A 71,866-nucleotide genomic window follows, 5' to 3' on the forward strand; every position below is an offset into this window, starting at 1 on the left:
TGTCCCCCCCCAACTAGCCTTTCAGGCTACATTGCTCTAATCTCGACTTGGGCAATACAACTCGCCCTCCATAAAGCATACAAGTCACTATAAAGCATATAGATCGCCAACATGGCGTCATAAACATACAACCCGCCGCAAGGGGCAACTAATAAAATTAAAAGTGTCAACAATGGCATAATGAATATACAACCAGACAAAAGGGCGACTAATAATCATAAGCTTCACCGAACCGTCCATGCCTGAGGAGGTGGTCTGCCGGATGGTGAAATCGAGTTTGGGAAGTATCTGACTAGCCCACAAGCCCACAAGACACTGTGTCTGAAGCATGAAGGCAAAGTGTCTTTACTGTCTCGCCTCCCCATGATTGCATGTTGTCCCTCAAGACTTGCCATGAAGCTCGCCAATCACATCATGCTCGCCTCAAGTCATGCTCGCCTTTCTAATAGTAGATCGTCACGCTTTGTGTGACCTGTTACCTGTCTTTCATGTGTAAACTTGAAAATAATGATTAGCTTTTCCAACAATTATAATCAGCATGCTTAGTCGCCTCTTTATGGCGAATCATAGTATTTTGAACGCCCCGGGCGTTGCTCTTTCTTTCTCATCCATCTTAAATGAACATGAAAACTTGTGTATTGGAAATTACATATTAGAGTCACTTGAACAATCAAATGTGAATAACAATATTCTTTAATCTTGTCAATTTGAACTAAGCCACAGTTCTTTTAAGAACTTAACCATGTTTCAGTCATTCCAGAGAATGCAAAAGTGTAAGATGATAAGTATAGAAGATACCAAACTATGTTTTATTTTGCATCAACTTCCCTTTCTTATAGGTCGCCTTCTTTTGAATGAGTACATCCCTTCTTTGGAAATCGAGCGTGTCTTTTGCCCGCCTTTTTCTACAACAGCTTTATTTCATTTGAGCATCACCCACAATAAGAAATTCAAAGCCTTTGCCTTTCTTCTTCTTTTTTTTGTTGTTGTTTTTTTTTGTTTTTTTTTTAGTGCTAAATTTACCGAGTCTTGGCTCGCCGTGGCGAGGCTTATTTTGTGCTTGAACTTAAATTCAAGGCTTAGGCGCTTTCGGCCTTAGTCCTTTTACAGACGGGGCTTGGTTCCTAGTGGCCACTAGGATTGCCAAGGCTGTGTATGCTCAGTGTGCCGCTTTCTTATTCCGAAAGGCTTACGCGGTAGCTTGTACCTTTGACATTTTGTCATGGCGCACTATAGTTTGACAACAAACAGAATCGACTCCCGCCCATAAAGACGTTTCCAAAAAGTAAACGCCCATGTGCGACCCGAATAACTATAATTTTCTTTTTCTTCTTTCTTCTTTTCTTTTCTTCTTTTCTTTTTCTTCTTTCTTTCCTTTTTTTTTTCAATATATCATGTTACAATTTGTTGTAACAGGAAGGGATGCCTCAACTGCATCTTCCTTTCCTCTTCCTCAACCTACTTCTTTATCAACGTGTCATTTAGCTCGCCCATCTCATATTGCTCGTCAACAACATGCTATAGGCGAGCTCAACATATTCACTTTGATATCACATGATATTTGGTGTGAGGGAAATTTAGAATAGGTCATCAAAGTGATAACATAATTAAATGAACTTCCCTAAATAAGCCAAATCAATACACTCATATTTGTAAAAAAAAGATCAACATTGCAATTGGGTCTACACATCAAATTTTGAATTGAATTTGTAATCAACGTTGATAATCATCAAATAGATTTCAGCAATAAATAGCCTTGTATTTGAAAATCTTTATCTTGGCTAGACATACTGTTTAAGGAAGCCTAGAGGCATTCTATTCTCCTTCTCCCTCCTTTGAAAACCAAAATGAGATCAATGCCCTCTTAAGGACTTTCAAAAGCGACACCATTTTGTAATTTCGCCAGCAAATTAGCAACCCATCTTTTTAAATTGGAGTCAAATGAAGTGGTGATTTGAAGCCAAAGAATTTCACATGATATAAATTGAAAAGAGAACATGATACACATTCAATTGTAGTATGAAGTAAAGCATTCAAGCAAAGCCTCAAAGCTAAATCCATTTTACTGTAAGCAATTCAGCAAAAACTTTGAGGAGCCAATGAATTATCTTTTCTTATAATAGAAACAATTCATTCTACAATGAATCTATTTAAAGAATTGTTTTCATGTCATTGGTGTGCACTTATGCAATATTTTCTCATAGCTTCCTGTGGTAAATTATGTGTAGAAGAATACAGTCCTATCCATTGATAACATGTTTCTGAAAACCAGTTTGTAATCATATAATTACACCATACAGTGAAGATGAAATCCCTATATACTGACAATTAACTCAGCAAGATATCATAGAATTCAACTCTTCATAAGCCAGGTATAACAGTGATAATTTTCACTATTCATCAAAGGAAACTAGTTTTGAGATTGTGCTTACTTGTCTTGCAGTCTCAGTTCCCGTTTCTAGTTGCTATTCTGGATTTTGATATTTACTTTCCTCAAGCTTTTCATTCACAGTTCCACTTAAGCACAACTTGTATGCCTTTGTCTTTATTATCATCATCCCCTTCTTTACTATACATTATTCCCTGAAAATTTACCCGATGTGTTGTATCTGCTTTGGATCCCATGCATCTTAAAAGGGGGGATTTCTGACTCTCATGTTTCCAAGGCAATTTAAGGGGGCTCCTCCTTATTCCGCTGTTTCTTCAAGCATTTCCCTCGTAGTTGCATTTCATTATAGAAAGCATATGAAACAAGTGATAGTTGTAAGAAGATGCAATAATACATGAAGGTAGCAGGGGCATACCAATGAAGATAAAATAAAAAACTGCAGTAGAAAATTTCTAAAGCAACTTGGATTTGGATGGAAAAGAAAACACTGCTAATTTAGCATATCTGGGGTTTTATTTGCCACAAAAGTTGAATATGATTTGTAAAAGCAAACAGAATGTACAGATTGTGCTGACATAGTGTATTCAATTGATAAGAAAACTGGTTGTATTCTCTTTTAAAAGATTATGATCCAGTGATTATGACTGGCTGTGCAAGGAGTTCAGTTTCTTTATCATGTTTCGATAAAATCAAAAGGCCAAGAGAAAGTTGGTCTGTCTAACTTATTTTTTACTCTAGAAAACCTCTTGTTAAGGCCATCTTGAAATAAAGGACAAAAATTAACTCACAAAAGAGAAGAAAAGATGGAATTTTTGAAAGATGAGAGAGTTACCAACTAGTTTCAAATCGGTTAACCATAATTCTGGGCCCATCTGATATAATCACTAAGCACTGAGTCACATTAATGAACTTATTATAACAATTTAGCAAACAAATAACAAGCATTAAGAGAACACTTTCGAACTGAAATTCATCAACCTCAATAGTTCCCATTCAGGTAAACAATATTAGTTTCACACAAAGAGTCCAAGACAAAGCATACTCATAGGCAGAATTCATCATATAGAAATGACAATTTTTCATAAAAAATGGCCAACAAAATGGGAAATATTCCGAGCTCATTATATGCAGCAAAATAACTCAAATAGATTATCCAAAATAAAATCAATCCAAGTCTCCAAGCAACATAACTGAATTACAAAGTCAGTCCAGGATAGGTAAAACATTTATCCTTATATTTGACTGAAAATTATTCGACTCTTTACCATTAATATTAAGCAGAGAATTCAGTGAAGTGTTTCATCGAGCAGTTTGCAGGCATTATAATTTCAATAACTATTTGAAGCAGTATTCATTCAAGCATTTTCTGAAACAACTTCTGGACAGAGGCTGCAACAGAATTAGAAAGCAACTTAAGCAGGTCGTGATAAGGAAAGAGATGACCTGAGACATAACCGTGGTTGCAATCGCACTGTGCTCCGCCATTGACTCACCGTCTTTTCCCATTTCTCAGGCAACAGAGGCATGAGGGGAAAGAGAGAAAACCAGTCAGGAGTTTTATAGAACAGTTTATAGGCATTAAAATTTCAATGGTAATGTGCTTATAAATTCAGTCAATCAATTAACCAAACCGTGTGTATGACTCAGAAACCAAAATAAAAATACCAAGAAAATTATATATCTACTCCCAAGCTAACTGTCTCTTCGTCCTTCCTACATCACTTCATATTCATGCATCTCTAATTATCCATAACCAAACACATAAGTACCTCACATATTCAGACAATAACTAAAACCAGAGGTGAAACCATACCCATCGAGCAGATGGAGATTAATATAATAACAAATTTAAAACCAGATCAATCAAACCAATCAACTAAGAGCAATAGAGTAATATTTTTCAGTGAGACTATGGCCATTTGTGCTTCGAAATAGCCGTTTTCCAAGCCTGAGAACTCCATCCAGAAGCAATCTTTCTCCAACTGCCTTTCACGGTCCTCATTTACACAAACTAACTCAGAGTCATTTTATCAAACACCCTCGCCATCGGCTTTGCAGGTCTTCGATTTGCTTTCCCTCTGCTGTTCATTTCTTCCTCCACTTTCACGAGCAAACCCAGAAGAGGATGGGTCTTACTTCAACTGTAACAAGGACTAAGATGAGGCCTGAGAATCGCCTCACCAGATGCACGCACGCCATATACCCTGTTCCAAATCTCGTATGATCTGCGTAGGCGGAACAGCTGCTGCTGCTGTTGGCGACCCTATCGTAATGTAGATGACACCGATTGAAGGTTCCCTCCTACTTCATCAACCATTGCTGCTTCTTCATTTTGATTTTTGCACACAATTTTTCCTTCGTCCTTCACCACGAACTTCTTTCACTCACACTTTTTCCGGTGTGCTTTCTCAACTCAGCAAGAACACAAAGGATTTTCCATGGTCATGGTAAGCCACAGACGGCGCCAATGTTTTGGACCTAGATCTCATATGAAGAAGAGACTTTATCTAAAAACCCTAGCAGACAAAGCTAGGAGAAGATAAGAGTGTAGTATATTAATGAAAGATCTCTTTTACAATGAGTGACCTCCCCTTTTATAGTGGGGTGATCTAAAATCCTAATGCTAGCTTAATTGGGCGGGGCCTCACAAATCCTCGACCCAGAGAGTTGGTCGCCCTAAAGAGGCCTCGCCTAGCCGTCCTATAGTCACACCAAGCTCTAACTATGGGCGGGTCCTATCATGATCAGGTCCCGCCCAATCCATCTGCCAACGCTGTTACCCAAGGTTTATTTGTATCATGCAGCATATTTTCTACCAACTTGCCAAGCATGGCTATGTTATTTAATCTAGCATTCTGAAGGCCCAAACCACCATGTTCCTTTGGCTGAATTATTCTCTCCCAAGACACCAAGTTCCAACCTCTGTTATTTGAACCTTTGGCCCATAAGCAACCACGAATCTTCCTGTCTATAGAATCACAGATTGTCTGAGGTAGCCAAAGCGATTGCATTGAGTTTATTAATTGATATAAAATTTAATTAAAACATTGGTGAAATTTAATTAAAACATATGTGAGAGTTATAATATTAGATCAGAGTATATATGGCATAAGATTTGATAAATAATGTTGAATTTTGAAAATAACAATAATTCTAAAAAATATATAAAAAAGTTTTTAAAAATAGGGTTAATCGTCTACTTGGCCCCTGTCTTTGTCTCGCCGTCTGAAATTAGTCCCTCCCCGAAAAATTTGCAAATCAGGGTGCTCTGGTTTGCAATTTGTGTGGAGCATGTCCTCGCCGGAGCACCGTGCTCCGACGAGGGGTGATTTGGCTTGCTGAGTAGATTAATGACGCTTATGTGAAAAATAAAAAATGTACACATCAGAAAATAAATAAATTAATTAAGCTGATTTGGAATTCATTTTTTTTCCTAATTAAAATTAATGAAAAAAATTTGATTAATGAAAACTTAATTAAAATATCCATCTTCATCATCCAATTAAAACTCAGAAATCAAATTAATCAATCTTTCATCTTCTTCACCTTCAACAAACCCACCCACCGACCACCATGAACCCCCAGCCACCACCACCCAAACCCAGCCACCGGGCCGCCACCACCACCCAGAAACCCGCCTCCACCTCCAGCGACCTTAACAACCCAGCAACCATTTTCTTCCCTTTCGATACCCACCATGAAAAAGAGAAAGAAAGATCAACAGAGAAAGACCAACCCCCACCTGCAAATCGGATCTCTCTTTCCCACCCCCACCCCCAACCAAAACCCCAGATCTTCTTCCTCCTCCATCCCCCTACTCATTTTCTTCATCTTCTTCAAACTCAGAAACACAAAAGCTTTTTTCATTCTTCTTCAATGGCTCCATGTCCCTCTTTCCTCTCTCGCTCATTCATCTGTTTCTGTCCCTCTTTCCTCAGTCGCACCCCACCTCACCCTCACCCGCAACCCACCCCCATCCCTACCCTCTCGCAACCTAACCCACCCTCACCTGCAACCCACGCCAGAAACCCACCCCCATCCTGCGACCTCAACCCCAAATTACACAGCAATAGAACTGGGCGGTGGAGGCGATTTACAGATCTGAACTAGGCGGTGGAGGATGATTTGCAGATCTGAACTGGGCGGTGGAGGATGAGAAGGTGAGAAGATGAGAACGTGAGGAGATGAGAACGTGGTTCTGGACTTCTGATTTTGATTTAGGGTTTTTTTTTTAATTTTTATATTTTTGGGGAAATTGATATTTTAGTTAGATTATTAGATTAGATTTGTTTATAGTTTTTTTTTTGAAAATTTGTTAATAGATTTAATATTAGTTAATTTGATTAATAAATCTGACTTGTTATTTTTTTTTTTAAATCCACGTAAGCTTACTAACACAGTCAGCATGCCAAATCTGTGCTCCAGCGAGACCTGCTCCACACAAATTGCAAACCAGAGGACCCAGATTTACAAATTTTCCGGAGAGGGACTAATTTCAGACAGCGAGACAAAGACAAGGGTCAAGTAGACGATTAACCCTTAAAAATATATAAAAGTTAAAACAACAATATTTTGAAATTTTTATACCATTCATATAAGGAGTTATACCATTCATTGAACAGTCACTGATAATCCAAATTCATAACAATGATGCCATATTCTAACACCCTAATAATACACATTGAAATCATCACCAAGTTGATCAGATATATAGTAGCATAAGGGTACAATTTCTTCTTTGCAAATTGACATGGTTATAACTTTTCATGGTTATGAAAGAACATACTACAGTAAGAGGAGATTGCCAAGGAAAATAATACTCCAGTAAGAGGAGATTGCCAAGGATATAGTCACTGAAGCTTGTTGGCATTTGTTTGTGTTCCATCATTAAATTCAACAAATGAAGCAACCTTTTGCAATATTGTGTCATCATTGTAGGTACTCTCGTTTCTTTTCTTTATCCACCTTGTATGACATGGTTGTGTTAAACGATGAACAACCATTATGTGACACCTTTGCTATGGTGCAAGCATTTCTCTTCACATTATTTGTCGTTTTTATCACCAAGGCATATATGTTAATGCTCTTGAAATGATTGTGGATGTGGAAGAAGTCATCTGTGAGGTGTAATAGCCATAATAGCGACAGTAGCAGATCCCATATGGAAAATGTAAGACAGAAATAGTGAGGAGTTCGGTTATAGAAATCGTTACCGAGTCCCACATCGGAGATAGAGAAAAAGTGTGTAGCTATTGCTTTAAATATTTAGTCAGCCTTATTCAGCTAGCCACTTTATTTCTGGATTTATTTTTAAACTCAGGTATAAAATGGTTAGAATTTTTTTTGAAATTGTTAAATGGGGTCTGTCCCCCTCCATAACTAGTGTGAAATTTGTTTTTCTTGCTTCTGTTGCACAATCGAAAACTGAATCATATACTAAATATAAACTTAACTAGATAGTAATTTGCTACTGATTAATTTAGTTTCATATTTTTATAATTGGATTTGATATTTTTATTTGATCTCTAGCCAAAATTATTTAAATTTATTCGTTATTTTTAATTGAAGTCTGAAATTATTTTTTCAAATTTCAAATTTATTTTAGTTACAAATTCAACATTGATCTTTTATAGTTTTAATTTTTTTTGGTACATATAGTTTTAATTTATTTGCAATATCACTTATGATCAAATAAATATTAAATTTCAATGATCAAACACAAGATGTTAGATTGATTTAAGTAATGGAAGGTGCATGGACTTCTCAGCTTATACTTATCTTTTACCAACATAATAGAGTGATAGTAATTATATATGACATATATTATTACAGGACCAAATCTTCATGACAAAGATACGGGAGTAATTCAATTTCAAGAAAAATACTTTTACCTCAGCTGGTGTCGCACCAAGAAAGTGAAAACTGTGGTAATTTTTTTCAGGATCTGAAATTTGACAAACACATGACCTCTCAAGTAAATAAGTTTGTATAGCAGCCTCAGATATCCTTCCCTAGTTGTCAAATTGTATCAGAACAAATAAGTTTGGACATGTCTTCTTCCTAGTTTCTCTTCAGTTCAATTCTTACTAGATAGTGCCTCAATCATTTACAGTAGAGACTTGTAGTTTTTGTTTTCATTTCTTTCGGGCTAAAAGTGCATTCTTCAAGGGGGGAAAATTGACACCATTTTGTTTGCTATAAATAAAATTAAAATTTTACATATGATAAAATAATTAGATTTTTTATATAGCTAAAGTAAGATCTGAATGTTGAACCTATTGATTGATAAATACTATTTTGAGAACAGAGGTTATCAACAATTCTGTTGTCAAAAAGGAGATTGACCATGATCCCCTACCAACTACTCAAACCCCTTATCATTAATCATTCTCAGTGGCATAAGTTATTGTCCTTTGCATCCACCGAACATTGCCTTAATTTGAAGACATAAACTATCTGAAAAACATCCAGTATAGGAAGCATATATTGCAAGTGTTCACCGACTCTTTGATGCTTATGCAATGGCTTGAAACCGTCTTTATAAACCATTTGGGACCATTATGATACCTGGGCCGAAAATTTGTTCAAAACTGTTGGCACATTTTATAAAAACTTCATTAGACAGCAAAGTGAGTAACAGACTAAATTTTAATAATAACAAAAAGATCTGTTGACACAATATTGATCATGATTCATGAAGTAAACATAACGAATCACCACATTTGGATCTTTCTGCCTATACTTTAGTCAAGACCTGAAAATTTTATACCACAGCAAAGAACAAACAGGAATATGTCTTGGATCCCTCCCTGGCAAGCTCTTTTAGTTTTCATCTAGTGAGTAGAGTAGAGGTTTCATCCAACAGATTGTAAGGCACATCATATCGATGTGCAGAAGAAAAGCATGCTCGTTCAATACTTAGTCATTCTTTAGTATATCTGTATAAAACTGAAAATACAATTTCAGTGCTGAAGACATCAATTTTCATAGATTAAAAAAAAATGCAAAACAAGTGCTTACAATGTAAAAATCTCATTACATTATCTACCACTATAATTAGTTTCAAAATTGGCCTATAATCTGAAATAGAAAAGACTTCTATTTTCCAATTCTAACCTAAAATGAAGAGAAACTTAGAAAGCATGAACTATTTTGAACAAGTACGTACCTGAAAGAAAAAAAAAAGCTTTTCTGAAGTCTTCCACTCATGTCTCGATGAGTTGAAACCAATCGCATCATTTAATTTCCAATTAATTGAATAGCTTGATAACCTTCTTGCCAGAAATCAGAATATCTACTATGCAAATTATAATGCTTTCTGATTGCCTCCACCCCAGCGGCGTTGTCTAGCCCTCCTTTTTCTCCCATCTTTTTTCTCCTTCTCCTTTTCTTTCAAGTCCCTCTCTCCTCTCCGTTTATACATCTTGAATGTGATCTGCCTGTCAGCGGCCATTTTCCTTACCTTCTCTGTGATCTCTGCTGCAAATGCTCTGTTATACAGTTTCTTCAGACCACGCATAAGCTTTGCGAAAGTATCTGGCTGTGGCATTAAATCCTTCTCCATCATGTCTATACAGAATGAACAAGCCTCCTTCACATGTCCTTTTGAAAAGAGGGCATGAATCCAGATTGTCCATGCACCCACATTCAGCTCACACCCTTTAGAAGCTGTGATACAATTCCAAGTATCTTTAGCCATTTCGAGCTTCTCAGCTCTTAAAAGGGAATTCATCAACACCTTTAGGGTACCATATTGAGGAGTAGCAAAAAGCCCTCTCCCAACCATCTCTTTGAAATACTCACAGGCTTCAACTAGACACTCTTGCTCAAGAAACCCATTAATCATGATGACAAAGGTGTCAATGCCTGGACTAAGTCCACTTGCTTCCATTTCATTCCATAGCCGAACACCGTCTTTGACCTCTCCCAACTTGCAAGCTAACCTAATAACAGTATTGTAGACATTAAGATCGGGAATGCAACCAATCTTCTGCATCTCATTCACCAGTTCCATACACTCTTCCAGCTCTTCCTTCTTTTCATGGGCCAACATGATATGTTGATAAGTCAGCTGATTTGGGGAATGGCCTTCTTGTATCATCTGATCCAAAAGCTCATAACCCCTTTTGATTTTTCCCCACTTGCAAAACCCACAAATCAAAGTGGTATAGGTTACAACATCCACCTGACAACCATTTCTCTGCATCTCAACAAATATCCGCATTGCCTCCTCCAATTTTTCATGTTTACAGAGAGACTGGATCAGAATTGTGTACGAGGTTGCATTTGGTTCACAACCTTTCCTTCCCATCTCTTTCAGAAGATCATAAGCATCCACGATTTTTCCAGCTAGAGCATACCCACTAAGTAAATTGTTATAAACCACAATATCTGGTTCAATGCCTGCATCCTTCATCTGCACCAACACATGTTTTGCTTCCATAAGCTTCCCTTCCCTACACCAACCATACAACAAGGAAGTAAAATGTTTGACAGTTGGTGGAAATCGATACTTCATATCCTCAAAGAGTGAAGCTGCTTCCTTAATGCTACCATTCTTACACAATGCATCCAACAGACACCCAAAGACATATTCATCCGGCTCACACCCATACTTGGGCATTTCATCCAATACTTCAATAGCCTTCTGAACCATCCTCGCAGAAGCAAACTTCCGCATCAAAATAACAAACACTTGGGGCGAAATCAACTGAGGATTCTCTTGCCTCATTTCATCAATCAGCGCCCAAACCGCACCAAATTGCCGCATTTTCCCCAAAACCTTAATCATAGCCTTGTACACCTCCTGACTATGCTGATAACCTGATTGCTTCGAAGCCCACGCAAAGAATCTATACGCCAAATTCCCAGCATCCCCACACCGATTCAATACACGCTCCGTTAACCCCGACCTCACAACAACCCCGGATTCTTTCAAAGCTAGCTCCAATTTGGGAACCCTAGAATGAAATTTTCTCAATATTCTATAAACCTTTTCCACATCAGAAGCAAACTCATCATAGCTTTGGTCATTTATATCATTTCCTGAACTAGATTCGAGGCGAACAAGGCCAAAGTGGCTTGTTGAGCTAGAATTGACACTGCTACTATCAAATTTTGAGGAATTTTGATTTGGTGGTGGTGACTGTGAAGAACTAACTTCAAAGCTGGTAGAGAAGAGCTTAGACACAGTATTTTCATGTGCAATCAGCAATGGTTTTCTCAAGGGACGGGTGAAAACGCCATTTCTATAGAAGAATAGTATTGATTTTGCTGAGAATCTCTGCATTTTCTGTGTATGATCAGGATCAAAATCTAATAACAGTGAAGTTTATGTTGCTTCATTTTTTTCAGCAACCCTAGGAAAGTTAAGTAGAAGCTGACCTCTTCGGAGCTAGGAGGAGGTGCGGCGGCGGCCGGTGGCGGCGGCGGCGACGTAGATGTGCTTGATTTTCAAACCTAATGCTTCTTCACCTCTAGGACTTTGTGATAGAAATTAGCATTAGTGCAGAATGAGCAGAAAATCATAATTTAGTTAAAAAAATTTTGGGTACATAATTCAGTTAAAATATTAGAATGTAACCTAGAATTTCATATATATTGTAAATATTTTTTAACAGAAATTTGAGTTTAACAAGAAAAATAGTTAAACTTAGCATGAATGATAATGTCGCCTAAGTGGAAGAAAGTTCCATTTTTTTTAACATGGAAAATTCATTAATAGAATCAAACATGCATTGAAGGCAAAACATCAGCGTTCAAGAACGAAACCAAATTAGGAGGCCTCTCCTCTACCCAAACACGCTCGGTGAAAGAAGAGGCATTATTGGCCATGTAATCCGCCACAGAATTCTCATTGTGACGTATAGAAGAAAAGACCACATGACTAAAAAAAGGGGAAAAAGCAAAACTAGGGGTGGGAATAGGCTGGGCCTAGGTAGGCTTTGCGTAAATAGGCCTAGCCTGTTTAAAAATCTTAAGGCATGAGTCTGGCTTGTGGCCTGTCAAAGGCTTTTTTTCGAGCCTGGCCTGACCTTCTCAAAAGTCTGGCCTGGCCTGATAGCCTATTTAAAGGCATATTTCACAACAAGAGTTTTACGTTTGCTAACAAAATTATTTGTAAAGAAGCTATCAAACTTATAAACTAACAGGTTAAATTATACTAAAATAATTTTTTCAACAATCAGACACATAATATTATAAGCTATTAGGTAGAAATGAAACTAAACGAGAGATTATGTTGGTTTCTTAGAGTCGGAGAGCCAGTATAAAATCAAACTTTATATTAAGGTATTTAAATACGTTATATATCTATTTCTAAATAGACTTATAACTTTGAGTCATTATATAAGTCAATTTGCTTAAATATATAAAGATGTCAATAAGTATATATGATAATTTTCTAATATATAGACATCATCAATAGTAAAATATATTTATACTAGTCATATTTACAATGTACCAGAAAAATACTTATTATTTTTACTTAAATAGGCTAGCCTATAAGGCTTAAAAGACTTTTTAAATGGCATGAGCCTAGTCTTTTTAACTAAATAGGCTTTTCAAAAAGCCTAAGCCTTGCCTATTTACCAATTTGGTCAGTCCTGGCCTGGGCCTGTGGTAGGCTAGGTCATAGGCCCCTACGAACGGCCTGGTCTATTCCCACCCCTAAGCAAAACAATCTTGAACAATAGAAAATAAATAAGAAACTCCACTACGCTTCTGCCAAGCATGGTAAAGCTCAAGACTATACGTTTCAAACTGAACTGAACGGAAGCCAAGCTGGATAACTAGTTCCATGGGCCATCGAAGGCTAAGAGCTTCTGCTATAACTGGGGAAAGGACTACCACTGGGTACCGGGCTGCTGCTGCCATGATTTCGCCATTAGTGTCGCGAGCAACCATGCCAAAACCCGTCAGTCGATCCACTCCAACTGCTACATCTGAATTGATTTTAATCCATGAATGTGATATATTTACATGGTCAAAGTTTTTTTAGATCAATTCTAATTGTTGGAAGTCTAAACAGTCAGTAATTATTAAAGCTCAGTTAAAAATCGTCATTAAATTTAATCAACAATGCTTTTACTTATAGAACTTGGACTCTTGATGATTGTTGGAAAAATTCTAATACCAATGACTCTATATATTTAGATATCATTATATTTATGTATTAATTATATTATATATTTTGTATTTATTATAAAAAAATTGAAAAAATAAAATCTTGAATAACATTTATTTTTACATGATGAAATAATAAAAAAAACAACATAACTATCCTACAACATTTTGGCATAGAGACGCGCTATCAAGTGGAGGGAGGAAGTCTCCAAACATGACGAGGAGACTCATCTCTAAAGGCTTGTCGAGCCAACATATGTGCAACATGATTACTCTTCCTAGGGATGTATAACCGAAACGTGTCAATTCCGATTGATTATTTCTTTGAGTCTTCTAATGTTCTCCCTATCCCATAAAGTGTCCACATTAGTGCAGATATGGAGGACCTCTACCACATTAGCACAATCCAAAACACAAGCGACCTTCTTGAAATTAAGATCCTATATATGATCTAGACTCAGTTCTATGGCTAAAAGCTCCCCCAAGCATACATTATTATGACCATAACTCACAAGAAATTCCAGACATTCATCGACCTACAGTATTCAACAGCATTGCGTCGCAGCCCATCTTCCTCGTCGTCGGGTTTCAACTGAATAATAATTTAAATAAGAATAAAATTTCTGATAGAATTTAAATAATGTATTCTATTCAATTATAACCGCTTTCAATTTAATTAGATATTTTTATCTTAGAAAAGGAAGAGTTCAATTCAATTAGATTAGTGCAAATTTTGAATTTAGAATCTACTTAATTATAGATGATGTAAAAAAAAAAAATAGGGATATAAAACGAAGGAACAAGTTAGCTTGGTTTGAGAGTTCAGTACCGAACAAGACATACAGTGCCGCACACAAAATCCAACTTGGAAATTCCAATGGCTAGGGACAGTTGCCTCACTCGTATCGCCGCCGGTGCCGCCATAGGCGGTGCTGTCGGCGGCGCCGTCGGTCAGTCAACTTTTTATCATACCCTATAATCTCTTCTCTATTTCTTGTGCAACTTGAACTCTCTTTTAGGGTCTTCGTTTTCATCAACCTGTGTGATTATTTGTATGTTATGCAATATCAATTTTTTAATCTTTTTTTTTGGCTGATTTGTGATTCTGTCATTACTCCCTTTGATCCTGTGATTTCAAACTTTGTTGGATTTGCTTCAATGTTCAACACTTTCACTACACTGATTCCATTTGATAACTGCATTTTTCTATTCATGTTCTCTGACTCTTAGTTGGGATGGATGTGCTCAGCCTTAGAGTGAGGTTTTATATCATCACATGTTGCCTCAATGGTGCTGAATGGTGATGCTTTTGTTGAAGTTGAAGTGAGAGTTTAGTTATTGTGATAGCCTTCTCTCCATAATTAAGCTTAGCATGCCATTCCTTAATCCCTAATCATTTTGGGTAGTCAAGGTTTCAAAAAATTTAATAGGGTTTTGCCTATTTATTGTCGCCGTCCTTCATGTTGCTTTGTCATGTTAAAATCTCATGTTGGATGAGCCATTGCCCTTTTATAGCACAAACCTGCTAAAGCTTTTGGTTCGAACGAATTCTCTTTAGAGCTATATATTTCACTTGTTTGGTTGATTTTTTAAACATGGGTTTGAAGTTGATCCTCTTTTCCTTTTTAGAGATATATACTTCGGGCTAAGTGAAAGCCTGAAGTCACATCGATTTGATGGCATGTTTTCATGTCGGGCGTCAATCTTGTTCTAGAACAGCATCCCCAATGCATTAGAAAACTGAACACGTTTGAAGCAGGAAACATTTAAGTGACGAATAGTTCCGTACTTGCATCCTCCATTTTTATTTTAGCCTAATTATTCATGAATGAATTTTTTTTGTTGTTGGCCCCAGAGCTTTTGCATAAGTGGCATCTATGGGGACAACTTGATGCCCCAAATTATACTTAGTACTGAGGCCACTTTGTCTCAACTTGAGCATACCTTCTCACTCTCAAACTCAATGCATTGTCTTAGGCCTCCTATACAATCAATCAAATAAATAAATTTGATATTGAATATTCATACTCTGTTTTTCTGTCCTTTGGGTCTTCATCCTACCCTCTGTAGTTTATTATTATCATTATTATTATCAATTGTAATGCCCTTTTTGTTGATATGGACATGTTATAGAATCCTAGACTTATGGACTCTGAAATAAAACATTATTATGTGTTCTTTTCATAAGATTGTTGCAAGAGGACAGTATTTTGGAAGTCTCTCAATTCTGTCCTAATTAAATATTTGTATGATGAGCCTTGGATCTATTCAATAAAAGCTTAAAGTTATGCATATTAGAAATTAAAGGGGCCTAAGTGGTTCCTCCCACAATGTTTGTATCTCGTTCTGTACCTAATGCTAGATCTACATGCACTTTCACCTTTACATTCGATTCTTCAGTTTTTTGAATTCAAAAGAGCTTGACACCAATCATAAGTAAAATGTTGAAGTCTCATATTTGAAGTTTATGAAGTCTGAATTATCTGCTATCTTGCTTCCAAAAGTAGTGACTATTGTCAGTCTTGTGATTTTGTAAAACTCAGTTATCTTAAGTGTTGCCGTAGTGTCTATAGAATACATTCATTCTGGTTTTATATTGGACCTAAATTCCACATCTATTTAAAAGTTTCAGTACACCTTCACTTAACCTCTTGGTTTCTTTCCAGGTGCCGTGTATGGAACATATGAGGCAATTAAGTATAAGGTATGTCATATGATCTTGTTTTAAACTTCAATAATAAGATTATACAGAGCTCCAGTTTATTTTAACTTAGTGACGTGATGTCTCCAAAATAGATTTTAGTACAGATTCATGTCTTGTGCAATATGTTCAATATTTTCAAAATTCTATTTGTATCTATAAAATTAGGAGAAATGAGATGGGAATCAAATACTAATTATGGTAAACGTTTAGATGAAAAAATTCCGGAGAATACAAAAGCATGTAAGAGAGATATCAGAATCAATAAAAAGAAAGCAAAGTAAAATTAGTTGTCCTTTATGCTGTTTTGCTTTTTAATATGTACATTGGAATTATAAATGTACTCTTTTGTGTTCTGGACTGTTATTTTGTGTTTTGGGGATTGCGAATCAATTGTCTTGTTGGTGTAATAAGGATTAAGAATCCAATATTAGTTTAATGCATTGAAGCTTATGTATTAATCACAAAATAAATAGTCATTTTAATCCCTGAAAGATGTACAGTCAGCCATTTATTCTCTGGAAGATGGAAATTGTTAATTTGATCCCTACAAGTTGTAAAATGTGATCAAATTGGTCATTGAAAGGTAAAAAGGACCATCGTCCAGTCCCTAAAATGGCTAAATTGAAGTAATTTTTTTCTATCAGGATGAAAGTGACAATTTCTATCTTTTAGAGCCTAGACTGACCACATTATGAGGGACCAAAATAACTTTTTACTCATTAATCACAGAATATTCTTTTGTTATTTTTCTGTAGATAAATTGGAGCTGAATTTATGTTTGAATTTTATGTTTATATCAATATTATGAGTTAATTTTGCCAATGTACTTTTTTAAACTTTGTATCTTAAAGTCAAATAGCATACTAAATTGAAGTATACACTACAAACCATATTTTGATCTCGTAACAGTTGTACCAAAGACATGAGTACCGGGTAACTGCATGAGTTACTTCTTTTGGAGTTCATATATGACCTTTGAATCCCTTAATTCATTTACATGCAGGTACCTGGATTTTTGAAAATCAGGCATATTGGACAAACTACGCTTGGAAGTGCTGCTATTTTTGGTCTTTTCTTGGGTGCTGGAAGCTTGATACATTGTGGGAAATCATACTGAGCTCATAAAGATTTGTCTTCCTCCCTCCTTGCCGAGATTTGCTCGCTGCCCTTTTAATGTATGAGTAGAGCAGGGATTTACTTATTTGGTTTTCTGGATCTTGGAAAAGGTTTAATGACAGTGGCACTGCTCCTTTGTTAAGAAATTTCTCATTTATTTTCTCCCTGGACTGCACTATGAAATTAGTTTGCAAGGGTTTTCCTTTTACTTTAATTCATCATTTTGCGAGTTGCTCTTGCAATAAAATGAGTGCGCGTGTTTTGTTGTTATGACAGTGTTTTGTTTATGTTTATTATACTCTTTTTCATCACACCCTTTCTACTAAAATTTCACTCAAACCAGGACTCGGTTATTATTAAGTACCATCGAGTATGAATATTGATCCAATCTCTCTATTTCTGCCTAGTAAGAAGTAACTAACTTCATTTGTAGAAAACAAATTGTAAGGAGCCTGCTGCACTTATATTGTGTGCTAGATGTAAAGTTGAACTTACTGAAAATTCTTCAAAGAGCTATGCTATTTATTACGATCGAACTACAGCCAATCAAAAAAGGAATTCAAGGGGTTTTGATGGAATTCATGTAGGTAGAAATTGATAACAGTGAGAAAGCATGTGGACTCAGTGTATTTCGGCTATAATTTTTCGACCCATCAAGCATTTTCCTTCTTCAAATTCCTCGTAAATATGGGGTATGTATTGGATTTGGATGATTTAATGTTGCATAAAGAAAAAACATATATAGCGAGGTCATTACATTTAATATATGAAATGCACTTACAAAGCTCTCTTCCAATGGTATTGTGATGGCTGCAGAATTGTATCACATGGAAGCACATAATAACTGTCATTCATTCTCCATTACACGGTTTATAGAAGTCACATTGTGCTGAACAAAGAAGTTCAGTTTGTTTAGGAGTTGAACTGATCATTTCGAAGGAGCAGCAATAGATTCAGGCAAACTTGCACATCATGTGATTTGAAGAAGTTCAGTTTGTTTAGGAGTTGAACTGATCATTTCGAAGGAGCAGCAATAGATTCAGGCAAACTTGCACATCATGTGATTTGCGAACTTGTCTTAGCACCAGACAAGTATTTTAAAGACAAATAATGATTTTAGATGCTCAATTATCCAGCATACTGCTTATAGTCCAATAGCCCCCTCATTCTCTATGCACAAAAAGGCATATCTATGGTGCTTCGCAATTTCATAAAGAAATAACAGTTGAATACACAGTTGCGGACTTGGGGTTAGATCAGATTATTCACATACTAATTAAACATAAACTCTAAGTTGAAAAGAGAAGTCACTTCAAATTAACAAAATTAGTAGGCTTCTGCTACAATTAAGAATTGGTAATGGTAAAATTATGTGGATAAACAGAAACTGCATTGGTCATTTCTCCTATGGTTAGTTGGTTACATTTGCTTTTGCTACTTACTAGGTATATAACTAATATGGTATCATAATTTCTGTTCTCCTGAAGAACCTTAGATTATTTAATCACCAATAATCCTTGCATGAACAATGTCCTTCCTTAAAGCAATGAAACCTGTGAGCATCCCTAACAGTGATTTCCCTACCAGAAATCGCTGAAATAAGTTTGATGGCATTATGGCAATCACCACATATTCTCAGGTTCTTCACAACCAGTATTGGCACCCCTTCTTTGGTGGAGATCAGGCCAAATGCAACAGCCAACTTCTCACTGTGATACAATAATCTTCTTTCTTTCTCTTCTGCTGCTACATCTTCATCTTTCCCCAATGCCCATCTTATATCTGGTACATACCCTGCTTGCTTCATTTTCCTTAACATCTCCCCCATGTACTCGTGAATCTCTTTTATCATCGGATGTGAGGAGTCTTCAGCCACAAAGACATGCACCTTGTTATCTATCTCAATCCAACTACAACCCGGTTTCTTCTTCACTCCTCTTTCCCTCATCAGTCTTTTCACGGTTGCAGACTCTTCCCATCTTCCAGCACTTGCATACATATTTGAAAGCATTACATATGGAACAGCATTATGAGGTTCTAGTTGGAGGAACTTATTGGCTGCTTTCACTGCTAACTCCACATTTCCGTGCTTCCTGCACGCACCAAGTAAAGCAGCCCATTCAATAGAACCAGGATCAAATGGCATTGTCTCAATTATCCTCTCAGCTTCCTCGAGTTTCCCTGCCCGACCCAAAAGATCTACCATGCATGAAAAGTGTTTTGCTTCGGGTTCAATCCCAAACTTTTCTTTCATCATATTGAAATACTTCTGACCCTCCTCCACTTTTCCAGTGTGTGCACATGCAGAAAGAACAGATATGAAGGTTATATTGTTAGGCACAATATCCTCTTGCATCATCAGTTCAAAGAGCTGGAGCGATTCACCCTCAACACCGTGCTGTGCATAGCCTGTAATCATTGAATTCAGAGATACTGTGTTATGTTCTGGCATAGTATCAAACACCCTTCTCGCATCATGAAGATTCCCACATTTAGAGTACATTGCAACAAGAGCATTGTTCACTGAAACGCGGTTAGAAGGGATGTCAGATTTGATTGCCAGTGCATGAACCTGTTTCCCCAACGAAGGAGATGACAAATTGGAGCATGCACTAGTCACACACGAGAAGCTACAATCATCCGGACGAAAACCAGCACGCTGCATATCCTGAAAACAAATAAGTGCATCCTCAGACAAGTCCTCATGCTGGGAAAATCCAGAAATCATGGTGTTCCAAAGAACTAAGTCCGGCTCAGAAATTTCCTCAAACACCTTCATACAATCCAACATGCCACGAGGAGCACACTTGGAGTACATGTCAATCAACCCACTCCCAACATGTGGGTTCCAATTGAATCCACTCTTGATCATCCTACCATGAAACTGCATTCCCCCAGCCAAATCCTCGAGGCAAGTGAACGCAGTCAACACACTGGCCATGGTGAACATATCAATCTTCATTCCCATCCTCACCATCTCCCCGAACAACACCAGCGCCTCCTTCCCCTCCCTGCACTGCCCGCACGCCACAATCATCGCATTCCACGAAATCTCATCCCTGCAACCCTCCCCCATCTCATGAAAAACCCGCCACGCCTCTGACAAGAGCCCCCGCCCACCATAACGAGCAAGGACCGCATTGCACACTGAAGCATAACAGCTATACCCACACAACACAGCAAAACAATGAAGCTGCATAACAAGGCCAACGTCCTCACGACAAGCCTTGATCACGCCAGACAACGTGAAACCATCAAGGCATAATCCAGCCTCTCTAGCTTCCTTAAACAACCTCACGGCCGGTCCATGCTCGCCGCGATGAGCATGAGCCGCAATGAGGGTGTTGTACGATACAATATCCGGACGGGGAATTTCATCGAACAGCTCGCGGGCAAGGTGGAGGTGAGAGTGTTTGACGCAGGCGTCGATGATGGCATTGTAGGAGAAGACATTGGGGTTGTTAGTGAGGCGGAAGGAGGTTCGGGCATTGTCGAGGGTGCCGCATTTGGAGTAGAGGAGGGTGAAGTGGTTGGAGAGGTAAGTTGAATGTGGAATGAAGGTCTTGATGTAGAGGGCGTGGAGTGATTTTCCAGTTGAAATGTCTCTTTGGGAAATGCATTGTTTGAGGAGGTTTGTGAAGGTTTGAAGTTGAAGTGAAGGGAGTGAGAGTAGTGAGCATGGGAACTGGTTCATCTGATGAAAACCACGACACCATGAAACCAGGATTACAAAGCTTCACCTCTCATGTCCCAGGCAAATACGGCGGCACTGGTGAATATTACTCATAAGCCATCCAATTTGTTTGTTTCACAACAAAATTGCATGTTAAATAATTTAATTATTTTTTCCATCATTAACTTATAATAAAAAAATTAAGGCTTAAAAATATTTTTCATCAATGTTTTTTTGAACGTTTCATCAATGTAAAATTTATAATTATTGAGATAAAATGGTTGATGCACTGTATAAATTTCTTTGGTAATTTTTTAGTCATCTGTCGCATAATGTGATTGAATGTTAGTATAAGACCTCATACACGGGCTTCTATATACCGAGCAGGGGCGGATCTACCTTATGTTCAGGGGGTTCAACTGAACCCTTGAACCCCCTGAACAAAAAGAAATTGCTCTTATTTTCCTATATAATTTTTTTTGAACTCCTAAAAATTTTAAATTATACTAGTAGACTAAGTTTCCACCTATTTGCACCAAAAATCCACATATTTGTATCAATTATGACTTGTATATTTTCTGATGTATAAACATATTAAAATTATTTTTAATTATATTTTTATCGATGTGTTCATTTAAAAATTTTGAACCCCTGACCCGATCCGCGAATGATACCGAGTGCATATTTATTAATTTCTAATTTTTTATTGGCTTTAGTTCTTAAAAAATATTGTATGGTTTTTAAATTTTATGAGATCACATGTGTTGTAAGAAACTAAAATATGGACCCTTCCAAACCATATATTTTTTCAGATACATGGATCCAAAAATCGAACCAAGAACTGCATGTCCCTTTAACTCAGACTAATACATTATTTGTTACAATTGACTTTTTTTCATATAAAATATCATTTAATTAATGAAACATAATTTTACTTTAAAAAATCTAGTACAATTATCAGTAAAATTGGGACATACAAGCTATACATCCATTCTCATCACAAGTAGTGTTGTTTGTCGTCACCGTGAAACTTAAAGCACATCTACTCGATATAATAATTTAAAATTATATGCTTTAGATTAATTATGGTCGAACTCTAATTCACTAAAACGTCGTTTAATCATAGTTGATACTTAGATTATATATTTCTTTTTTTGATACATCGGAAAACTTAGATTATATATTTCTTACCATTAAATTATTACTAGTAAATAACACTTTTTTTAGTTCCGAAAACAAAACTAAAATGTGTCCTTTAGTCTAATTTTAATTCGCCGCCACATTCAACAACCCCTCGCCAATCCCACCGACACTCATATTGTCGTCATAGCCCTCTTACCACCATGATCAACCCCTCCCTCTATTCTCCCAAACCTTTTATTCCCATATCTGACCAATCCCTACCTTTGGCCATTGCCCTTTCACCAATTTTGTTCTTACTCGCCCTCACCAACAACGCCTTTAACTCTCTCTAGTCCTTTGTTCTCATGCCTCACCATCTGATAAGTGCTCATTTTACGTATATTTGAATATCATTTTAAGAACTTATTTGACTTGTATGCTTGCATTTTTTATCATTTTATCCCCAAAGTAATTGATTTAGTAAGTACTTAGTTTTAACTTAGAAATAATATAAATATTATAGATTTCATGAGCTTAACTTGGACTTTTGATGCAGGGAAAATATTCATGAAGAATCCAAGTTTAAAGTGAAAAATTGATTTTTTAGAGTTGCAGAGCGCTGAGCACCCAAGTAGCTGAAGAAACCCAATGCTGAAGGAAGCAGGGCGCCCGACGGCCTCTGATGAGCGCCCAGCACCCTGTGGCCGCCTCAAACACATATAAGAGGTCAGAAATCAGATTTTTGAAGTATCTCTCCCATTCTCTTCGATTTTCTCCCAATTTTGGCACCATAACAGAGCAAGGGAGCTGGGCTTCATGGAGGAGGGGTCCTTGGGCTAGGATTGGATGGATTGGAGCTTCAAGATGGTGATGGCAGCCATGGGAGGACGGTGACAACCTCCAGAAAGCCTTGGAAAGCTTGGGAAAGCTTCCATGGTCGTGGTTACGTCGTTTCCTCTTGGGTTTCGGTTCTTTCTTCTCTTTCCCTTGTAGTTTTTGTTTTCTATTTATGTATTTAGATCGTATAACCTGACTCTTTAATTGTTCTATGTTTGTTCATTGATGTAAGTGGAAATCTTTCATGTATGGTGTTTCTCTTTGTACTTCATGTTTCTAACCAATCAATTGATAATCAAAAGAGCTGCACTAGTTTATAAATAGATCGAGAGATTGATATGAGTTGGTGTATGCTTAGATCAATGAAAGTAGACACCTATGTCTTAGGTTCTTGCTTTCTTCTCTTCAGGTATTGATTGTTTGTGTTAGATTTCTATGGACTAGCATGAGATCGGGAGATAATTGTGGGTCCGGTTCAAGAGAGAAACCACTCAGTGAACTAGTTGTCCTAGAATAAGAATATCTTGGGTAGGAGCAATAGTGGATTTCCATGTGACAGGTGGAGTTCTGAGTTCTAACAGGAGTTTCCGGAGTGACAACGGAGACTTGCAAGCCTATGGTACCTTATCTTAGGATGAATTGGTCATTGAGAATGTCTTTGAGAGAGAACTTAAGCTATATTATTCCTTTTGGGTTTTCTAGATGGTAAGGGATTACGTCTAGGAATTCTAACTGATAGATTCACCTAGGCTAGGGATAATTAGGTGGATAACTCTCGACATCATAAGTGAAATGAACCATTACAAAAATGTTTGACTTGAAAGCAATTAGAGGATTAGGTGAAAATACATTCTAAATATGTTTTCTTCTTTGTTACCTCAGTAAATCTTCTTTTACTGTTTTCTTTTATATTCAAAAACCACAAAAACAATTTATCTAACATCTTTGTATCCGCTCAGATCAATGTTTAGCTGGTGGAACTACTGTTCACACAATCCCTGAGGACGATAAACTCGTATCTGCTTTACTATGATTGAATCATAAAGGTTTAGCCAAAAGCAGTACAAACAATGAGGAAAAAACCTTTATCACCATCTTCTCTAGTAATAGTGGCAATGACAACAACGACAATAATAGTGGTGGAGAGGCCAAACAATGGTGGTGACGACAGTTGATTAAATATTATCAAGTAGCTCATACGACATAAATTTACCCGGCTTATCCAACCTCCGTAGGCTTAATCAAATAATCATCATTTTAATAATTAAGAGTAAATTAATAGATAAACCTATATAACTTCTAATATAATGCACAAGTTTATGCTATATGGTCTAATATCACATATCATTTTAGCCTTTAGTGTCCCAAATTATTCTTTGCTTAGATAAGGAAAATACAATAACTACTTGTTCCTTAGTAACTCAATAATCAGATTTATTCATATATTATTTCATTTATTTGTATGTGCCACTGCCAAGGTGCGCTTAAAAAGCTCAACCTTACACAAAATTTAAACACAATACAAGTATCTACACTTTCTCCTTCTTTATTCATATATCACCCAATTCTTATTATCTTTTGGGTGTATAATATATTAAAGTACTAATTAGAACATTATAGTTAAATTAAAAATGTAAAATGTACAATAATTTTTTTTAAAGGTCTTACACTATTGAGTGCATATTCCTCTCTCTACTAAATCTCTATTAAATAAATTTGAGTGCATATTCCTCTCTCTCTACTAAATTTAAATCTCAAAATTTCCCGAGCTCGACCCAAAATCCCTATTCTGCTTCCCCCAAACTCCACCCATTCCTCCTCTCTTCACCATCTACACCGCCCTACTATCAATTCCGCCGCCGTTCCTCTCCACTATCTTTGCCACTTCAGCCGCCATATCTCTTCGCGTCTCTCTGTTCTTACGCTCTTCCAATTCAATCGAATTAGGGTTTTGTCTTCGAATCGCCATGGCGCCCACCAGGGAATCCAGTGAAGAGAGAGATAGCAGGCACAAAAGGAAGAGTTCCAGTCACCGCCACCGCAGGGATTACAGTGACGGCAGTGAATCTGAAGAAGGGAAAAGGAAGAGAAGTAAACACAGGGAGCAATCTGAGAGTTCCGAGGAGGAGGGTCAGATTCACGATCGACGCGGACGGAGAGAACCACAAGAAGAACAAGACGGGCGTAGGGAGTCTCGTAGTAGAAGGTACGACGAGGATGACTGCAAGCGGGGTCGCCAGAGAGAGGACGAGGAGGAGGAGGACCGTCGCAGAGGGAAGGATCGGCGGGATAGGGTTAAGAATGACAGTGGGGGAGAGAGGGAGAAGGTTGAGAAAGAAGAGGGTGAGAGAGTTCGTATAACTCATGATCGACGAGGAGGACGGAGAGAAGCAGAGGAAGATGGGCGCAGGGAAGCTAGGAGAAGGTATGATGAGGAGGATGAGAAGCGTACCCGAAGGCGGGGAGAGGAGGAGGACCGGCGTAGGGGCAAGGATCGCCGGGGACGTCGCGGTGATTCGGAAGAGGAAGAGGATAGTAGGAAGAGGGACTCTAGGGTTAATAACAATATTGATAGTGGGAGAGATAGGCAGAGGGGTGGTAGGGAAGATCGGAAGGATGGGCATGGGAAAACGGCGATGAATCCGGAAGGTGATGTGAATGGGGCTGCTTCGAACTTGGGCAAGAGTGGGGGTGTTTACATTCCTCCTTTTAAGCTGGCTAGGATGATGAAGGAGGTTGAGGATAAGAGTAGTCCTGAGTATCAGAGGCTAACTTGGGATGCTTTGCGAAAGAGCATTAATGGGTTGGTCAACAAGGTTAATGCTACTAACATCAAGAACATCATTCCGGAGCTGCTATCTGAGAATTTGATCAGGGGAAGGGGACTCTTCTGCCGGTCGTGTATGAAGTCTCAGATGGCGTCACCCGGGTTTACTGATGTCTTTGCTGCATTGGTTGCTGTAGTGAATACTAAGTTTCCTGAGGTGGGGGAGCTTTTGCTCAAAAGGCTTGTCTTGCAGCTCAAGAGAGCTTATAAAAGGAATGACAAGGTATTTGATGTGATGTGATGTGATTTGTTCCTTTTTTCTTGGATCAATTAATGTTATTCCTGCTTCTAACTGTGTTTTTTTAATTCGTTTGTAGCCTCAATTGCTAGCTGCTGTTAAGTTTGTAGCACATCTAGTGAATCAGCAAGTGGCTCATGAGATCATTGCTCTAGAGTTGCTCACGGTTTTGCTCGAGAAGCCTACCGATGACAGTGTTGAAGTAGCTGTTGGTTTTGTCACGGAATGTGGTTCAATACTGCAGGAGCTCTCACCTAAAGGCCTTCATGGTGAGTATTCCCTTGAACTATATGGTAGTAGTGTGCATAGGTTGTTTTTTATTTGTAAATATGATCACTTCTTGTTACATTATGAATATGGTATTCACTGCTTTATGAAAGCATAGTAAAGCTAGGTAAATGATTTGATTGCACATTACCTCCTTCTCTGTTAGAGAGGGGAAGATCGGAATCGAGTGTTAAATGGTTCCAGGTGTATGAAATTGTATTAGTGTTTGAGAGGGGATTAGTTTCAAAGAAACAAGGTAGATCAGAGTTCAGAGATGAGTTAAAGACATGTTTGAAGATATTTGGTTTGTCAGAAAAAAGAATGAAATTTAATCTGTTTGGGTGCATGAGCCCCTTATTGACAGGGTCTGGGTGTGTGGCATGTAACTCTTATTTAAAAAGTATTGAACTTTTATGTTTATAATTTATGACTAAAAAGTAAAAACTCCATGTGAACTTCTGTTATTTATTTTGTAATTTGATATTGAGAAGTAAGTTTATCTATAAGTTATACTGCCCAAACATAAACCATTGTGTATGTGGTCTGATATGTTCAGGGTCTGGTATTTTGTTTTTATACTTTTATTCTCTTCTGTTAATGTTTTCTTATTCTTTTTTAGGGAGGATCTCTTATCCTCCAATTTCTCTATATAATCTTCTATTTTAATGTATTTCTTCTCGTCTAAAAATTATGTATCTAATTATTACTCCACCTAAGTAAGTGTATCCACTCACTCTGCTGGTTTGTACATTTTATTCCCTGCATGCGTGCAGAACTATGCCAGTGTGTTACACTTAAGTACATTTGCAGATAATATTTGAGATAACTTTCAGTCTTGGATATTTTTGTTTAATAGTTAGAACTTTGCAGGTATCTTTGAGCGTTTTCGTGGAATTCTTCATGAAGGAGAAATTGACAAACGTGTGCAGTTCTTGATTGAAGGTTTATTTGCAGTTAGAAAAGCCAAGTTTCAGGTATGATTTTCTTTTGCTGAGAATGCCAACTCTATTGTAAAACTGTTAAATTGAATAGGTTGAAATTAAAATGCTTAATTTTTTATTGCATTTACAGGGCTATCCAGCTGTTCGGCCTGAACTAGACCTTGTGGAGCTGGAAGATCAGTTAACTCATGAAGTCTCTTTAGATGAGGCCATAGATCCAGATACTTCCCTTGGTACATTTTTTTTTGTTAAGTTTATACTTGTATCAAATTCGATCGACTTGCAGTGATGTGTGATTCTAATTTTGATTTTTTTCATTTTAATTTTCCGCAGATATATTCAAAGTTGATCCCAATTATATGGAGAACGAGAAGCGTTATGAAGAGTTAAAGAAAACAATACTGGGCGAGGAATCTGATGATGACGAAGGCTCTGATGCTGATGCTGATGCTGATGCTGATTCAGAGGCAGATGAAGATGATGAATCAGATGATGAGGATGAAGAAAGTATGCAAATACAAGATGAAACGGAGACAAATTTGGTCAATCTACGCAGGACAATTTATTTAACAATAATGTCCAGCGTAGATTTTGAGGAAGCTGGTCATAAGCTTCTCAAAATTCATCTAGAGCCTGGTCAAGAGGTGAGCTTGTAATCTACACTGGTAGTTTCCGTTTGCCATAACTATCTGCTTGCTAAAATAAAATTTAACAACAATGTTGTGTGATTGATGGCAGATGGAATTATGCATCATGCTTTTGGAATGTTGCAGCCAAGAGAGAACTTACCTGCGGTATTATGGTCTTCTTGGACAGCGTTTCTGTGTGATCAACAAAGTACATCAAGAAAATTTTGAGAAGTGCTTTGTGCAGCAGTACTCAATGATTCATCGACTTGAAACAAATAAACTGCGAAATGTGGCAAAGTTTTTTGCTCATTTGCTTGGCACGGATGCTCTACCTTGGCATGTGTTATCGTATATTCGCTTGACTGAGGAAGACACAACTTCTTCATCTCGTATATTTATTAAGATACTCTTCCAGGTATTGTGAATTAAACTCAAAATTCTCATTTTTGTTTCTCTAGTACTTGCTTTATTATTTCAACTAGTTTGAGTTACCAGTCGTAGAAGCTTACAGCTGAGGCAAACACATTTTTTGTGGGGGGGAGAGGGGATCAAATAAATGTTAATCCAACCAAACTCTTATTTTTTGTAGTGTGTACAATGCAGTTTTCTTTTGACAAAGAATAAACTCTCTTTTTTTTTTACGTTGACAATGAAAAAATTCATGAACTTGCAATTTTCTTGTGTGCGGCCATTATTGATATTTCCACTTTATCTTTATATAAGGTGATTTTTAATGAGAATTTATTCTAGCTTTTTTTTCCTGATATCATCTTGGGGGAGTACTAGTAATACCTGCTTACCTCTTTGTGTGGAAGATGTTGATTTCACTTTACAATGCTGCAGGAATTATCAGAGCATCTTGGCATCAAGCTTCTTAATGAAAGGCTGAATGATCCAACAATGCAGGACTCTTTTGAATGCATATTTCCTAAAGATAACCCGAAAAACACAAGGTTCTGCATTAACTTCTTCACATCGATTGGTCTCGGTGGTCTTACTGAGAACCTCCGTGAGTATTTGAAGAATATGCCACGCCTTATCATGCAACAACAGAAACAAGTTTCAGAATCTGAATCAGAGGATGAGTCTGGGAGTTCTGATTCATCAGACTCGGGAACAGATAGTTCTGAGTCAGAGTCAGAAAGTGATCGTGAACAACGAAGAAAACGGAGGAGAAAGTAGAAAATGTTTTTAGTCTTCTGGGCTCTTTCTGGTCTGTATTCAACTGTTTTCCTAGTAAGCTGAGTGATTTTGATGTCATCATAAGAAAGATTTACACAGAACTATGTTAGTTAATGGCTTATTGTTGTAAATGTGAAGTGCATAGCTCTCGGCTTTGGTTGAATTTTGGTATTTGAGTTAGTTAATTGAAGTTCTTGATTTGCTTTGGTTGATTTTACAATGAGAAGGAAATTATCTTGAATTAATTTGATTTTTGGATATTAGATTCCAGATGAATGTGAATGCGTTGCTCTCGGGTTCTTGATGAAAATATTTTTGAAAATACATTGCTGTGTAGTCTTTTGGTCAAGCTCAGCTGAAGAGACTGAAAAAGATCTTTATCTGATTCCTCGGGTCATAAGGTTATATCTCCTATGAGTAAAACAGAAGATTGATGATATACTAGTTGTGAAGACTTTTGAGGAACCATACTTTGAGGAAGTATTGACATGTGTCACAAATAACTAATCTTCGGATGTTGGTAGGGGATGTTATTAGAGATGTGGGAATGCACCAATATTATTTGTGCATAAGAAACCAAATTTTCAGATTTTATTTTATTTTTGTGTAGATGTCCATCTTATTTGTGCTGGAGATAATTCATCGAAATATGATCCTTAAAACTAGTTTACCTACCTTCTCCATCTCCATCTCTCATGTCGCCATTCTACCAAACTACTCCACTCCATACCCACCACTAGGTAAGGTGAACATGGATCGGGTTGAAGTCGATTCAAACAAATATGATTCAACTGGAAAAAAACAGAGTTTATCTATTCACCTGTCCACGCCCAATATTTTTTTGACTTCAATTTGAGTCTGGTTAGATAGGCTGACCTAGCTACGTCCAATCGAAACTTTTGTTTAAGTTAGAATAAAGATGTATCATTCGATCGACGCGCTTGGTGGTAAAATCGCCACAATTTATACTTATAAATAGTCATCACTACTCTAAAATACATTTGATATCACATTTGTCCTTTATTAGTATTGACATTGAATATAAGTCACTTAATGATAATTAAGGATTTTAGTTTCGTTTTTATTACTAGGTTCAACTAAAGTTTTTTTTTTTTTTTTTGAAATGAGGTTTAACTCAAGTTAAAACCTACAAAACCCCTTCAATTTAATAAATATGCAAACTTTAGCCCTAAACATTTATCTATGTATTCCATTGATGAAAAATACCCTCATCACGGAATTGGACACACTAAAAAAATAGAAAAATTTCTCCTAAGACCTAGAGCATAATGGGCAACATCCTTACCACTAGGCTACAAATGACATCATTAGTAAATGTGAAAAATTTAATATATATCTCATTTAAACTGAAGTAAAACATTTTAGTAAAAAATTTAAAAACATCCTAAGCATGATTTGAACCCAAAACATAGAGGTTCATGGAGGAGGCTCTAACATCTAAGTCAATGCCTAATTTATGCATGTAACTTTAGCACAAAACTAAATATATATTTAAAAACAAACTGATAATGCTAAATAAATCTGATGTGGTAGTTCTAAAAATTCCATTTTTTAGGCTCTTATACAATAGGGCATTAGTTTTAACACCCCCTCAATTAATCTCCCACCCTCCTTTATGCACCAAAATATCTGAAATACCCTTTAAAATTTAATTTCATTCCAAACATATCCCTTTTCCTATCTTATCACTACCATCATTTTTGTTTATCACATCACCCTTCACTTTTACTCTCATCTCATAGTTTTCTTCGTTGTCACTTTTCACGCTTAATATATGTGAAAACATTTCATACATTGTAAGTGTGAACCGATGTATGTTCGTTCTCTCTTCACCTTCTTCCTTTCGTTTTAAGTATTTCACACTCAGTGAGTGGAAAACATTTTCACATTCTTAACAGTTGGTTCCTTCACACTCTTGAGGGTGAAATTTGAAAATATTTCACACTCTTGAGTGTGAAATGAAAATATAAAAAAATCAATTTTTTTTTAAATAAAATTATTAACAGTTCAATAACTCAAACTCTTGAGTGTGAAATTTGAAAATGTTTCACACATTTGAGTGTGAAATTTAATTATTAAAAACTAAATATTTAAAATTAAAAATAAAATTCTTAACACTTGGTTCTTTCACACTCTTGAGTGTGAAATTTGAAAAGATTTCACACCCTTGAGTGTGAAATGTGTGAAATAAAAATTATAAAAAAACAAAAAAAAATTAAAAAATTATTAACAGTTCAATAACTCACACTCTTGAGTGTGAAATTTGAAAATGTTTCACACACTTGAGTGTGAAATCTAATTCTAAAGAAACGAAAAAATTAAAATTGAAAATAAAGTCCATTCACACTAATGATATTGAGTGCGAAACTGAATTGTGTTTCACACCCTTGAGTGTGAAACACAATTGTGCGAATTGAGTATCTTTATTCTCTCTTCATTTTCTTCCTTTCGTTTTAAGCGTTTCACACTTAGTAAGTGTGAAATATTTTCACACACATTGAGTGTGAAAATGTTTCACACTCAATATGTGTGAAAATACTATCACACTTTGACTATCTCTTTATAAGAGAGGGTATTAAGGGAATTTAGAAAATAAAAGAGGGTGTGGGATTAATAAGGGGGGTGTTAAAACTAATTCCCTATACAATATACAAATTTGAAACAAAATAAAATATAAAATGTAAAAAAAAAAAATTACAAAACTTGAAACTGTAAAAAAAGTTAAATCTTGCAAACTTATTAGAGTTCATATATTGAATTTTTTTTTCTAAGTACTAATGAGTATATATACTAAAAGAACATAATAATAATTTTTAATGATTTAAATGGGGTTGAATTCTCGTTTTTTTGTTTTTTTACACACACATATATATATATATATATATATTTATTGTTGTGCAATGGTAAGCACTTTGTGTATGATCCTCCATGAAGGATGTTCGAATCAAGATTATGATGTTTTTACAATTTTTTGGCCATTTAAATGAGATATATATTAAATTTTGCACATTAACTAATGATGGGGCATTAGTTTTAACACCCCCAATTAATCCCCCACCCTACTTTATGCATCTAAATGTCCCAAAAACCCTTAAAAATTAATTTCATTCCAAACATATCCCTTTTCTTACCATATGACCACTATCATCTTTGTTTGTCACACCCCCTTCACTTTTACTATCACTTCATGATTTTTTTTGTTTTCACTTTTCACACTTAATATATGTGAAATCATTTCATACTTTGTAAGTGTGAACCGAGGTATGTTCATTCTCTCTTCACGTTCTTCCTTTCGTTTTAAGTGTTTCACACTTAGTGAGTGTGAAAAATATTTCACACTTAGTGAGTGTGAAAAAATATTTCACACTCAGTGAGTATGAAACTGTTTCACAGTGCTGTTCGTATTTCACACTTTAGAGTGTGAATTTGATTTGTAGTTCACACTTGGACATGTCAACAGAAATCATTGGGTTCAGTTATTAAAAATGTTATACTTATCTAATCGGTAATGTGTTTTCATGTTTTACTGGTCTAATCCCTATCGTTTTCCTCATAAAGGTACAATTAAAGGGCAACCATCCAATCCCACGAACTGCTCCCCAATGGAGATATCATCATGACTCAGATGCAGATGGGTGAGTGACCTCTTACAAGGGGCGAATGACTCAATATCAAAAGGAATTAGAAGAACAAAATCTCATCAAAGAACAAATTGTTGTAGACTTGACTAAGGATTAATTTTTATTTATGCTAATTGTGCATTTGTAAGGGATTAATGCTTATGGAGCTAATTATTAATGCTTATATAGTTAATTGTCACTGCAACTGTTACCGCATCTGAGCATCTGTTTCACCAAATCACATTCTTGAGTATGAATTTTGAAAATGTTTCACACTCTTGAGTGTGAAATGAAACTATAAAAAAATGAAAAAATTAGCTTTTAAAATAAAATTATTAACAGTTCAATTTTTCACACTATTGAGTATGAATTTTGAAAATGTTTCACACTCTTAAGTGTGAAATTAAATTATAAAAAAACGAAAAAATTAGCTTTTAAAATAAAATTATTAACAGTTCAATTTTTCACACTCTTGAGTATGAGTTTTGAAAATGTTTCACACTCTTGAGTGTGAAATGAAAATATGAAAATATAAAAATATTTCACACTCTTGAGTGTGAAATTTGAAAATGTTTCACAGTGCTATACAGAGGGTATTAAAGGAATTTTCAAAAAAAATAGAGGGTGGGGGAGGGTGAGGGATTAAATGAGGGGGTGTTAAAACTAATGCCCCTAATGATGTCATTTGTAGCCTAGTGGTAAGGATGTTTCTCATTATGCCCACCCTATTATTACAGGGACCTCCAACATATTTAAGGTTTTTTTTTTAAAGAAAGCCTTTTTTATTTAATTCTTGATTTTTTTTTATAGGCCAATGTTAGTTTTTTTTATAAGCCAAAATATTGCATTAAAGGGAGTACAAGGGGTACTCCAACCCTTAGTAAAAAAAAAAGGAAAAACAAGAAAATGAACAAGAAAAAGAGTTAGAACCCAACAGAACCCAATATTGCCAAACTACCCACAAAGACAGTACCAGGTGCAACAACACTCCTTCCAGAACACATGCATCAAGGAAAGCAATGGATGCAAGTCTCAATTCTAATATCCCTGTCACAGTGTCTGCAAGCACACCAACGGTTCAGAAGACCATTCAAAAAGAGAGTTGCTAAATCCACCCAATTTAGCTTTAATCCACTGCCACGATCTCCACTTAATCAACTCCATAACCGTAGGTAAATCCACTTCACCTCCTCTGAAAATAATCTCGTTCCTCATTAACCAAATCGACCAAACAACAGCAACCCAAACTGATAAAGCCCCTTCTACTGGTTCTGATTCCAACCAAAATTAAATTGTAAAAGATGATCGCGAGGGACCATTGGCAATGCCGTTGAAACCCCCAACCAGCCATAACAGTTACGCCAAATATCCAACGTCACCAGGCAGGCAAACAAGAGGTGAGCACAAGATTCAACCTCAACACAACACAATTTACAAATAGCAGCCTCTCGAGAATGCACAACCTTGCGTTTCCACAAGTTCTCCAAACTGGGAATTCTGCCTAACCATAGCCTCCAGATAAACACCTTAGCATTGGAAGGAGCTGCACAGTGCCACACTCGACTAAAAATAGGGTCCGGATCCAATAAGACAGGTGGCTGCAAAAAAGAATAAAGTGAGTAATAAAGTGAGTTAATAGAAAACCTTTTGCAGTGTTAATTGTTAGTAAATTAGTTCCTTCGCTAGGATTCGAACCCTGACTCTTCACCTGCAAATCCTTTCATTCCCTTAGCTTACCAAGTGAACTACCCTTCCCCATTTAATTCTTGATAAATTTAAACTTTTACTGTAATAGACAAATATTTGATAGCGAAAGATCAGTATAAAGAATGATAGGAATCATAGACATAAAATTTCATTAACGAAAATAAATAAATTAAAACGGATAGTCTGATTTACTTCTAATTCAAGGTGGAAGATATATTACATCAGAACCAAGTAAATAAGAAAATAATTAGGAATAAAATATTTATGGTTCAATATAAAGACCAAAATAATGAAACATGCAAAATTAATTAATTATCATTGAATAATTTGTTTAATATCGATATATCAATAATTAATTCAAAAATATTATATTAAAAGTCTTCCTACCTTCTTCAGTAATTATTTTCAAAAACAAAACCTTCTTTAGTAATTAGTATTATTTTTTTCCTCTTCAGAAAGCTCTACCTTCTTTATTTTAATATTTATGGAAAAGCATTTATTATTTATATCGACAAAAGAAGGAAAGCATTCATTTATTAATTTTTTTTAATTTTTTTAAAAGGGATAATCTGATTTATTTTCTTGGTTTATGAATTCAAGGTGGAAAATATCAAATTAGAAACTTCGATAGAAAACATGATATAAAATAGTAATAAAAATTTATCTGTTTAATAGAAAAAACCTGAAAATAAAAAATTACCTAAATACAAGAAAAGAAATGCTTATTTATACATAAATAAACTAATCATAATATGTAGAATTCCTTCTCTTCATTACACAAACCTGAACAATGGCCAAGCACAGTTCCACGATTGTTTATGCTTTGTGGGTCTCCTTCATTCTTGCTTGTGTATTTTCCCTCTCATGTGAAGCTCATGATGAAAATCAAAAGCTTCACATTGTGTATATGGGTTCACTTCCTAAGACACCATCATATTCTCCAACCTCTCACCATCTTAGCATGCTGCAAAGAGTCTTTGATAGTAGTGATCCAACAAAATTCTTGGTACATAGTTACAAAAGAACCTTCAATGGTTTTGCTGCATTGCTAACGGACCAACAAAGGGACAAGCTAACAAAAATGGAAGGTGTTATCTCAGTTTTCCCAAGCAAAACTCTTCAAAAACACACCACAAGATCTTGGGACTTCATGGGTTTTCCTCAATCAGTCAAAAGAAACCCAACTACTGAGAGTGACATTGTGATTGGAGTTATTGACACTGGCATTTGGCTAGAATCAGAGAGTTTCAATGATCTTGGTTTTGGTCCCATTCCCCCAAAATGGAAAGGTACTTGTGCAGGTGGCAAGAACTTCACTTGCAACAAGAAGATCATTGGAGCAAGGTAAAGGAACTAAAATGGGATAAATTTGGTGTTATAAAGCTCCCATTATGTGAGGGTCAGAGGACGGTCTGAATCCAATTTGTTGTTCAAATGTAAACAACCTTACTTTGGATTTTTGCAAAAGACTGATTCCACAACCCGAACCTATGACCACAAAACGACATTATAGCAACCTTAACGTTGCTCAAAAAATTGCCCTTTTAAGAACCCTTAATAGTAAAAATTTGTACTCTACCATATTTAATTAGGCATTGTTTAATTTATTGAATATATGTTAAACTTCCGCCCCTCTTATACATTTTTTTTTTATTTCGTTGCTGCAGGTACTATGAGAGTGAGTCTGCTATAGACACTGATGGACATGGAAGCCACACAGCATCAACAGCAGCAGGGAACCAAGTCAAAGATGCGAGTTTTTATGGACTTGCACAAGGAATTGCAAGAGGAGGGGTTCCATCAGCAAGAGTTGCTGCATATAAAGCATGTTCTGTAAAATGCTCTGAAGCTAGTGTGCTAGCTGCTTTTGATGATGCCATAGCTGATGGAGTTGACATCATTTCAATTTCATTAGGACCTCATACTGCATCCAAATTTGAGGAAGATGCTGTTTCAATTGGTGGATTTCATGCCATGGGAAAAGGGATTCTCACAGTGCACTCTGCAGGAAACGATGGTCCTTGGCCAAGCTCAACTTCAAGTGTAGCACCATGGGTGCTAAGTGTCGCAGCGAGCACCATTGACCGTGATTTCATTGCGAAGCTCGTGCTTGGGAATGGGAAAACATTCACTGGGAAATCATTCAACACTTTCTCAACAAATAAAGTTCCCATTGCGGGACTTTTTTCTAACTCAGTTGAGTCTGTAAAAGGATATTTAGCTTTGTCTGGCGATATTGATAGTGAAGATGAAGCATATTTTCAAGGGGCAATTGGTGTGATCAAGAAGAGACATACTGAACATGATATAGCAGTGGTTACTACAATACCTTCTGTGGCATTGAGTTCCAATGACTATGATTCTGTGGAATCCTACAAAAATACAACAACAGATCCAACAGGAGAAATGCTCAAGAGTGAGACAGTTAAAAATGATGTTGCCCCTTATGTAGCAATTTTTTCTTCGCGCGGGCCTAATATCAAAGTTCCTGAAATTTTGAAACCAGATATTACTGGCCCTGGTGTGGAAATCTTAGCTGCATATTCACCCTTGGATTCACCCTCAGGTAGGAATTTTGACAAAAGATCAGTGAAATATAACATAATATCTGGAACTTCAATGGCATGTCCACATGTTTCTGGAATCGCGGCGTATGTGAAAACTTTTCACTTGGATTGGTCACCCGCCGCAATCAAATCTGCGATCATGACTTCAGCAAAGCCCATGAATGGTTCTAATTCTAGTGATTCAATTGGCGAATATGCTTATGGATCAGGGCATGTGAACCCTGTGCAAGCTGTTGATCCTGGCCTTGTTTATGACATTCATAAGGAGGATTATGTACAATTGTTGTGCAATTTGGGATATGATAACAAAACAATCCAAATCATATCTGGTGAAAATTATACCCTTTGCTCTGAAGCTCCTGATAGATCTTCAGTGAGAAATCTTAATTATCCTGCACTTGTTGCTCAAGTTGAGCCTATGACATCTTTAAGTGTTGTCTTTAATAGAACAGTCACAAATGTTGGGTTAGCAACCTCAAATTACACAGCAAGTGTGTTGCCAAATCCAAGAATGAATGTGACGGTGGAACCAGAGATTTTGTCCTTCAAATCATTGAATGAGAACAAGTCTTTTGTTGTCAACATCAATGGTGGGAAAGTGACAAAGGGAGATGTGCTCATCTCATCATTGGTTTGGTCAGATGGCATCCATGATGTGCGGAGTCCAATAATTGTGAATGTTTCTAGTTAATATTCTAAAGCTTTTCTTGGTAATAAAATTTTGATTTATGTTATGAAATTCTAATATTGAGCATTTTATTTTTATGATAACTCATGAAGATTAAATAAGTGTGGTTTAGTTAATTTCTTTTTCTTTTTTATTTTGTATGTTTTTTTATTACAATTTTCATTTTTCCTTTTTCTTGTTACATCAGATATTTGTTTCTTTATTTATCATCCAGTCCCAAAATATCAAAACCAAATCAAGATATACTAGGATTTTAGCCCGTCTCCGTGCGATGCACGGACGAGCAGTTCTTCAATTTATCATATTTATTCAATTAATTTATTTAACTTCATCTATTTAAATCACATACCAATTATTGTAACCCTTACTAATCACAATATAAAATATGGCTTAACCGAAACATAGACATCAACGACTAATTATAAACATTAATATGGATAACAAAAGTTGTATTTTCATTTATCATTGTCAAAATAACTTGAACACAATTACAATGTTAAAGTTTCTGTTATAAATATACGAAGCTTCAGAGTGAAAATGATGAAAATCTCTTCACAACAGGGTATGGTCAACAATATACATATATTCAGAAAGAAATTTCAGTGTCAAATACACATAAAAAAAACACAGAAAATACTAATTTCCTTATTGTACAAACTGGCTCAAGCAATTGACATACTTACACAAGAAAATTGCCCCATGCTACTCATGTAAACAAATGATGATCAAGTAAAAAAATTATTTTAATCTACTTCCAAGTATGATTACCTCTGAGAACAGTAAGGGGTGGGTACATGAAAATCATGATCACTGTTACTTTTGTATTACTAATGAGTACATTATATATACTGATAAGTCAAATAAATAAATATCTTACCTGGATGCACAAAGAAGAAGAGATTAGAAAATAAAATATGTCAAATACCTACTTGTCACATGATAGAAGATATACAAAGAGATAGAGCTGAACGTCTCTTCTCCATGTTCGGCAGTTAGCAGCAACAACGACCCTGACGCAAAGGCCTAACTGCTGCACAAAGTGGGACGAATACAAGTTTGTCCATTGTTGAACAGGAAATGAAACAAAGCTCAGATCACAAACAATGGAAGACTGAAAAGGTAAGGAGAGAAAAGTGAATCCAAACTAAAAGGGAGAGAATAAGAAAATTAATTTTATTATGACAAATTCACGTCTTTGGGGAAAGAAAAACAAAGATCATAGACCTGCCCTAACATTTAACAAAAAATTAAACTTCCTCATTCAACAAAAAATATTGGACCGCCCAGAGTTTCAGAAAATTAATTGGCCCACGAAGCTAATTTCTTATTAACCAAAAAAAGTTAACACACTTACCCAAAAAAATAAAAAATAATTTATCAAATAATGTTAATACATAATTCATCCACAAGCTTCGAACCCTGTACTATTCACACTTAACCCTTCTGACCCCCTACGTCAAATTAGTCCTATCACTTCGGCTAACATTCGATGAAAAACCTAACTTTCACTTCATATTGAATTTCAAAGCTAAATAATATCAACTCTAAAATACTATGACATATACTAAGAAATATATTCCAATCTTCAAATTGAATCAAAAATATACTCTTAATAAATCTATTTGTAACAGTGTTTCATCCACAAGTTTCGAACCCTGTATCATTCACACTTAACCCTTTCGATCCCCTACGTCAAATTAGTCCTACCACTTCGGCTAACATTCGAAGAAAAAACTAACTTTCACTTCATATGAAATTCCAAAGCTAAATAATATCAACTCTAAAATACCATGACATATAATAAGAAGTATATTCCAATCTTCAAAGTGAATCAAAAATTGATCTTAATAAATCTACTTGTAACAATGTAACAATCGAACCTTTCAAGAGTATATAACTTTAACGTTTTGCTAACACTACTATACCTTTCAACAATTTCACATATTTATATCAAATTTTATAAATATGAATAAGTGACATGAAACCTTATCACATCAGATTATTTAAAAAATTGCTCCAACCAACAAAAGGATTAAATTGAAAATCTACTGAATGAGGTGAATTATGATAATGCTTTCAGAAAGATAACTTCGTCCAAAGGAAGAAGAGAAAAACTATAAATAATAACATATATTTATCTATAACAATCTGGTTGATAAAACTCCACCATAAACACATTTATTATGATTACTTGTTTATTCGACAATCGTGGAAACAACTAAAATGAGCTTCCAAATAAAGACAGTATTTAAAGCAAATCTAGAACTTTTGTTTGGTATCTAGATACCAGTAGGATTTGAACCCTGAACTTAGAGAATTCTAATCCATCAAGTATCAATTAGGCTATCCGTACCTCATGGCACGGACGAGCAGATCTAAAATTTATCATATTTATTCAATCAATGTATTTTACTCCAATTAATTAACTGTCATACCACTTATTGTAACATTTATGAATTACAACCCAAATATGACTTAGCCAAAACATATCGGTCAATGGACAAATTATAAATATTCATATGTATAACAAAGCTATATTTCAATTTATCTTTTTCAAAATAACTTGAACAAAATTACAGTGTCTTTTTCCTTAATAATCAATTGTAGATTTTTTGAAAAACCTCCTTATAAACAATGTTTTTTGTTACATCTCGTTCCCTAACATCCTCGTTGCATATTAGGATCTTCAAACCAGATCTCGTCTTCACACGAGAAACAACAACATACAACTGCCCATGTGAAAAAACAGGACTTGGCAAATAAACACCAACATCTGATAGTGTTTGACCTTGGCTCTTATTAATAGTCATGGCAAATGAGACAAGAAGAGGAAATTGTCTTCTTTGAAACCTAATGGGCATACTCTGATCACTTGGAATCATGTTCATCCTACCAATGAAAGTTTGCCTACCAGCATGTGTGCCAGAGATGACAATACCTCCAACAACATTTGGACGAAGATGGTTAACAATAAGCCTAGTTCCATTGCATAATCCAGTAGATATATCTAGATTTCGCATGAGCATCACAGGAGTTCCTATCTTCAACACCAACTCATGATCTGGAATACCAGAACACTTGATATCATTAAGAAATTCAGTTGTCAACCAATCAGCTTCAATGCCAAGCTCTTCATCGATACCCCATACTGAATCAGAGCTTAAATAGGTCGTCCCCTCACCAGGAAATAGTGACAACACATATTTATTAACCATATCAACTGCATCCAATGTAGGAGCAAGTATAGCCTTGTCTTGATAATACTCAGCACATCCAATCTTCTGAAGAATATTGGGAAACATAGTTTGTACAATATCAAACACAGGATTGGATGACTGTTGGATCAATGTTTCCTCAGGCACTTTTATAAAAGATTCACCATCATTATAGTCTCCTAAATTACCATCTCCAACATCAAGAACCCATTTGGCAAAATACTTAACCTCTTCAACCTCAAGATTGTTCAAGTTACCAAGCAAACGCATGTTTTCTGTTAATGTGAGAACCTTGCAGAATCTCCACAAGCGGGATGAATTGATGGTAGCCATAACAACCTCAGCTCTACTACCCTTGGGAATAACTGGTAAAATTTGTCTAAAATCGCCACCTAGGACAACAACTTTGCCCCCAAATGGTAGATCAAAGTTTTCGGGATCAATGACTCTCATGATATCTCTCAATGACTTGTCCAATGCTTCAAACGCATATCTACTAACCATTGGTGCTTCATCCCAAATAATCAAACTGGTTAACTGAAGTAACTCAGCTTTTGGACTACCTTGAACAATCCCACAACATGAATCTTCATTAACATTAAGCGGAATGCAAAAAAGTGAATGTGCGGTTCGACCACCAGGTAGTAACAAAGAAGCTATGCCACTTGAAGCAACATTCAATATAATTTTTTCCTCTGATCTAAGCCTGTAAGTCAATGTTTTCCATAAAAATGTTTTGCCTGTTCCACCATGACCATTAACAAAGAAAAAACCGCCATTATCCTTATTCACCGCAGAAATAATCTCATCGTATACCTTAGCTTGCCCACTATTCATCTTATTGAAAAAATCAAGGTGCAATTTCTTCATCTCAATAATATCAAAGTTAAGCTCATTGAATAATAGAACATTACCATACTGGTTCAGAATATTAGGATCAACTTGTGGCATGTTAGAGTAATCTTTCAATGATCTTCCATTTACCATCAACACTTTCTCTATCTCCATTAAGCACAAACCCTTCAATTCTTCCTCATCAATATTCAATTCTGCAAAGAAATTACAACAATCATACATAGCAAAATAATAACAGAATAAAATTTATTACATTTCATCAAATGTGGAAAAATACCTTTATTATTATGTTTCTTTCGTAAATCATAAAGGATTCCATCAACCAGTACATGCCAAGTTTCCTTCCATACCTTGAGGGGATTAGACATGGAATTTGCTAATAGGAATGAAACAAATAAGCCTCTACAATATAATCCCGAAGATATGGTTCCCACATCCAATATACCATTAATATACTCACCATCATCCTTCAACAACCCCAATGAGACACATGCATCACGGAAACTGTCATGTACATTACTCTTAACTGATCTCAAATCTTCAAAGCTTGTACAACCTCTTTGCACATTCAACAACAACCTCAAGTAATATAATTCACCTGAACCAGGGGGCACAAAATTTATTCGCCCAATAGTCAAACCCTGTTTCCTCGGATGCCATGATCTGCTACTCGGATCATAAACAAATGATCCTGGAAACTGAACATATGTTAGCTCTCTACCCTCCGGATACTTAGAATTGGCCTCCATCCACGCTAGGAACATGCTGTTCTTAACTTCGTTCTTCTTAAGTACCTCTTCGATTGATTGATTTTCCTTAAACAAAACAACTTGCTTCCTAGGTAAATGGTACGTGAGTTTCTGAACATGTGGCCATTTATGGTGGATTTCAAATTTGAAAATTCTCCATGCAGCTTCACATGGAGACAAGTATCTACAATCAAAATATTGTTTGATTTCATCCACTTCAGCTTTCTGATCATGATTATTTTTACCAGCAGACATAGACATTGTTACTCTATCAACTCCTTTGTGTACATATTTGAACAGGTATTTTATAGAGTTTGACTTATTGCAATACTCAATGTTGATATGAGCTTGGTATTTCATAAGCAGTTTGGGATTGTATGGCACAACAAAACCATTGTCTAAATCAACTCCCCTTCTGTTGGTTGAAATCCCAGTGTTCCTCCTCCTATAAATAGGATACCCATCATTGTCAAATGATGTAGCATCTGCATATTTTTTCGGGAAAAATTTGGAACACCGGTCATTCTTCATGCAAGGAGTTTCCTTCCTACTTAGTCCACAAGGTCCATGAACCATATAATTTGACACACAATCAAACAATTCAGGGTAGAGATCAGGATCTGGTAGCTCAGCACATATAACCGAGTCTATCATTTCAGTAGTTTTAAGCTTGTCCCCAAGACCAAGCCACAACAAAATGTGAGCATGTGGTAAACCTCTCTTCTGAAATTCAATGCTATACATACCTGAGTATTATTAAATATTATTACTAATTCATAATAACTAATATTTACTATAATAACATGAATAAATAAAAATATCTTACCAGCAATGACCTTCCCAAAAAACTCCCCTTTCTTGAGATCTGTCATTAGTTGCGCCAATTTCATACGAAAGACTCGACATGATATATCTGGACGATCATACGCTGACAAAAAATATCTTGAAACATGCCGATCAATCTCAGGCCACTTAGGATTGCATGTCATTGTAAGAAACAAATCAGGATATCCGTAAGTTCCACAAATATCCATAGCATCTTGGCAATTATCAAACATATACCGCCTACCCCCAGTAAAAGATGAAGGAAGGAATATTCTAGAGCCAACTGTTGAGGCATCAGTATCACCACGAGTAATAGCGTCCTCAATCCCTGATAAAAAATCTCTACGAATAGTGTCCTGATTGTACCTTATGTAATGCAACCTATTGGATTCAATCATTGAGTAGCAATCAACAACAAATTGTTGCAGCAAACGCCGAGACAATGTTATTCTCCTGCACTCAAATTGTCTTTCCTGAAGCCTAAATGAAACCCATTCACGCATTGACATGTTCTCTCGCTTGTAGATTTCACTATTGAAGTTAACGCCACCAAACTCAATTTCATTTGAAAATCCTCCCTCCCCATATGGGAACAACAATGGATATTGTAAGGGCAAAAATGATGAATGAGTCTCAAAGATTCTTTCTAACTTACCACTTGTTGAGCGTAGAATAACATCACGACCACAGTCAGAACTATCAAAATCACCAACAATTAAAGCAGTAACTTCATCTACGCTTGGGAGATTGTATGTATTGGAATCATTAACACGATTCCTAAATAACCTTAAAGCAACCTCATTGGAATCAAATTCTTCAACATGATCTCTTACACTTCTAAATGACTTGGCTAAAACATTGTGCTCATCAACCATCTTAAGCAAGTCCACCACTAAACCAGGCTCAAGATTGCATTTACCATCATAATCACTGTAACCAAAATATATAATAAAACCATAAGCAACAAATATACTAATACAAAACTAAACGACCATCAGTAAAAATACGGCAACATACCTAAAATGCTTCATTCTGTTATGGATCTCATTCCTCGTATCATATATGTACAATTGAGCAAATTTTGGATTATCACCTTCGGATGGAAGTAAACTGCCAATTCGATGATAATTTTGGCCACTTATAACAAATTGAGGAGGTCCACGACCATCATTCAAACCACAATCAACTTTACCACCAATTGAGGTGAAGGCAAACATGCTATTATAAGATCTAATGTTCTCCAAAAAATGACGACTCCTAGGATCAATACCTGTGAGCAAGTTGTACAATAATAATGGGGAGTCCGCCAAATAAGGTAGCATAATTTTCCCTTTCATACAACATATAGAGAAGTCTGGAGAAGTAGAATCTCTTGTCTTTTCAGATCTCTCTTGATACCAAAGAACAGCTCCACAATACTTGCATGGCATGTTCATTTCGCCAAGATCAATATATGCTACAAAATTATATACAACAAATAAAAAATTTATTTTCAACGAAAATTATAACATTCATGGCATTAAAGGTATAAGATCATACATTGTGATTCAGCTACATCAAAAATTGCATTTCTGTTGATATTGTTAGTATCATCTCTCTGGGTAATTTGTGAAGATATTGAATCTTCTTCAAGGTGCACCACTGAAACAAATATCAACTTCAAAATTTAAAGCAAATATACACAGACTAAAAATAATACACATGTTAATATACATAATAATAAAATGGATAGGATCTTCCTCACAGAATAAAATGACAGAATAAAAAGACAAAATTTCCTTAGTAGCCTTTTAAGATGAATTGTAAAAAAAATTAACAACAAAATTAATTAAAAAACCAATGAAATTTATATTAAGGTTTAAAAATATATCTATCTACTAATCCTATTATCAAGTTTTATGAAACTAATAAAAAGGGAAAAAATGCACTAACTCATATTGATCCTTTTCTTTGAACGTTGCAAATTAGGTCTTCTAATTGTACGTCCACGATTCGACCTCTTTCCCAAAACTTCTGTAACACACAATTTCAAAAGACATGTTAGTATAGAAGATCAATTACATATTGTTATCACATTTTATTTTACCTATAATATATCTAAAAAAGGAATTTATATGGTCTACACAAAATGTTATATGATAGGCTAAGATAGCAAATGTACATCATACTATTGGGCCGCCAGATAGCACATGTTAGCCTAAGAAATATAGCCCAATCTTTAAAGCGAATCACAAATTTACTTAAAAAAAAACTCAACTTCTTAAATCCTTCGATGCGTCGAACACTTTATACTATTGGGCCGCCAAAAGTTTTAGAAAATTAATAAACAATTCACCCACAAGTTTCGAACCCTGTCCATTCACACTTAACCCTTCCCATCCCAACGCAAAAATTGTGCTATCACTTAGGCTAACATTCACAGAAAACACTAACTTTCACTTCCAATTTGAATTCCAACTGTAAATCATATCAACTCTAAAATGCTAACACATATAATAAAAAATGTAGGCCAATCTTTACAGCGAATCAAAAACTTACTTAAAAACAAAATGATCTTTAAAGTGCATTTTTTCCAATAATTTATCTCCATTCTCATATAGTCTCTAACATATTCTCTCATTTTTTTTTCATCAACACCAAAACAAATAGCATCGAATTCAACGTATGTACAATTTCATTTAAATAAAGTAAACATAATAACAATTATAATTTACACTCACTTCTATCTACTTCTTTAAGGGGAGCTGTTGCGTTTGAATCTGAAACAATACGAATCCTTTTGCGCTTACTCTCATTTGAACCTATTCATAAATGGAAATTATACACAGCTCATGACATTTTAAAATTAAACAAAATTGGTTATAAGGAGTATCATTAAAAACTGATAAAGAGATATTCAATTAAGAAAAAATACCACAACTATTATCCCCTTGTACACAACTTGAGTGAGGAATTTCATTGCTAATATCTGCAAAATAGAGAAAATACTCCAATCAAGAACACAATCATGGAAAATATATACTCACAACTACAATAAAAAAATGTCATAAATACATAAATGTATAGGCTATGTTTGGCAGACCTTATTGGTAATTAAGATAAAAAGTTAATAAGCTAGCGGCAAACTAATGAGCTAAATATAAAATTAAAGCATCTAGCTGGAAAAAAGTGTTTTACAAAATTAACTAACGGTTAGCAATTTTAAGATTGTAACATAACATAAAAGGACACACTTGTATCTAACTATTCACATTTAATATTAACTTATTTACACATCAATATATACATCATATTAAAATAATCACTTTAATTTTTTCCCTTTAATTCAATTAAAACAATCATGTACAAATATAATATTAATTTTTAACATATTTATGTTTTTTTATTTTTTTAAATTAAATAAATAAAATACCTCAATATTTTAATCTAATAAAGTAAGCTTATATGTGTCTAAATTAATAAAGTAATTCTAAACAAATTTATTGACAATGGAATGAGCATTATTTTAAAATAAAAAAAATTATATTTCAGAGTTGTTATAAATATAAAGAGCGTAATAATAGAATTTATTAAAATCATAATGATAAAAAAAGGTTAGTAGTGAAATTAGTCCCTGAGTATTTAACCACGTTTGATTTTGATTCCTCTAAGGAAAAACCACCTTTAGTGGCGATCAGAAACCGCCAATAATCTGAGAAATTACCACAACTAAACGTCATTTTTCCCTATGAACTAAAATTAAAGTTGCTTCCACACTCAAGAATTGATTTGACTATATTAATGCTACAAAAAAAATACAATAAGCATTACGCTTTAATCTATAAGCTACATGAGGTGGCTTATCGAAAAACCTTTAAGGTATTGAAATAAAGTCCTTTATCACCAAATTTTAAAAACCTTCTAACTAATTTTTAGCTACCACAAAAAGTAATAAGCTGCCTAAAAGGACATGTCAAACATAACCATAGAGAAAAAAAACTTATACAATTTCTAGCTACTATAAAAAAAAAGGGACATAGAAGATTGATATGAGAGGAAATCATAGAACCAAAATGAAATAAAAAAAAAATATGAAAGTTATGACCTAATTTCAAATATAAAAAGTTCTAAAGAAAACAAATAGAAACAATTAATACTTAACCAAAAAAAATTAAACAATACCACAAACCTCTAAATGGCGAACCCATGCCGTATAGATATCACAACTCTCGACCCTTATGTCCTTCGAATAATTGCACCTAATTTAATGTCTGCCTTCTAACTGCATTTACTGACACGATACCTGCAAGTAAGAAACATGATTTATTCTCATCAACACAACTCAACTACAATTTTACTTACTACTTTCAACTTAAGCCAATAAGGAATTTCTTAGCATGTTTAAAGAACAAACATACTGGAATTTCTTAGCAAGTTTAAAAACATCCCCTCTAGAAAACATACACGAATAGGATAAAGTGAGGAGAAGCTCAGATCAAACCATCTTGCCTGGTTAATATATAGATAGATTTTCACTAACATGTGAGTCAATTTATGTCTAAAATAACAAAAAAAAAACAATTTTCGGTGCCAAATAAACACATTAGTGTGGATGCGTGTCAGCCTATGTAAAAATATCATTTTTTTCCTCTGCCCTGCCCTTGCTTTTGTAATATCCACTCTGTTGTTTGATTTGTTCAAGTAATAATTGTTTGGATAAGTACTATTGATCCTTGTTACTTGACTCGACTACTGTATGGGATCATCACAATTTGTACATTTCCAGAATTAAACATTTATTTACGACTATGGAATCTTTGATTGCTCTGAGAGAAAATATTGCATATCCACTTAATTTGGGTTACTACGGGTATTTCTGAGATTTTGTTCAACTAAATTCAAATACAGACTTCAAAATTTACCCACCAATTTCGGATTAAAAAAAACTTCTTCAGCTTTTATTTAGTGGCCTTAAATTATATTTTGGAAACAATTAATTATGATTTTATACATAAATAATTTTACTTAATATTTAAACAATAAAAACTGAAAAAGGGAAGAAAACTGGTAAAAAAACCGGCTATAACCGGTCTGGAAATGGTCCAAAACGGTTGGATGACCTGCTCAGCAGGTCACCCACTATATAAAGATCATTTCCTCTCTTCCTCACCCAAAACCCTAGCCGCTGCCTCTCTCCTTCTCTGAAATCTCGTCTGCTTCCTCCTCTCTTCATTTCTTCTTCTTCTTCTTCTTCTTCTTCTTCTTCTTCTTCTTCCTCCCTTTCTCCCTTCTCTCTAAAACCCTAGCCGCTACTCTTACCGTTCTTCCCCTAATCCTTTTCTTCCTCTGATTTTTTCCTCTTCTTCTGCTGTTCTTCAAACCGTATTCTTCTTCTTCCACTCCTCTGGTCCCCTCCACCATTTTCGCCCCCAAACGATCCTAAACCCTAATTTTTGCCCCCTACAGATCCAAAACCCTCATTTTCCTCCAAATCCGAGTTAAGAACCACCTGGATCGGAGATTTTTACAATCTGAGCTACACAAGCAACGATTTTTTCACCAAAATCCGAGTCAAGAAGCACCTGGATCGGACATTTTAGGCTCTGAGGTATGTTAAAATCAAATTTTTACTTGATTTTGTTCTTTTAATATTTTCATTCACTGAATCCTTCTCCTCTCCCTTCTAGATCATCTCCCTGTCAACCAAATGTGACATGCAAGCCTCTGAAGATGGAGTTTTTTTTTAATGTAAATATCAATATGCAGGGTAAAAGAACAATTTTTTACTGTAAAGTTTGATTTTTTATGTAAAGATGTATTGCACTTCGTTTCGTAAGCTCTCTTTCTTTCACTTGTGTCATTTTTCTGTTGTGTTAAACCCTTGTTCAGAATTCAGATAGATACATTTCTCTGTAATGTAATTGGATTTTTAACCTCATCGAATCGAATGTTGCTTTCTCTGTAATGTAATTGGATGTTGCTTCCGTGATTTATGCAAATTCTACTTTTTTCTCTATGGTTGGTTATGTGTTTTTATTAGAGTAAGAGACTGTATGGGAATCAACTATAAGATCAATATCAGTTCTTATATGTATTGCTATAAGATGTATGCTAACCTCTTTGATGCTCCTTTCCTTCTCCTTCTGCTTGTATCCTTTTGTTGATGCAATTTTGCCTCTACTTCTCCTTCTACTTTCTCATCACCTTCTCTTCTGCTTTATACTCTAGTTGATGCATGCTTCTTCCTCTACTTACTTTCTCCTCTGACCTGAGAAAGTGAATGATGGGAGTGGAGTTGTTGGTAGCGTATGGAAGGGAGAAGTTCCTGGCAGTGGCAGTGTAGTTGGTGGTGGCGTGTGAACAGTGTGTGTAAGAGAGACACTGCAGGTGATGTGTGGTTAGGTGAGGAGGAGAATCAGCTGTTGGATTAGAAGTTGAAATCAATGGTTCATATTGAAAGTGAGGCAAAAAAAAGTCTCACAAGTGAGTGGCCAAGATTAAAGAGTGAAAATGGAGAGAGATTGGAATAGACGGCTCAGATTGGAAGTTCTTTTAGGAATAGTGATTTCTTGAGTCTCTTTTAAAGTGTAGTAGATGATCATTCTTTTTATTTAATTTTTAATCACCTAACTCTAAATATTTAGATTTAGATTCATTTTGTTTTTCTTTTACTACAGAAGATATAATTTTATTATTAGAGAAAGCCTCAAGAGAAAAGCCCTCTAAAAACAAGCACCAATACAATAAGCCAAACTCATCCAGGACAAAGAGCCATACCCCTTCCCATTGGCAGGACAATTTAGATTCACTTTTGTTTTAATTTTTCTTCTTATCATATAATCTCAAAAATTGTGTTAAAATTAAATACCAGTGTCATGTAAAATAGTGTTTTTTTTTAAATTAAGTGAGAGAAAAGGAGGATTTAAAAAAAAAAAATAGCAGTGGTTAAAATGAAATTAAGAATAATAAGCTATAAATTGTGATAAGTTAATAAAATAAACTTATTTACCACATGCACACTCTAATTATTACCTATAGTGAGTCACAATTAGTTACTATAGTTTTTTTCGAAAGATTAAATATCATATATAAAAGATAAGAACCTTGAGACCATCCATCTCAAGTAGGTAAGATTCACAAAACAACAAAATAGAAACAAGAGACAGAGTACAGGCACAAATACAGCAACTGCAGTCTATAAACCAGATAAATAATAGAACATCAAATAGCTTCAAGGCCAAAGAAAACGCTGAGAGGAGTGGTTCTCTCCGCCCCAGATTTGGCAAGGTAATAAGTGATTGGATTGAGTTCTCGGAAGATGTGAATCACTGCCACAATTAGTTACTATAGTTAGTCACTTTTACCTATAGTTAGTTGCTTAATTAATTAAGTCAGTTGCTTAGTTGGTTAAGTAGTTAGTTATTTAATTAGTTAGGTACTTTTAGAGCTTGTTTGGTACGCCTTATTTGAAATGATAATATAAGATTATACAATACATTTAATGTACTTCTCTATTGTTTGATGCTCTCATTGTATTGTATTAGCTTATACATCAATCGCCTCTTATACATTAAAATAATAAGTTATTTAATTCACCATATAGATGATAGATAAGACATGAGTATGATGTATAAACTCCTTGAATATATATAATCAACAGCCACCACCACCACGCTCCACCACTGCCATCATCGTTGATATCGTTATTGTTATCGCCACCACAACCGTCCCCACCTCCACCACCACCGTCGCCGCTGCCACCACCACCATGCTCCACCACTGCCACCATCGTTGATATATATCAACATTGTTATCGCCACCGTTATTGTCACCACCACCACCCTCCACCACTGCCACCATCGTCACTGCTACCTACCACCGCCGCGCCTCAGCCGCCGCCACTACCATCATCACCTTCCAATACCACCACTACCACCACCACTATTATCGCACCCATGACCGGTCCAAGGGTAAAGCCACCCAAGCAAACGCTTTAGGCCTCCCAAAATATATTCTTTTTACCAAGTGAAAATGCCTCAAATTTTTTTTACTAAGTCAAAGAAATACCTCAAATTAAAGTTTACTTTAGGCCTCATTTAATGTTGGGCCGACCCTGACACCAACTAGAGTTGACTAACACAGGGCCAAACATGAGATCATTTTTATGCCTACGATTACAATAACGTTGCTCATCTTTATGAAGAGCCAATGAGCAATACTAGTTCTAACTTCTAAACGTTTCACTATGAGCAACTCTTATTCAGCTTGGCCAAATTTCAGCAACCAAATCCAAAACTCAAGTACCGTAGAAAACCCTCTTTAACTATTATTTTTTTCTTATAAGTTTAGTTTAATGAGCGGGTCCCGTCATAAATTCCGTCACGAATATATTTTTTAAATGAATATAATTTAATATATTCCGTCTCTATTTCGTCCCAAACTCGCGACGGAGTAATATATTCTGTCCCAAAAACTTTGTGACACACAAAAATGTGACGAAATTATTTTGTCAAAATTTTAACTATCGTGTGGCGGATTTGTCTGTCCCAAAAGCGTGTTTAGTAGTATCATGTGAAGTCTTGTAAGATAAAACCTGATTTTCTAACTATATAACACATCAGACTCATCATAGAAAGAACTAAGCAAACATGAAATAAAATATCCAAACAAAGATCCACCCAGTAAACATATAGCGAAAAATCTAAACATAGATCCAGTGAAAAATCCAAACAAACATGAGTAAACTGTGATAGTAAGTCTAACGGAATAGACGTAGCGAAATAAAAGGTTGAATATAGCATGTTTGGTATGTTGTATAGTATACGACCTGATAGAATAAAGTCTAATAAAATTTTAATACTATACAGCTTTTGGTCATATGACATGCGTCGGTTCAGATGAAAATGCCCCCGGGCTGGCTGTCGCAGGCGTGATGATGAAGTTCGGTTGTGCCTATAGAGGCACCTACGGGACGATCGCGCTACAGGAGCCAAGAAGAAAGAAAAGAAAGCCGCTCGAAGTGGCGGAGCAGCTGACCAGCCTCCGCCAGCGACATCTGGCCATTTTTGTGGTTTGCTCTGGTCAACAAGGAAGCTGAAGAAGCATTGCCACCGTTCAGACCGTGGGGACTTGATTGAGGTAAATTTTTTTTTCCCTGCTCATGCAATCTTTAACAAATGGTGAATGCATGAGAGAGGCGGTGAGGAAGAGAGTGTCGGCGAGAGAAAGAGAGTCTCAGCGAGAGAAAGAGAGTCTCGGTGAGAGATGACAGTGGGGAGAGAAAGAGAGTCTGCAGTGCTATAATTGGTTAGGCTTCTAAACGGTGCTGCCAGCATCAATTCGTGCTCATTTTATGCAGTTTAAATTCGGCTGGAATGAATCTCAGCATTTGTGTGTTTTATCCATTTGTTAGCTACTGTTTGGACAATTTGGGGAATCAAAAATGACTTGGTGGTGTTTAGAGGAGAGATTGTTTGTTGGATATCTGCTTTGGAATTGGATATATGGAGATCTTGGCAATGAAATATAGCAAATATTAAAGGATTTGGTTTATTCTTTTTTTGAGTGGGCAACAAATCCGATGATGTGTGTACTCTGCGTAAGTTGGTTGCATTATTCCGGTGCAAGAAGGGCGTAGGAATTGGTTGGAGGTGCTATCTACTTTTTTGTATTTTGCTGGTATGGTAGTGTACTGGGTTTTGCTGATCTCCATGGTTGGTTTCTCTTTTGAGGGGTCTGGTCATGACTTTTGGGTTATTTTTGGGCGTTGGGTATTTGCTTTGGGTTTGTTGGAGTTGTTCTTTTGTTGTGTGTTGTTGCCATGCTTTTAGCATGTGTAACCTTCTAGATTGGTAGTTTAGTTTTGGCTTTAGCTTTAGTTTCCTGCCTTATTATTTTTTTCTTCTTTTTTGTATTTGGATTTAGCACCCCTTGTATTCTTCCATTCAATCTTCTCTCTCCCTTCTCTTCTCCCGGTAATTTTGTTACTAATTTAGTTAAACAAACTTATAATTTAGCAAATTAACGAGTTCATGGAGTTCTTAAGGGTCATGTTGATTTTGTTCATATTCATACATGGAGACTGTCTGGTTGTCGCGATGTTGGTCTCTTAGAATTAGATGAATATATTTTTTCCTCATCAATAGCCGACTGATTGATTTGCTAGACCAGACACAAATTAAAGAAAACCTGATTATGATAATATTGGTACCAAGCCTTGGAGAGAATGTTGGATTCCATGAAAAGAGGGTCGGTCGAGGGCCAAGTTAGGAGAAACATATAATCACGTTTGCACTCTAAGGCTGAGCGAAGATAAGATTTTGACGTACTTGGTTCTTAAGTTTACTGTGTAAATAATTTAATTTTGACGAAAAATAAAATCTAATGTGCTTATATATAATTGGGTTAGCTAGTTTGCTTAATTTTTAAAAGAATTTCAGATAATTCAAAAGAACTTAAGATCATGTTGTTTTGGTTAAGGCTATAGGGAATCAATATGAAATTAAATCATTAATTTATTTTTCAAAAATACAAAATATTTATTTTTTTTTGGTTATTGGGAGGGACTAAGCCCAGAAACTACAAACGAAACTGTCTCGGGTAAGAAACACCCGTAACATCAAAGAACAACAAGTTCCTACAACTAGGCGGAGGAACATCAAGAACATGAGTACCCAAGTCCAAAGAGTGGGCCAAATTAGCTAAACAGTCAGCGACTTGATTAGCCTCTCGCAGTGTATGGCGACAAATAACCTCCCAGTCCTTCAACATCATCTCCCTGATTTGCAAAACCAGAGCAGCATAAGGGTGAGTCCTCTCACAGCCCTCATTAACTAGAGTGACAGCAGCAAGAGAATCACTCTCCACAATTACTTTCCCAAATCCACGAGCCAAAGCCAACTGGAGGATGGTAAAAATACCCCAAAGTTCACTCCAAAACACATTTGAGCGACCCAAATTCCTGCTAAATCCAAAAAGCCACCTTCCATTCGAGTCTCTGCAAGCACCCCCACAACCAGCAGCCCCGGAATCCTGCCGAACAGAGCCGTCCACATTACATTTAACCCAAAGCTGAGGAGGAGGGGTCCAACTAACAGTAGTTCCCTGCTGCTGCTGTCTCACCGAGGGTTGTCGCACCAGGTGAGTGATGTCATTTTCGCTGGCACTAAGCTCCAATTGAAATCGCACCGCTGCTTCAACAATTCGGCGAAGGTTGAAGGTTGCGCCGTTGAACACCACATCGACCCGAGCCTTCCAGATAGCCCAGAGTAAGAACCCGAAATCCAAAACCACTGAAGAACCCGACGTTGTGAACGAAGCATCAAGGAAGCCATGAACCCATTCTTGCAAGCTCAACTGGAAAAAACGCGGGAAGTAATTAACATCAGCAACTTGCAACCAAAGAGGTTTAACTTGGGAACAATCCCTGAAAAGGTGAACCCCTGTTTCATCCCCTTCTCCGCATAGGGGGCAAATCGCACTCCCTGTCATCCTCGACTGCCAGCGCTTATGGTTAACCCATAAGCCATCATTCGCAAGACGCCAGAGAAAGTGAGTCACCTTAAAGGGACCTTTCCATCTCCATAATTTTCTCCAATCCAGGTTCTGGTTATGCACTCCAACAGGGTCAAAGGCCTCATACGCTGACTTTGAGGTAAAACGACCATCACTCGTGAGCCCCCAATAAACCTGATCGGGACCAATGGAAGGAGCAGGAGGAGGCATAGATAAAATCTCGGCAATCACTGCAGCAGGAAGACAGTGGAGGAGGGGAGTAGTGTTCCATCTTCCATGCTCATGGTCGTAATAATTAGCAACTGTTTTAACGGCCTCAGTTGCTGGAACTTCTACAGTAGCAGAGTTAATTAAAACAGTACCAGAGAACATCCATTTATCATACCAAAATCTAACAGATGAGCCATCCCCAATTCTCCACCGAAGGTTCCCCTCCAAATCAGACCAAGTGCTCCTTATTGCTCGCCAAACATGGGATTCACAGCTCCTCCTTTGGACAATAGGTATTGTTTCGTTGCCACATGAGTACTTGTCACGCAACACCCTAGCCCAGAGAGCATCCGGATTGGACACCAAACCCCAACCAAGTTTCATGACTAGAGACTTGTTAAAATCGTACATACGACGAAGTCCTAGGCCACCATCTTGCTTTGAACGACATAGCTTTGACCAGCCAATCGAGTGAGCACCATGAGACCTCTCTAATGTGCCCCAAATGAAGTCCCTTTGAATCTTCTCAAGTTTCCCACAAACCTCCCTTGGGAGAAGGCTTGTTTGCATGCTATACGTGGGGAGGGCAGCAATGACGGACTTAGTAAGAGTTACTCGCCCTGCAAAATTCAACATTTGAGACCGCCAAGAGAAGAGGCGCTTCTGAGTTCTGTCCAAAATATATTGATAGTTGGAGGCCGTCACCCGCTGATGAGCCAAAGGGACGCCTAGATAACGACCTAAGTCAGAGGTCAGGCCTATGCCAGATATGTCTGAGAGTTGTCTAGCCACCACCGACCCCACATTCTTGGACACCATTAACCGAGTCTTTGGGATACTAATCTTCATCCCTGAGGCAGAACAAAAAGCATTCAAGCAGCCCATAATACACTCCATCTGGTCCACTGTAACTTCACCAAAAAGAAGAAGGTCGTCTGCAAAGAAGAGGTGAGAGATAGGCGGTCCATTGCGAGATAGCTTAATTGGTTTCCAAGCTCCTGAACCAACAGCATCCCCAATACTATGGGCCAACCTTTCCATACAGAGGACAAACAGATAAGGAGAGAGGGGATCTCCTTGCCTAAGGCCTCGCTGAGGACTGAAGGTAGAAGATCTCCCACCATTAAAAGAAACCTGAAACCTGCAAGAGGAGACACAACTCATAATTAAGTTACAAAAATGATCATCCAGGCCAATGAGTTGGAGCGTTTCCAGCAAGAAAGGCCACTTGAGCCTATCATAGGCCTTTTCAAGGTCAACCTTGATAGCTATCCACCCAAGTCTCCGCTTCAAGAAGCGCATGGAATGGAACACCTCCTGGGCTATGACAATGTTATCGGAACTATGTCTCCCAGGAACAAAACTGCACTGATTGGGTGCCACAAGCTCTCCCATGATTCTTCTCAACCTGTTGGTGATCATCTTAGTGACTATTTTATAAATCACATTACACAAAGAGATTGGACGAAATTGAGTGATGCGATCAGGAGCGTCAACTTTGGGGATCAACACCATGAGCGTATCATTCACTGAGCTGATAAGGGATGGATCATCAAAGCATTTCAGAACAAAACTAGTCACAGAACCCCCCACTTGATTCCATTGAGACTGGAAGAACACCGCCTGGAGGCCATCAAGACCAGGAGCCTTCAGAGGCCCCATGCTAAAGATCGCATCTTTCACCTCAACAACAGGAAAGACCGCATGAACTAAAGCCATCTTCGCCTCTGATACAGCAGGGAATGAGGAAGACGTGGAGAGAAGGGAGGCACCACCATCATCCATATAGCTATGGTGAAAGAAATTAACGGTGAAGACCTGTAAAGCATCAAAATCAGTTAGTAAATTACCATCTTCATCCACTAGGGCTTCGATCTTATTTCTTTTACGGCGGACTAAGGTAGCTGTGTGAACAAATTTGGAGTTTCTATCCCCAAATTTAAGCCAAAGACACCTCGATTTCTGGGCCCAAAACAACTCCTCCTGGAGGAGCACAGTGTTATACTCCTGCCAAAGTTTCTTTTGCAAGTTATCCAAGCCACAATCAAACCTCATACTTAGCCGGTTGTTGATTCCCTCCAAGCGTTTCATAAGACGACGCTTTCTGTGGAAAATGTGGCCAAAAACATCATCATTCCAAGTTCCAGCAGCTTCCCTGAAATTCGACACATTATCAAGCCAATCTCCATCGGGATCCCACGATGCATCCATCAACCTAGGAAAGTCATCATGGATAAGCCATCCAGCCTGGAAACGGAAAGGACGAGAGAAAGCCCTATGCTCAACAAGACCCGATACTGCAAGAAGAAGAGGTTTGTGATCGGATTTCAACTGAGGGAGATGTAGAACAACAGATTCAGGAAAGGTGTGCAACCACTGCGGGTTACAAACTCCTCTATCAATCCTCTCCTTCACCCCTCTGCCTTCCCAAGTAAAAGGTGGACCTTTGAAACCCATATCTGAAAGACCACAAGAAAGAAGGCAAGAGTTAAAACGTTGCATGGAATGTAAATTTAAACCTGCCCCTCCAAATTTATCAGAAGCCTCCTGGTAAGCATTAAAGTCCCCAATAACTATCCAAGGAACATCCGGAGCAGGAACAACAGATACAAGGCTCTCCCAGAGAACATCTCGCATAGCAGGTTGTGGGCTCCCATAAACAAAGGTAGCTAAAGCCTCTTGATGGTCGTCCAGGAAAGACACCCTCGTATGGACAGATTGGCGATGGGACCTAATAACATCTATATTCAAAACATTAGTGTCCCACAACAGCCGAATACCACCAGAAAAGCCAACTGCGTCCTCAACATGAACACCTTGAAACTCAAGCTTCCTAATAATAGCCATGGCTCTAGCACCACTAACTCTTGTTTCAAACAGAGCAATACAAGAGATAGAATGTCTTCTAATGAGGTCCTTTAGCAACAAAGGAAACCCCTTAGCTCCCGCACCTCTTACATTCCAACATAAGAAATTTATCATCATAAACACACTGAAATGAGAGGAGGCGAGACCACCAGCTACTAGGCTGAACGTTTTGTGGAGCCTGGGGACAAGCTCCTATCCCTCTCACGAGGTACAACATCATCATAATCCCTTGAAGCAAACTTCAGAGACTTGTTCTCAGCTTTCTCTTTATTGAGGATGCCTTGAAGGATGACTGGACGAACCCCCCCTGGAGAGTTGCTTTTGCTATCCTTGTTAGTTGGCGCCCCATTAGATGAGCCCTTCGCACGTGCTTTTCTTTTTTGAGAGCTAACTGAATTGGCACTCTCTTGATGGATAGCACGTGTGTTGTTTTTATCAACAACAATCGCCACATGCTTAGCCTTGTCACACGTATCCATGGAATGAGCAGGAGCCGTAACCTCTTCCAAGTTATTTGGGACAATTAATGATGGAGCAATGATTTTTGGACCCACACCTGAGGTAATATTCTTCTTATTATTTTGAACCTGCAGCCCATTGTTTTCAACAATGATTGCTCCATGATTTGCAACGTGATCTGCTCCCTTAGTGGAATCTTCATTAATAGAAATAACTTCCACATTTCCCTCCAAGAAATCTGTACGTTTGCTATTGCTAGTCTCCCCTTGATTTTGCAAAGCATTGAATCTGGACCCACCACTTAAATTCAAATTTGGAACCGAAACAGCATTAAAACTGCCACCCTTGGATTTCGCCGTGAATCCTCCTTTCCGTTTTTCTCTCTTAACAATCATCCAGTCCCCAAATGGCTGGGATTCCTCTGCCGCCGTCGGCGATTGAGGCTGCGCCTCCGGTCCGTTCCCCTGAGCAGCCTCCACTCCTTTTGGCAAGGTGGAAAGAGGGCAACTCTCCTTGCGGTGACCAAACCTACCACAGTGGAAGCATATCATATTTAGGCCTTCATATTCAACCTTGTACACTTGCTCATTCATGTTAAACTTTGCTACCAGGGCCTTCCTGAGATCAACTTCTACACAAATTCTGGCAAATTTGCAGCGTTCAGTTCCTACTATAGATTGACCCCCGTCCTTAGCTACTTTCAAAGTGTGATCATCAATACGCAGCATCCTGCCAAGGTGGTTTCCAATTCGCCAAAGAAAGTGTTTGCCATAGAGCTCCACCGGAAACTTCGGAATACGTACCCAAACAGCCACCTTCCCTGGGACACCCTCTTCAGGAACAAAACCCGGTTGCCATTGTTGGATAATCAGATAGTGCCCCATGATTACCCATGGCCCCCCATTGAACACATGAGCATAATCCGCCATATTACTGAAGCGTATAATATAAAACTCATGGTCCAATTCAATGACCTCCATCTCCCCCATTGGTTGCCATAGCCGCTCCAAGCGCAACCTGAGGAGACTAAGGCCTAACTTCTTTCCCAAGAGCTTGACTATGATGGCCTTTCGCCATGGTTTGCAAGCTTCCTTCAATTCCTGTTTCGTAACTTTGATCACCGGACAGAGCGGGTCCTGTTGCACAGAATCATCCATATCTTCATCATCCCCCTCCACATCATCGACCTCATCATCCACGTCTGTCCCTGAGTTGTCGATATAGTCATCCTTATCCTCTTCCTCATAGTCATTCCCATTGATACCAGCACAAATATCCTTGTAAGATATCAGCTTTCGTGGCTGGACTTGCACTGATTTTTGCTGCTCTGTGGTATTGCTTTTCGCCTTAAACGTACTCCGCCGGAGGTTATCAAGCTCCTCCGATGAGGCTCCCCTGCCCCTAGCGCTCTCGCTCTCGCTCTGATGAGAATGTTAGAGATAGAAGTCCTCTCGACAAAGAATTACATAACCCACAAAAGAAGCAAATCAACTAAACCTCTGCCGAAAAAAAAAATCAACAACCAAAATACTGAAAATAGACAAGCCCAAAAGTCAGCTTCCACCATTACAAAACCCAACCACTCAAGAAAAACGGCAAAAGCTAAAAAAACAAAACCGAACATACACCTTGGTAAAATTACCTCATCCGGACCATCCCAAACCAGCCTCAATGCTTTACCTATTTGTTAAATTAGTTTATCTACACATTATCATTTTTATATATAAAAATTTAACTTTTATATTTTCTACAAACAAACAAATATTTCTTTTTTATTTACTAGTAACTTTATATAAGTTTAGTCTATTCCATGAGTTTATATTATTTTTAATCAATATAAAATTTTTATAATTATAACTTCACAAGTATTTTTACTTGAAATATTAAAATGTGCATAGTAAATATTTTTTGGTGTTTAAGCAGGTGGTAGGGATGGCAATGGGTAGGGTCTAGGTAGGGTACTATAGTACCCATTCTCATACCAGTGTTTTCAAAAATTACCCGTACCTGTATCCGTGTGGGTAGCAACTTGAATGCCCGTCCTTGTACCCTCTGGGCACCTATATACCCGTACCCGAGCCCATTACCCTCAATTTAACTAACCAAAATATAAATTTTCACCATTTTTGTTAATAGAAAACAAAAATACAACTTTAAAAATAAGCGAGAAAGATATAACTTAAATTTATAATTTTAGATTTATTATAATACAGTCCTAAATTGTAGGTTATTAAATTACTAATTTTAAAAATAAGTTGAAGTAAATTAGCAATAATTATCAATATCTTAAATACTCAACATTTTTTTTAAAGAGTAAGTTTGAAAGTTATAACTTAAGTTAATTTGTTAATAACTTAATATATTACCAAATAATAATAATAATATATGTGTACGGGTATGGGGCGGGTTGGGCACTATAGTGTCCATACCCGCACTTAGGGGTGCACATGGGTTGGGTTGGATGGATTTTGGTCAAAATAAAATTCGAACCGATCAAAATTGTCTAGGTTGGGTTGGGTTGGATTTCACAAATTTCTTCTTCGGACCCGATCCGAACCAACCCGACGAAATTCGGATTGGGTTGGATGGATTGATTGGGTCGCTATATTAAAATAATAATATATCTGAAATATTAAAAAATCTTGCAAAAATTATAATAAATTCAGAAAAAGTTATAAAAAATACTAAATGTGTTATAATACTAAATAGCATGAAAAAGACACAAAAAGTCATATCAAATAGTATGAAATAATACCACATAAATGACATATAGCCAAATATCATGAAAACATAAAACTTCATCACCAAATGACATGAAACAATCTAACATAAATAGTACCTAAAAAGTGAAAAACAACACTAAATGTCATGGCATGACACTTAGAACTTAGATGTCTTCAACATGCCAAATAACTATATATAAACATGTAACAAATAACTACGAACAAATACTCTAAGTTCAAATATGACATATAACTACAAATACTTAAGTCTCAAAGTTTCAAAAGTCATCAATCCGAGACTAGCACTCCAAGTATGAGTAAAATTATAAAAAAATTATTATTATATGTATGGGTTCTGGGTTGGGTTGGATGGATTTGAACTGAATCCAAAATTCGATCCGAATTTAGTTGGGTTGTAGTAAAATCCATCCGATTAACCCGATTGCCCGATCCAACCCGCATTTTTTCTATTGGATCGGATTGGGTTGGACGGGTTCATTGGATCTACCCGGCCCATGTTCACCCCTACCCGCACTCATACCCACTACTTTTTACGGGTAATTACCCTACCCAACCCCATACCCATTTTGCGGGTTTTTACCCTATCCATAGTGGGTATTTTTTGTGGGTACCCTATGGGTCTGAGACCCATTGCCATCTCTAGCAGGTGGTATCCTCCACGTGAGACAATCTTGTTCGAGTCGTTAACATCCATATCTTAGTGGGACTAACTCTTTCAATCATAGTTTTTTCTATCCACAGGACTTGAACCAACCATCCGTTGTTAAGGAGATAATAAATATAACTAGGGAGGAAGTTGATAGATGCCTAATATCTTTCATTCCTTTTTCCAGAATTTTTTACATTTTTTCTTGAACTTTTTCTTATTATTTTTTTAAAAGTATCTTCAATTCGAGCTAATAGTTGTGAGACTATCTCACACATCACGATCAACAACTAAGCGGTAAAGATCTCATCGTTAATTTTTTTCTATTTACAACAATTGTGAATTGAAACCCAATTACTTGCTTAAGATACAATTTAAAATCAAATTTCCAACTATTTACTTAAGGAAAGTAGCAATATAATGAACTAAAGGTTGATTTTTTATCCTGATCAGAGACAAGTTAACCTGTCCACTTTCTATATATCGTAATAAAAACAACTTAAAGCTCAACCATATTTGTAGCTTCTGTATATACTCAACAAAAGTAACTTAATCTCAGTTATATAACAACTCTACACTTGAAAATAAAATAATTTTATTCATAACATTATAATTTACTTAAATCTTTTACATTATTGAGCATGCAAAAGCATTTTCATCACTGAAGTTTTGATTGGGATAAATATATTGGGTGGAGTATTGAGGAGGATAACTGAATATGATTATTTTCTCATAGTCTTTCCTCTTATTATCTTCTTTTCCTTCTCCTTTTGCATCTTTTTTATTATCTTCCTTTATAATCTCTGAATGCTTCTTCAGCTTCATCTTGACAAACTCAACAAGCTTGTTTGAGTCCATTGATCCTTTCACAGTCACATGTGATGTTTCTCTATTCAATTCCACAGAGACCACACCTATCACACAACAAATTATTAGCGACATATCATTACGGTGATATAATTTAGTTAATCAAATTATATGCTAGCTAAGGTCTTAAAGACCTCTATTTATTGTTTTGATTTATTTCATTCAATTTTTTTATAGCATCATCTTTTATAATGAAAATACTTATAACCAATAAATAAAAATATTACCTTCCATTTTCTCAATTTTTCTCTTAACATCAATTGCACAACCTTCGCAATGAATGTACATCTTGAGCACCACAGTTTTCACTTTAGCCTGCTTTTCAATAATAATAAAATATTAAAGGTGAGGAAAATTAGTCAGTATTATCGTCAGTGGAGACTCTGGTCTTGAAAAAAAATCAGCGATGACAAAATTAACATGAAGATAAGAGAGCAATGTTAAAACAAGAAGAAAATAGGAACCAAATTTTGAATTTAGACCTGTTCCTTTTTTTCTTGGTCCTTTTTCTTTTGGTTGTCGGGCTTTGGTTTTGGCGAAATCAACTCAACATTTTTGCTGTATTTGTTTTTAAGTCTTTCCAAAACTTTCAAGGGATCTTTGAAAACGTCTCCCTTCACTGTGATCTTATGATTTTCTCTATCAACTGCAACCTCTTTCACTCCTAGCAATTGTTTATACAATCATCATTTGATTAAATTCTATAAGTTTAAGACACAATATCATATTGATAATAAAAATTCTAAGGCAAATGAAAATATTACCTTCAAAATTTTTCAAGCACTTAGAAATTTTGTCTGCACAACCTTCACAGTGGACGTATGCTTTCAACACAACAACATTCTTGTCAGCCGGTTCCTTCTTTTCCTTATTCTGTTAATATAGGAAGAGAGTCAAATTAACACGAAGAATATGTTTACAAAGATGTAGAGTTAACAATTATTTTTCATCGATTGACACATGTATTTTTTACCAAGAAAATGTCTTATATTCTCATAAGCGAAAATTGAGAATACGACTTCATGGTTTAGGAATGATGTGAGCAAATAACTCACCTGCTGCCCCGATAGTTCCGGGTTTTCTTCTCCCAAAGAGTTATTCCATGAGTTATTCTTCTTCCCCATAGCTCACCCTCGACTAAGATTAAGATGTGATGATGGCAATTCTTCAGATTGTAAGTTTGTTTATATATACTAATCATATTATATTATGTCACATAAGGTATATGCATTTATTTTTTATGACTAATATAGGAAGATGAAACAATATGGAACTTGTACAACTCACAAGTATCTCTACTTAACTAGCTTAATGTTCAATAAAAAAAATCTTGAAGTTTCGATATGGTCATCAAACATGTATAAGTTAAATTTGGTAAAATTTAAACAAGAATTAAGACAATAAAAGCATGAAATAAATTATAGAGATTAACTTTCCAATATAATTTTTGTATGCTATTTATGAAATCGAATTGATTTTCAAGTAAATATTTAATTTACCCGCAGGAGTTACTTTAGTTTTCAATTTCAAACTTAATGTTAATATTTTCATAATTTTATTCCATATTTAAAACAATTATAGTAAAACATAGTAAAAAGTTAAAAAGAGACATTTGTACTCAAATTCATAAGTAAGTAAATATACTTGCAAAGCCATTTTAAAATGGATAGCTAGTCATTGCCCAATGCCCAAGCTCCTTCTTGTCTTGCTTTGTAACAATCTTAGCATTGTAATATTTAGTTAACTTTCCTTAACTATTAAAAAGAGACACAAAATTCTTCTTCAAAAAAAAAAAAAAGACACAAGCACTATCATCAAGTTGGAGCAACCCAGCAATAAAAAGCAATCATGACTCTTCGCTTCAAATCGAGAAATGACGTCACGTCACGTCACGTGCCTACTGAAAGCAAGTGAAAAGACAGGCCTTTTCAGCGTGCCTGACACGCCTCCTCAACGGTCATTTCAAGCCGTCTTCACAGCCTGACAAGATAGCACGCCAACACGCCTAGCCCAGTTGTTATGATTTAAATAGATTGCTCGCCTTTGGCGTACTTGTAATTTTATTGCTTTCCTACACACAATTATTGTAATCCTGACTAGAATCCACCGCCTTGTAAGCTGAATACTCTTTTTCCTTGCAAGTTTTTGTCCCCAGAAAAAAGCAAATAAAAGGGGTTTTGCTTGCAAGGTTTTAATGAGGTTCATATTACTTGGCGGCCTCTAGAGCAGATACCGTAAACCTAAAACTATACCTCGCTGAAACGAATGTTGGGCTTGATGTCTGGTGGGCTGGTGGGCTAGAAGAATTAAAATTTTGGCTTTAGCTTAAGACACGCTTCGCCCAAGCTATTTGGCTCGGTGCCTGGTGGGCTTGTGTACAGGGCGGTCTATTCCCCCAAAACACATATAGCCCGCCTGGTTCCCCAGTAGTTTGGGATTAACGCGTCTAAGCTTATAAGCTCGGCGGGCTATAACCAATTCTCTAATAGTTCGCCCTCTGGAAGGTTCTATTTACTTCTGGAAGGTTCTTCTGTTTACCACGCTCCCATGCACCTAGTCACTTTCTTGGCGGGATTAGCAAAAGGGGGCTTTAGGCCTAGGTTATAAAGGCCCAAAGCCGCCTAGGTTTACGAAGGCTCTCCTATTATATAAAGGGGGCGTCACTCATTGTAAAAGGCATCTCACAAGTAATACACATTACACCTTTTGCCCTAATTCTTTCTTACTCTCTCCAAACCCTAGCCGCTAAACAGAACATGTAGTATCAACCATTCCTCTTGTAAAGCCTTTTTCTAAAAGAAAATTGCTAAGTCTTTCATACCAAGCTCTAGGAGCTTGCTTTAATCCATAAAGAGATTTTTTAAGCTTAAAGACTTTTTCTGGATGATCAACATTTTCAAAACCAGGAGGTTGATGGACATACACTTCTTCAGAAATATGACCATTCAGAAATGCACTCTTTACATCCATTTGATATAGAATTATATCATGGTTTACAGAAAATGAAATTAGTAATCTAATTGCTTCTAACCTGGCCACTGGTGCAAAGGTTTCAGTATAATCAATACCTTCTTGCTGACTGTAACCTTGTGCAACCAGCCTTGCCTTGTTTCTGACCACTTCACCCTTCTCGTTGAGCTTGTTTCTGAAGACCCACTTGGTTCCAATGACATGAAAACCTTTAGGCTTCAAAACAAGATCCCACACATCATTCTTGGTGAATTGGTCCAGCTCTTCCTGCATCGTCAGAATCCAATCTTTGTCCAGAAGTGCTTCATCAATAGAGGTTGGCTCTATCAGAGACACTAGACTCAGATGATTCTCTTCAGAAGGTCTGAAAGCTGATCTGGTTCTGACTGGAGCATCCTTGCTTCCCAGAATCAAATCTTCAGAGAGAGAAGCTCTGACCCTCATTCCTTTCTGAGGAGGTGGATCAGAAGCTACAACTTCTGAGACATCTTCTTCTGGTTCTTCTGCTTCTGGAGCTTTGTTGACTGGTCCAGCTTCTGGAAGATTGATTTCTAATTCTGCAAACTTATCAACTAGCTTTGACTTTTCAGAGTCAAGCTTATCATTAAATCTAACATGTATAGACTCTTCAACCATTTGGGATTCTTTGGTATATATTCTATAGCCTTTAGAGCGTTCAGAATATCCTAACAAAATACATTTTTGTGCTTTTGAATCAAATTTTCCCAAATGATCTTTTGTGTTTAAAACAAAACATTCACATCCAAAAGGATGAAAATAAGAAATGTTGGGCTTTTTGTTCTTCCACAATTCATAAGGAGTCTTATTCATAATTGGTCTTATAGAAATTCTATTCTGAATATAACATGTAGTGTTTACTGCTTCTGCCCAGAAGTGCTTAGCCATGTCAGTTTCTTGGATCATGGTACGGGCCATTTCTTGCAATGTCCTATTCTTCCTTTCTACAACTCCATTTTGTTGTGGAGTTCTAGGACAGGAGAAATCATGAGATGCCATTTGAATCAAATAAATTTTCAAAATCTTTATTTTCAAATTCCCCATCATGATCACTTCTGACTTTAACTATTTTAAAGCTCTTTTCATTTTGCACTTGGGTACAGAAGGAAGTAAACACAGAATGTGACTCATCCTTGCTTCTGAGGAACTTTACCCATGTCCAGCGGCTATAGTCATCAACGATGACCAATCCATACTTCTTGCAATTGATTGAAGTAGTCTTAACTGGTCCAAACAAATCAATGTGCAGAAGTTCTAAAGGCCTAGAGGTAGAAACAATATTTTTAGCCTTAAAAGATTTTTTTGAAAACTTGCCTTTCTGACATGCTTCACAAAGAACATCTGAAGTGTACTTCAGTTTGGGCAAACCTCTGACAAGTTCAAGCTTGTTAAGTTGAGAGATCTTTCTCAAGCTAACATGCCCTAATCTTCTATGCCAGACCCATTGTTCTTCATTAACAGAAAGAAGACATTTTGTATTTTGTTTGGCTAAATCAGACATGCTGACTTTATAAATATTGTTCTTTCTCTTGCCCTTTAGTAGGATTGACCCATCCTTCTGACTAATGACCTTACAGGACTTTTGATTAAAGATGACGTCATAACCATTGTCAGATAATTGACTTATAGACAACAAGTTATGCACCAAACCTTCTACCAGAAGGACATTTTTAATTGAAGGATACTTACCATTACCAATGGTTCCAGAACCAATGATTTTACCTTTCTGGTTTCCTCCAAATCTGACAACACCACCAGGCTTGAGTTCAAGTTCTTGGAACATATGCCTTTCTCCCATCATGTGAAGCGAACAGCCACTGTCCTTCTAGTAATCAAACTTCTCACCATCAAAGATGGGAGGTTTAGCACTGTAGTGATTGTCCTTGTTATCAAAAGAGTTGGTGGCCATTTTAAACAAATGTTTTTCACACGCCCCGGATCTTTTTCTGAAACACTGTGAAGTGTGGCTATCAGAACCAGAGCTCTGATACAACTTGAAGGTGTGAAAAACACAAGAAAGGGGGGGGGGTTTGAATTGGGTTTTAAACTTTAAAAACTTTCCCCTTTGTTTTTTCAAAACACAGCTTTTCTACTCTTTAAGATAACAACTACAAAGACAAGGAAGTAGAATAACAAGTTATTTTATCCTGGTTCACTTAACAACTGTTAAGCTAGTCCAGTCCACCCGTCAAGGTGATTTGGCCTTGCTATGAAGGTAATCCACTAATCAAGAAGTGTTACAACTGCACTAGCACACTTGCTGGTGACTAACACTCTTACAATTAGAAAATCACTAAGATACTTCTTCCTAGTCTTCTCAAGAACACCAAACTGGTTTCTTAAGGAATCAAACACAAAGACTTACTAGTCAATGTCTTCTCAAGGAATCTGACCAAACTTGGTCCCTCAAGGTAAATCAAACAGAGTTTGAATAAAGAATGTGTTTACAATCAGAAATGCTTCTTAAAAGCTAAGTGTAAACAAATTAAAGCTTATGAACAAATGAAAGAATGAAGTTTGCAGAGAGTTGTTCTTTGTTTTGAGAGCGTTGCAAAATCTTATCTTCATCTTTCGTTGAAGTCTCTTTTATACTGAGAGACTAGGTTATGTCCGTTGTGAGAGAGTGGGATTTCCAACGGCTTGAACAGTGCGAGTACAGTGCTTTTGCAGAGGTTGAAAGTGACATCTTACCAACTCTGCCAGCCTGTTTGTACTTTCACCTTTGACTTTGATCAATTAGAACTTCTGCGAAGCTTGATCAGAATCAACCTTGTGTCTTGATCTTCAGAACTTCAAGTCCTTGGAATCTGGAGACATTCATCAGAACTTCTAGTCTTCAGGATTCTTGGGCACTTGGTCTTCAGAGTCTTCAACACTTGGTCAGAAGTAAGTCTTCAGAAGCTGGGACTGTTCATCAGAACTTCTTGTCTCAGAAACTTCAGCTTGACTTCTGGGTGAGCTCTTAGAATCTTCAGAAGCTGACTCCATCAGAAGCTTGAACAGTGTCATCAGATATGCATTAGAAGCGGAATTTGTGTGCATCTTTCTTCTGGTGAAACGTTCCTTGCCTCAGAATCAGAATCTGTTCTAAGAACTTCTAAGCAAACGTTAGAGTACCAAAATTGTTCATTCAATTAAAATATTTGTTATCATCAAAACTTAGAGATATACAAGCAGAACCAAATTTGTTCTTACAATAGTTTGCTTGATAAGGCTACAATCGTCTACTCGAAGTGTCAAGCAAACGAAAGCAGATCAGAATAAAGAAGATCATCTGATAGTTTGGGCGCCAATATTCAAAGCTTCATTTGAAGATAATATCACTGGCTTATCAAGTACAAAACGTCAAAAAGAAAGTCACGTGATATTGAAGAAGAGTATTGGGCAAGACTAATGGTACAACGTTGTCACGTCAAATTTTCATTATGTCTCATCAGATGAAGGAACAAAGCCCAAGTGCAATTGCTTTCTGACAAGCTACTACTTTTGTGCAAAGCGTCTATGTCAAAAGTAGCATGCATTTAATGCACCTGACACAGAAGATCGTCTGCTCCAACGGATAGAAAGTCTGTGTTGCTTCACGCACCGACAGTCACAACGTTTCTTTGAAGCACTCGCATATAAATTGGAGACTTGAAGACATTCAAGATTTGACGATAGACTCCAGAGACAAAGCTGTCAAAAGGAGAAGTAAATTGAAAAGAAGCTAAAGAGAGAAAATCATCCAAGAAGAAGCAAGTGTCAACCAAATGTTTTTCTCTCCAGAACTTCATTTTCTTAAGAGAAATCTTCATCAGCTTCGTCCAATAGACTAGAGAAGAACCAAACCTTAAGAGTCAAAACTCTTCATCCTTTTCAATCCAGATCTAGAACAGAAAGTGTGAAAGCCTTAGAGTCAAATCCACACACTTTCTGTATACATGAGCTTGTAACATATCTACTATCTCTATTTCAAGAAGAGCCATTGAAGTAGTGGAAGACGGTTTGCTAGACCGCAAGGAGAAGTCCTTTAGAATACTTGTAGAAGGAGAAGTCCTTTATAATACTTGTCCTAGGATTAGTCCTTGATAATACTTGGGAGAAGTCCCTGATAATACTTGGGAGAAGTCTTGGAGAATACCTCTAGGAGGAGTCCTTGATAATAATCAACACTTGCATAGTGGAAAATCATGGTATAGCCAAGGACTGGACGTAGCTCCTTGTGTGGTGAACTATGATAAATATCTGTGTCTTAATCATTTACTATCTCTACTTTTAAATATCCGCTGCACTAAGCGATTAAGCAAACGGTTTTGAAATTTATACTCGAAACGAATTGAAAAATTACAAAGTATAAGTTAACACAATTCAAACCCCCCTTTTCTTGAGTATTATACTGAGTAACAAGTTCTGTTGGGGAAGTAAGAATGGAGAACACAAGATTCATTGAGTTAAATCGAATTCTTTGTGTCAACCAAAGGGGGATGGAGGAATGGGTTTTAGAAGCTTTAAGGGTTTTAATGAAGCACTCCTTGCTAAACAAGGATGGAGGTTGATTAATGGGCCCAATTATTTGATGGCTAGGTGTCTTAAAGCTAGATACTTCCCCGTGCTCATTTTCTAGGGGCTAAACAGGGACACACTACACCTTTTTCTACTTTTGGCAATAGGGGTATATGCAACATGCAAAAAGTGTTGTCTAAAGGTGCATTAGAAATCATTTTGTGGTTGTTGCTATAAATGGTTAATTTTAGACAACACACTTTTAAACAACACTGAATAAGTGTTCTCTATCTTACATTAGGTAACAATTTTTAGGTGATAAATGTTGCTTTTTCCCTAAAATAGGTTACATTTTCTCACAATGTTACTATAAAGTATGAGAAATTGTTGCCAAAGAGAATTGGTTACGCTAGAACATGAAACAGTCAAAAAGTGTTGTGAAAAGTAAAAAGTGTTCCCAAAGGACAGTTTTGTGGTCTATTGCTACACTTTTTAACTGTTGTGAAAAGTAAAAAATGTTGTAGTGACACTCTCTGAGTTATACATGGAGAAGCATTCAATAAGAGGCACGGATAATTAGAAGAGGTAGCTTTTGGCATATTAGAAATGGTCGTAGCATAAACATTTGGGAGGATAATTAGATTCCAAAGCGTCATAAATTTAGAGTATGGAGTCAATAGCCATAGTATTGTAAAATTAATTATGTGTCTGAACTTATTGATATGGAGGCTAGAAGGCGGAGGGTTGATTTATTGAGCACTGTGTTGCAGCCTTTAGATGTTGTCTTAATTTTGAAACTTCCACTACTCAATATTGATGAGGATTATAAACTGGTATGGGTTGATTGTCAAGATGGTTGGTACACTGTTAAATCAGGATACAAGGAGATAAAGATTTGGGAAAAATGGGACGCTGCAGGTTCTTCTACTGCAGTTCAACATAGTAATCTGGTTTGGAAGTAGCTTTGGAGTTTATCCATTCCTCCTCGAGTGGCACATTTGGCTTGGAGGATTATTAAACAGGTAGTACCAACAAGGAAAAAGCTGTGGAATAGAGTAGTGGCTTTCCCCTTGTGGTGCCCAAGATCCCCGAAAATGGAGGAAACACTTGAGCATATTTTCTATCTGTGCTGTTGGAGTAAGGAGGTATGGTTTCTTCCCCTCTTGGACTGAATTGGGAGGTTGTTCCTGGTGAGTTATCTTTCTCTTGTTGGCTAGCTGAGCTTATTGTACATGGTCCACATGATGCTGCTGAAATTGCTTGTATGCTCTCTTATTATATTTGGAAAGCTCAAAACATGCTGTGCTTTGAGGAGAAAAGAGCACAATCTATGATAATGATGTATATAGCAGTTAAGAAGCTTGAGCATTACAAGGAGCAGCGACGTTTTTCATCAGGGGATGCTGCTGCAACTTGTCCACGAGCGCGGTGGATGCAACATGCAAAAGGTGTTACCTAAAGGTGCATTAGAAATCATTTTGTGGTTGTTTCCATAAATGATTCTTTTTACGCAACATATATTTTAACAACACTGAATAAATTATCTTTATCTTACAATATGGAACAATTTTTACGTGAAAAATGTTGCATTTTTCCCAAAATATGTTACATTTACTCACAATGCTACTATAAAGTAGGGCTGTCCACCGGTCGGTTAGGGTGGCGTTCAGGTGGCCGTCGTCGGTTTGGGGCGGGTGAAAGCCCTAAACTCCTGGCCCGCTACTGACCGCCGCTGGGCTCGGGTAGATCGGGTTCGGGTTGGGCGGGTTTCGGGCGGATCGGACCGGGTTGGTCGGTTTGGTGCCCAGAAGAA

General features: G+C 36.6%; 7 protein-coding genes across 9 annotated transcripts; 3 read left to right on the forward strand and 4 right to left on the reverse strand.

The window, feature by feature from the left end:
* Nucleotides 1-8,968: 8,968 nt before the first annotated feature.
* Nucleotides 8,969-11,925, reverse strand: LOC130724165 (putative pentatricopeptide repeat-containing protein At5g65820). Of its 3 annotated transcripts, XM_057575339.1 has the most exons (3): nucleotides 11,774-11,925; nucleotides 9,558-11,681; nucleotides 8,969-9,337 (listed from the first exon to the last, which is right to left on the reverse strand). In XM_057575339.1, the coding sequence occupies exon 2, from the start codon at nucleotides 11,676-11,678 to the stop codon at nucleotides 9,696-9,698; it is 1,983 nt and encodes a 660-aa protein (XP_057431322.1). In that variant the 5' UTR covers nucleotides 11,679-11,681; nucleotides 11,774-11,925; the 3' UTR covers nucleotides 8,969-9,337; nucleotides 9,558-9,695. The 3 variants fall into 3 exon arrangements, with proteins under 3 accessions (XP_057431322.1, XP_057431323.1, XP_057431320.1); XM_057575340.1 differs by having other exon boundaries at nucleotides 8,969-9,327; nucleotides 9,558-11,917; XM_057575337.1 differs by having other exon boundaries at nucleotides 9,558-11,917.
* A 2,381-nt stretch (nucleotides 11,926-14,306) lies between these two features.
* On the forward strand, nucleotides 14,307-17,603 carry LOC130723313 (uncharacterized). The gene is made up of 3 exons (XM_057574309.1): nucleotides 14,307-14,463; nucleotides 16,180-16,217; nucleotides 17,221-17,603. Exons 1-3 carry the CDS (start codon nucleotides 14,391-14,393, stop codon nucleotides 17,332-17,334), a joined length of 225 nt encoding a protein of 74 aa, XP_057430292.1. The 5' UTR covers nucleotides 14,307-14,390; the 3' UTR covers nucleotides 17,335-17,603.
* Nucleotides 17,604-18,627: 1,024 nt separating this feature from the next.
* LOC130723312 (pentatricopeptide repeat-containing protein At3g49710) lies at nucleotides 18,628-21,117 on the reverse strand. The gene has a single exon (XM_057574308.1). The coding sequence runs from the start codon at nucleotides 21,025-21,027 to the stop codon at nucleotides 18,838-18,840; it is 2,190 nt and encodes a 729-aa protein (XP_057430291.1). The 5' UTR covers nucleotides 21,028-21,117; the 3' UTR covers nucleotides 18,628-18,837.
* Nucleotides 21,118-24,695: 3,578 nt separating this feature from the next.
* On the forward strand, nucleotides 24,696-29,261 carry LOC130722800 (uncharacterized). Its single transcript, XM_057573648.1, has 7 exons — nucleotides 24,696-26,015; nucleotides 26,110-26,299; nucleotides 27,168-27,271; nucleotides 27,369-27,471; nucleotides 27,572-27,882; nucleotides 27,977-28,282; nucleotides 28,711-29,261. Exons 1-7 carry the CDS (start codon nucleotides 24,933-24,935, stop codon nucleotides 29,047-29,049), a joined length of 2,436 nt encoding a protein of 811 aa, XP_057429631.1. The 5' UTR covers nucleotides 24,696-24,932; the 3' UTR covers nucleotides 29,050-29,261.
* A 6,028-nt stretch (nucleotides 29,262-35,289) lies between these two features.
* Nucleotides 35,290-37,852, forward strand: LOC130725881 (subtilisin-like protease SBT4.3). Its single transcript, XM_057577070.1, has 2 exons — nucleotides 35,290-35,741; nucleotides 36,065-37,852. Exons 1-2 carry the CDS (start codon nucleotides 35,305-35,307, stop codon nucleotides 37,653-37,655), a joined length of 2,028 nt encoding a protein of 675 aa, XP_057433053.1. The 5' UTR covers nucleotides 35,290-35,304; the 3' UTR covers nucleotides 37,656-37,852.
* A 2,397-nt stretch (nucleotides 37,853-40,249) lies between these two features.
* LOC130725437 (uncharacterized) lies at nucleotides 40,250-44,513 on the reverse strand. Its single transcript, XM_057576665.1, has 4 exons — nucleotides 44,314-44,513; nucleotides 43,298-44,226; nucleotides 42,000-43,217; nucleotides 40,250-41,916 (listed from the first exon to the last, which is right to left on the reverse strand). The coding sequence occupies exons 1-4, from the start codon at nucleotides 44,511-44,513 to the stop codon at nucleotides 40,250-40,252; spliced, it is 4,014 nt and encodes a 1,337-aa protein (XP_057432648.1).
* Nucleotides 44,514-53,853: 9,340 nt separating this feature from the next.
* Nucleotides 53,854-57,846, reverse strand: LOC130725438 (uncharacterized). Its single transcript, XM_057576666.1, has one exon. It carries the CDS (start codon nucleotides 57,844-57,846, stop codon nucleotides 53,854-53,856), a length of 3,993 nt encoding a protein of 1,330 aa, XP_057432649.1.
* Nucleotides 57,847-71,866: the final 14,020 nt, after the last annotated feature.

This window comes from Lotus japonicus, chromosome 6, assembly GCF_012489685.1.
Source record: "Lotus japonicus ecotype B-129 chromosome 6, LjGifu_v1.2".
Lineage (NCBI taxonomy): Eukaryota > Viridiplantae > Streptophyta > Magnoliopsida > Fabales > Fabaceae > Lotus > Lotus japonicus.

Coding starts and splice junctions, on each gene's coding strand:
- LOC130724165 (XM_057575339.1), bottom strand. CDS start 11,678: ATGCAGAGATTCTCAGCAAAATCAATACTATTCTTCTATAGAAATGGC.
- LOC130723313 (XM_057574309.1), top strand. CDS start 14,391: ATGGCTAGGGACAGTTGCCTCACTCGTATCGCCGCCGGTGCCGCCATA. Junction 14,464..16,179: donor TGCTGTCGGCGGCGCCGTCG/GTCAGTCAACTT, acceptor GTTTCTTTCCAG/GTGCCGTGTATGGAACATAT. Junction 16,218..17,220: donor ATGAGGCAATTAAGTATAAG/GTATGTCATATG, acceptor ATTTACATGCAG/GTACCTGGATTTTTGAAAAT.
- LOC130723312 (XM_057574308.1), bottom strand. CDS start 21,027: ATGAACCAGTTCCCATGCTCACTACTCTCACTCCCTTCACTTCAACTT.
- LOC130722800 (XM_057573648.1), top strand. CDS start 24,933: ATGGCGCCCACCAGGGAATCCAGTGAAGAGAGAGATAGCAGGCACAAA. Junction 26,016..26,109: donor CTTATAAAAGGAATGACAAG/GTATTTGATGTG, acceptor ATTCGTTTGTAG/CCTCAATTGCTAGCTGCTGT. Junction 28,283..28,710: donor TTATTAAGATACTCTTCCAG/GTATTGTGAATT, acceptor ACAATGCTGCAG/GAATTATCAGAGCATCTTGG.
- LOC130725881 (XM_057577070.1), top strand. CDS start 35,305: ATGGGTTCACTTCCTAAGACACCATCATATTCTCCAACCTCTCACCAT. Junction 35,742..36,064: donor AAGAAGATCATTGGAGCAAG/GTAAAGGAACTA, acceptor TCGTTGCTGCAG/GTACTATGAGAGTGAGTCTG.
- LOC130725437 (XM_057576665.1), bottom strand. CDS start 44,513: ATGTTTGCCTTCACCTCAATTGGTGGTAAAGTTGATTGTGGTTTGAAT. Junction 44,227..44,313: donor AACAGAATGAAGCATTTTAG/GTATGTTGCCGT, acceptor TTTTGGTTACAG/TGATTATGATGGTAAATGCA. Junction 43,218..43,297: donor TTTTGGGAAGGTCATTGCTG/GTAAGATATTTT, acceptor AATAATACTCAG/GTATGTATAGCATTGAATTT.
- LOC130725438 (XM_057576666.1), bottom strand. CDS start 57,846: ATGGCTATTATTAGGAAGCTTGAGTTTCAAGGTGTTCATGTTGAGGAC.